Raw genomic sequence first — 72,089 nt, forward strand, 5'->3', positions numbered from 1 at the left:
GATTAACTTGAATTTCCGTAAATTCCTAGATGAATATATTTTCTTGTTCGTATTTATAAAAAATTTACTAAAACTACATAGTTAAAATAAATGACCATTAATTTTATAATCATATAGTATTTTTATTTCTCCAAGATAATTAGATATCCATTAGATAAAAATTTATTTTGAATTATAAGATGTTAACCATGAAAATTTTTGACAGTAAATATTCTTATTTTTTAAGATATTGAAACTAAGACTCAGAGAGGTTTAATCTTGTCAAAGACCACACAGCTCCTTATTGACAGAACTACAGTTAGAGCACCGGTTTTCCAGCTTCTAATTGAATACTCTTTGTCCTAAACAGCCTATGTGGGACCCTCATAAATGATTTATGAAGAAACAAAATATTTTTAAAACCTTGTTCAAAAAAAGTACATAAATCACTTCAAATATTTGTAGCTTTAGAACAGAACATCATTCACTGAATTTTGGGGTGAATAATTTTATAACAATTTATTGAACAGTCTGAACTTTAGCCAGATACAACAAAAATAAAAATTACTTTTATTTTTCTCCACTCATCCCCACTCTCCCATGATTACTTTTGCCTCTTATTGGGTAAAAGATCTCGTCAATATTTCAGAAGAATACCATAATTTTTAAGGTATTTTTAGCTATGTAAAAAATCCTCAGTTGATTCCGGTTATAAACTCTAATCTCATATGCAATTTAAATATAATCCCTTCTCCCCAGCTCTGACAATTGGTGTGAGTAGGGGGTGTGGCTGTTGTTTTATTCTTTCTCTCCTCTCCTCAGCTTTGAGGGGAGGATGCATTTCTGTGTCTGGGACATACATATCTTCCTTCTTATCTTCTAGGGTTTAGACAAAGAAGGGAAGAAAAATGGGTCAGTGCCTCTCGGTTACCTAAAACATTTTCTGTCCTTCCTTTCTCTGTTGACTGTGATAACTTTTCTGGCTCTCTTCCCTTTGTGCAGAAGATAAGAAATGCTAATTCTTTTGAGTGGAGTATGGGGATGATTTTGGTTTCCTAGGAAAGCCTTCAAAGTCATGTTTCCTTTATATGCAGATTCTTATGGTGTCATCTCTCCATTGACCTCATCTTCCCTCCTCACATCCCACCTAAGACTCTTACTATCCTCTTGAATGGGTATCAGCAAGAGGAAAACTGGGCACAGCCTTGGGAAAATTCTGCAGACTCAGTAATATAATTGAGCAAGAGTACCCAGCATACAGAAGACTGTCCCTATAAATTAACTTACTTCAGAAGTTTAAAAATCAGGATTTTCAATAATAGTCAAAGCTAAACACAAAATTGTTGTAGTGGTCTAAAAACACAACTTTCTTGAATGTGAACAAAAAACCTCTCCATGAGAAGAGATCTGTACTCTTTTAGCCTTTTTAATTAACTTTTAATTTGAAATAAAATACTTCTTTTATAACTTATGCTCACTCATAAAAAATTATCATGATCACCATAACTTATTTGTCCTGAGTGATCAATTATCCCCCCTATGTGCTGAAAGATTTCATGAAAAGAAAATGAAGCTGAACTTTTGTGTAAATATAATATCTGTGTAGCTCTTTAGTCTTCATTTATTATATGGGTGGGGGAAAGCAGGAGATCTTGCTGACTACTTGGAATACATTCCTTTTTCTTTATGTTTTGGAACTTAACTGCATTATTACCATTCAATATTAGTGACTGAATTATATATTTCTTTGCTTTCCATAATACCTGCCTTTGCATAGAGACCATTGTGGGTCCCTGTTAATTGCTTGTTCATTTGAATATAGTAATCTAGCAATAGAAATACTCTTGTGATTTTACACTGTTTTGTAATTTGGGGAGAACTTATATACTTACGGAAAATTGATATTGGAGATAATGGAAATGAGGTAGTTTGGTTCTCAAGAACATCTTCATTTACCTCAGAGATCTGGGTAAAGATCTCTTTAGTTAATCACCACATATTTATTTTCTAATTTGAATATCTTTTAGAAAACCTCCTGGCTTTAGCTATAACTATACTACATCAATTTATGTCTATCTGTCTATCAATCAATCAATCAATCAATCAATCATTTATCCTTCTTTCATCCAAATAGCCAAAGCAGATCTTCCCCTGGTGGTACTACTTTTTAATTCCAAAAAAAAACTTCTAGTACATCCTTTCCTGTTGGCAACAATCAGGATTCCAACTGGAGAGTGCCAAATTGTGAATTTTGCATTTGGCTCAGAAACTAAGCTGAGATCTTGGGAATAAAGAAGACAATCTGAGCAACACTAGTATTCCATGTATTGTAATGATCAGGGAATGCCAAAGGTCTAGTCCTTGGCTTTTTTGCCAGAGAGTCACAGTCTTTGGAAATTTACATAGCTTCTGTACTATGTACAAAAGAACAGTGCACATTCAAAACAAGGAAATATACTTTCTTCCATATAAACCATGGACCATCTGACTGATGAGAATTAGAGAGCTGGGATTTCACCATGTTTTTTTCATTTGAACGTTGAAGGTGTTTTCCCTCCTGAAGGATGATCTCTTAAGAAATATTTCAAATTGTATTAGAAAAAAATCTTATTTTTGTTATTAAAGAAAAAAGAGTACCCTTACTTTAATGACAAAAAACCTTTGCTCTTGAATTACCCAATACACTTAATATGCAAAGATATTCAGAGAGCCTCCTAGCAGAACAGATTACCATAAATTAGTAGATTTGAAACAAGAAACACGTTGATTTGTTGCTTGCAAAAATGCCATAGATTTATAGGAACTGAGCAATTTGATACTTATGCTTATACGTTCTCTGTGCTTTGTAATTCAAAACAGATATCATTTGTATCATATAGCAAGAATACATAATTATCTTTTCTATTGTGATGATTTTTGGCATTTCAATAGTGTTAAAATGCTGTAGATACATTTTTTTTCTGATTTTATGGTAATAGAAAAACATCTACCAATACAAGTATAATAGAATATTTTAATTTACATGCTCTGCATGATGAACCACAAGCCAACATTGTTTGGGTTATTTTTCTATTACTGCAGGAGAAATATAAGTCATGAGTGCCTAAAATCAGTGATGGATTGAAAGAGCATGAACAGGAAAATGTGGAAAGTGGAATTACGATTTATTTTTTAGGTTTTCCAAGTAGAAAAACCCAGGACAAAGGATAAAGAGACCATCTTCTGTTAATAAGCAGTTCCGTGATCTTTATAAAGTAAATCATGTTTCCTAAAGCTCAATCTATTCAACTGTGAAATGATAGCTTATGGTTGAAAGAAATGAACATGGATGGTATTTTTAAAGATAAAATGTAATATATAATAATTTCATGAAATATAGGCAATGCAGCCACAATCAACCCTTAACCTTCATTCTCTTTCATTTTCTCATTCCTCCATCATCTACGCCTATTCTCTCTTTTCCTACTCTTACCTGATATACATAAATGAAAACTTTTTCATAATCCCCAAACAGGAGCAATTTGATCTCATGTTTTCTCAGCTTAAAGATGCTATTGAGCAGAATTTTATTGATTGTTCGCATATGATAGTTTAAGTTATAAAAGTTCATTGCAGATTTTAATTCCAATAGAAGTACAGATATTCAGGTGAACATATATTAAAACAAAAGGATTTCTATTTTTTTTTATAGGTCAGGTTATTTATCGAAGCTCAACTTATTCATTTCAGAATTATTTTTTGGGTATATTCCATATTTCTATTATTACTTAGAAAATTAAACAGTGAATGTTTTATAGCAAAACCTTTGTATATCAGGAAGGCATCTTTTACTGTCAAATGCTACGTAATGGGAGTGCTAATTGGACAAACTTGGAGGATTATGAGAAATGAGTGAGAGCAACAACCATTAATCATTGAAGCCAAAAAGTAATATAGAGGAATTAGAATAATATTTTTTTATAGAAATATACAATAATGATGTAAAGGAAATAAAGAAATAAGGTTACTGCCTTTCTTTGAGGTTCTTTGTTTACCGAGAACCAAAAACTCACTCAAATGAGCTTAAGACAAATAGAAAATGTGTTGAACGGTCACAGAAGTGTCACCAAGAACCCAAGAGCAATAGTTCAGCCTGACTTTATGATATAGTTAGTCAAGGAACTGGTAATACTTCAGGAACCAAAATTATCGTCCTCTCACCTCTGTTTCTCTTTCTCTGAGGCCACTTGACTTGTCATTATTGCTCCTCTTTCTTGACTTGCTTCGTTCCTGGCTTTATTGTGGTTGTATTTCTGCATTGTCTCTTAAGTGCGTATTATTAGTGGTAGCATTTGTGTTCCCATTCCTAACTCCTTGGAACAAGTGTCTCTGTTGTGTCTGTTTTGAGTTAAGTGTTGGTCCCTAGGTTCAATAGCTTTTGTTTGGCAATTGTGTCAAGCTGCTCATGGCCTACTCAGCAAGATTATGAGAAGAGTTTTCGAGAAGAAGCACTGTGGGGAGATAAAATGATAATAGACTTTGCCAATTAAAAAAAAATAAGAAATTTCCAGGAAGTAAGATGGGAAAGTAAATAATATGTGTCGGATCAGATGATATTCTTTTTTATCTTGTTAGGATGCATGAATATAAGTACATATCTGACATGCAAATTGGTGTTAAACCACTATCTGAGTTCTGTTGGAGGTGGGGAACAATAAATATTTACTGAATATAATTATGTTAACCTGAATTGAATTGAACTGAATTACATTGAACTAGAAAGCTTTGCTTTGCTTTGTTTGTTCCATTTTTTGTTTTAATCAGTGAGATTTCAGTTTTAAAGTCACCTGGCTTTTGGGCCCTGATGTAAGTCTCCCAATGGTGACTAAAATACGTATAAAGATGAAAACTGGTGAACTTGACAGGGCTGCCCAGCGCTATAGTGGTTAAGTTCACGCGCTCTGCTTTGGCAGCCCAGGGTTCGCAGGCTCGGATCCCAGGCGTGGACCGACGCACCGCTTGTCAAGCCATGCTGTGGCAGCATCCCATATAAAGTAGAGGAAGATGGGCATGGATGTTAGCCCAAGGCCAATCTTCCTCAGCAAAAAGAGGAGGATTGGCAATGGACATTAGCTCGGGGCTGATCTTCCTCACAAAAAAAACCCGAAAAAACAACAGGTGAACTTGAGCAACAAAACTAAAAATTAAGTCTGGTGAGCAACTTATTGCCCTACTGGAAGAAATTCTTATTACCTACCAGAACGAGTCACCTGGATTCGTATATACTGTGGGTTGCTCTGTCACAACATACAGGGTGGCTAGGAAACACAAATATTAATTCTTAATCCACATTATATTTTATTAAGAGATGTAAAGTCAGTACTAAACTGACAATTGTTACGCTGTTCCTTCTCTGCATGAATTCTCCATTTTGTCACATCCAGAATGTTTCTCAAGTTACTCTTTTTATTTTCTACATATTCCAAATTGCCATGTGGCAGAAGCACAGTTTTCCATTTTAAGATATATAGGTGCTACGTAAAGCATTTATAGACACAGAAGGAATCCTATTTCCAGGGCAGATTTTATGTCGTACTTTTGCATTTACATGATACATTTGGAATTTACACAGCTCAGGTAGTCAGAGAATGTACAAATCCCCTCTTGAGCCGACATATGATATTTCATTAGAATAGGAAATGAAATAGGAATAAAATACATCAGCCAACTTGACTTCCTTATATATTGTAAGAGAATGTGTCCAGCAGCTAAGGAGACAAAGAGCAGAGTAAAGCAGACTGTATTGTTATCAATAAAGAAACAAATGAATAAAATAATGAGGTAATTTTCTAATTTAACACAAATGCATAAATTTAATTTATATACTTATGCTCTTCAAAGTAGAAGATAATAGAAAACAGAAAATAATAATAAGACAAAAAAATAAGAATAGAAAATAATAGAACATAGACATAGAGTAGAAAATTTTTAAAATACATTGTCAAACTCCTATAAATAGATTTATACTCCTATAACATATAAGCAATAAATAAGAGAGAAAGGAGAAATACATAATATAAGGATTAAGAATGAAAATAAAACTATAGATATAGAGAAAACAGAAAAATATGACAAAGCTATCAAAATGACCATGCTAATACTTTTGAAAATAAATAAAGTACTAGATTTCTTTCTTTTTTTTTTTTTAATTTTTTGTTTATTGCAGTAACATTGGTTTATAACATTGTAAAAGTTTCAGGTGTACATCATTGTACTTCTATTTCTGCATAGATTACATCATGTTCACCACCAAAATACTAATTACAACCCATCACCACACACATGTACTGAATTATCCCTTTCACCCTCCTCCCTCCCCCCTTCCCCTCTGGTAACCACCAATCCAATCTCTGTCCCTATGTGTTTGTTTATTGTTGTTATTATCTACTATTTAATGAAGAAAATCATATGGTATTTGACCTTCTCCCTCTGACTTATTTCACTTTGCATTATACCCTCAATGTCCATCCATGTTGTCACAAATGGCTGGATTTCATCGTTTCTTATGGCTGAGTAGTATTCCATTGTGTATATATACCACAGCTTCTTTATCCATTCGTCCCTTGATGGGCACTTAGGTTGCTTCCAAGTCTTGGCTATTGTGAATAACGCTGCAATGAACACAGGGGTGCATGTACCTTTGCAAATTGGTGTTTTCAAGTTCTTTGGATGAATACCCAACAGTGGAATAGCTGGATCATATGGTAGTTCTATCCTTGATTTTTTGAGGAATCTCCATACTGTTTTCCATAGTGGCTGCACCAGTTTGCACTCCCACCAGCAGTGTATGAGAGTTCCCTTCTCTCCACATCCTCTCCAACACATGTTGTTTCCTGTCTTGTTAATTATAGCCATTCTGACGGGCGTGAGGTGATATCTCATTGTGGTTTTGATTTGCGTTTCCCTGCTAGTTAATGATTTTGAACATCTTTTCATGTGTCTGTTGGCCATCTGTATATCTTCTTTGGAGAAATGTCTGTTCAGGTCTTTTGCCCATTTTTTAATCGGGTTGGTAGTTTTTTTGTTGTTGAGATGCATGAGTTCTTTATATATTTTGGAGATTAAGCCCTTATCAGATGTATGGTTTGCAAATATCTTCTCCCAATTATTAGGTTGTCTTTTCGTTTTGTTGATGGTTTCCTTTGCTGTGCAGAAGATTTTAGTTTGATGTAGTCCCATTTGTTTATTTTTTCTATTGTTTCTCTTGCCCGGTCAGATGTGGTGTTTGAAAAGATGTTGCTAAGACCGATGTCGAAGAGCGTACTGCCTATGTTTTCTTCTAGAAGTTTCATAGTTTCAGGTCTTACATTCAAGTCTTTAATCCATTTGGAGTTATTTTTTGTGTATGGTGTAAGGTAAGGATCTACTTTCATTTTTTTGCATGTGGCTATCCAGTTTTCCCAACACCATTTGTTGAAGAGACTTTTTTTTTCAATGCAATCCCTATCAAAGTTCCAACAACATTTTTCACAGAAATAGAACAAAGAATCCTAAAATTTATATGGAACAACAAAAGACCCCGAATAGCTAAAGGAATCCTGAGAAAAAAGAACAAAGCTGGAGGTATCACACTCCCTGATTTCAAAATATACTACAAAGCTATAGTAACCAAAACCGCATGGTACTGGCACAAAAACAGACACACAGATCAATGGAATAGAATCGAAAGCCCAGAAATAAACCCACACGTCTATGGACAGCTAATCTTTGACAAAAAAGCCAAGAACATACAATGGGGAAAAGTACTAGATTTCTACTAAACTGCAAAAGTAGAAAACATTTCATGATGGTCTGAACAAATACGTTTTGATTGACCCTTTTTTAGCTTTTCTGGAAATATTTCAGGAAATGAGAAAAATTAAAAATAAAAACAACCCATGAGAACTTTGAAAGTTAATATGCATAATCCATATATTAAGAATCTGAGAAACATTTCCTTTGAAGAACTGAAATGTCAGAATATTCATATCAAAATTTGCAAAAGGCCTTATTTCCAGATCACAGGTATTACTTTAAGGTACAGTACCAATGGTCTAGACTGAGAGAAAAGACATCCAATACAATATGTAATTATGCTTTGAATGTGAGTTGAGAGTATCTATAATACATTTCCCAAATGCCTCTAAAATTAGACTGGTTGTTTAAGGAAGGAAAGGTGTCATAAAGCATAAAAGAGGTGGGTGGAAAGAGAGACAGATTTCAACTTCATGGTAAATTTTATGAAGTTTACCATTATCAGTAAATGGAATAGGTAGGTATATTGCTCTCTTTCCTGAACCAGTCAGTGGGGCCAAGGAATTATGAGATGCTGTTTAGCGAGTCTTGATTCAAATGCTTACTACTAGAGTGATAGATTCAGCCTGAAGCTTCACCAACAGCAAAGATAGAGAGAGTGGCTGGTGGGATGGTTTCCCAGAGCAAACAGGTTTCTCTTACTGGAATAAAGGGGAATAGGAAACGATTGACTCGCAGTGACAAAGGTTCTTTGAATCTAGACAAAATACAAATATTAGTTTCCCCTAAGATTGTTTATACCTTCTTTTTTTCTTTTCCCAATTTAGAAGTTTAATTATCTGGTCTAAGTAGACTACCCTATTTCTAAGCGGCCATATAAAAGGAAACTTCTTTGCTGAAGTGAAAGTTTTATTTTTTAAGTGTTTGTTGTAGCAGTTTGGGTTTACTTGAGGGCACTTTCATTCTTCTCCCACTTTCATATCATCCATGTTATGAACTCAACTCTGAAATAATCCTGCTTTGCTTAGCAGGAATTTGCTGCCATTTATATTTGTGGTTGAACATATGACCAACTCATTCATAAAATAGTGGCATACCTTGATCCTCCACTCAAAGATTCGACCAGTCATTTTTGAATACCTGCAATGAGGTTCCCCATATAACCGTTGTTAATGTAATTTTAAAGATTAAGAGTAATAAAGTAATTTGAAAATGAAGGTGCATAATGTAACTCAAATATATCTTAGCCCCAGTGGATCTTATAGGCACTCAAACTAGTCTATCAACTATACTCTTCATTGGTGTGCTTCTGGCTTGAATAACCTAGCTTCTTCTTATGCATATTGTATACCCCTAAAAATTTTAGCAAAAGCTCATCATTACCACAGCCCATTTTGAGAATGTGAGTGCTCATGCAAAGGATGGCATATACAGATGTTCTTAAATCTTCAAATCCATGCTTCTATAACAGGAAAGGAGAAAAACTTCTCCCTAACTCTCTGCCAAAAGTTGTACATTGTGCCCCAATTAAGTTATACTTCTGGCTAAAATTTTGCACCATCTTTCTTAAATACAAATATTTATTTTGCCTAAGATTGTTTATAACTTCTTTTTTTCCTTTTTCTACTTCAGAAGTTTAATTATCTGTTCTAAATAAACTACCATATCTCTGTAGTGGCCACATTTTCTGTTTTCCGCAGTGTAGACAATCCTAGACCCATAAAGGCTCAATTTAAACCAGAAATCTAAAATGAAAAGAATTGTCATACTGCAGTCTTGCTCCATTTTCTTTAGGTTAATGTTTATAGATTTAAGTGTTCAATTCTCAATACCTATTTAATTTTGTGAAAATTCTACTGTTTTTACTTTTGTTGAAGTTATATCCCTAATATGTTATCCCACACAACTTGACATCTGAACAACAAAATTTTTTCAAAAAAAGAGTTGTGGTTATGTGCTAACATTCACATCATACACAGTTCTCCCTTATGTTCTGCATTATACAATTGAAGTTGGTTTTATAGAATTGTGAAATATCCACTTAGAGCCTCAGTTATGATGCCAGCTAAAAACAAGATGTTGCAAGTTTGGGGTGCTGGCTTAAGGAATGAGGTACATAATGATGTATGATGCCATCCATGTCTCCTATTGTCTGAACACATGGATCTGAGAACAAGGGTGAAAATAGGAATAGCACTCTCGGTATAAGTAGGATTACATAGAATCTATCTTATTAAAATGGAAAAATTTGAGAGTGAAAAAGGGACATTAAAATAACTAAATTTATATCATATTTGAAATTTTAATTCATTGACTGACAAATTAGCATTACTATATCTATTGTCCTTGAAAGGGAGGTGTTTATTACATTGTGTAGAGAAATGAGAGAGTAACCAATACAATGGCTTTTCAAATTATCTAGGATTTACAAATTAGATAAATTATTTTAAACCATAATGTTCAACACAAAGAAGCTAAGCTCAAATTGTTTTAATACCAGCTTATTCAATCCTAAATATTCCAGTATAAGGCAGAGCAATAACAACTCCTCCTAGACTCCTGTATTCCAAAGATAAGACATCTGGTAATTCCATAAGCCTGCAGTTTATAAACTGTGGTAATTCCTGCCCAGACTTGGCTTACCAACTTCTGCCCTGAAATCACTGTGACTAACCACAGCTCCTAATATACCCTATGCACCTTTCCCTCACCTCTACCTTTTTGAGTTACTGCTGAGATTCTGTCAAGGTGGTGCTGGTCCGTTTTTTAACAATTATAATAAACCTAACTTTATATGATCAACAAGATTTCCTACCATCTCTGTGAGAATGTCTAGAAGGGGTTAGAATCGGAAAAAGATTAGTACAAGTTATACGTGGTCCTGACAGAAGTTTCATGTGCTATGTAGAGATCCACCAAGCTCATTTATAGCTATTTGATGTTATTATTAATGGTACTGTCTTAAAAAGTGAAAAATCAAAGACTAATGCTAAATTGGATAGACTGCTAGGAGAATGTATTGTGGGAGATCAAGATTTGGCCACCCTGAAATATACCTCTTTACCTTGATTGTTTTCTCTGATGGACATTTGACCTCCCCCACTAACTGCCTAAAGAATTTGACATAGTAACTCCTTCCTGGAACAGATCTTCTATCTGATGGCTGTAATATAATGTAAAATAGATGTTACAATAGGAAAGGCACCAACAAGCCCGTCTTATCAAAAATTCTGTCTCTCTGGCCACATTCTCTAGATTGCCCTGCAAGGAGTTGCCAGACAAACATTTACATTTATAAGGGAAATCTCCATTTGTAAAGGTATCTCCCTCTCTGTATTGTGAAGAGGGGGTATGACCTCATTTCTAGAAACTTCTCAATGTGGAAGGTGAGGACTTAAATCAGCATAATAACCTACTCTTGTTTACTGTGCTTTAGTGGTAATCTCCTGTAACTGACCCCCCCACCCCCAACATCCTCCTTTGTCTTTAGCTGAAGATGGTATTTAAGACGAGAATTTCTGCTATTGTGTTGAGAAACTCAGTGTCCCTGGTTTCTCCCATGTATACATGTTATTAAACTTGATATTATTTTCTCCTGCTAACCTGTCTTGTTAATTATTTGACCAGCCATAAGAACTTTAAGGGAAAGGGCAGAGGGGGTTTCTCCCTCTTCCCCTACAGTACATAAAGAGGGATGGATAGTCCCAGGCAAACTAGGATACATCGACATCTAAATATAGTACTTAATGTAGTATCTGTCATTTTTGTTCCTTCCCATACTCAGAACACTGTGGTATGCTCAAATAAAGAGATACTAGAGTTTGAAATTAGACGCTGAACCTGACATAAAGACCTACACCATGCCATTTGAGATTCCTCATAATGTCACATTAGCAGAAATATAAAGAGATTATTATACTGGTAATTGATCTGAATATCAAGGGGAAATAGAGTTGCTCTTCAACAGCAGAGATTGAGAGCAGTATGTCTGTAACCTAAGAAAACCAGAGTACCTTATATTTTTGCCAACGATGTTCTAAGTATGTATATTCAAGCTATACATTTCAGATGTAAGGAAATAAACACTAAGTGAAGTCACTGAGCCCATGGGGATGGTCTTTCACCCAAATCCATTTACCACCTCCTTCCCATAAGTTCCCATACTGAACATGGGACCTCATTTGCTTAGACAGTAGTGACTAGAATTAACTTAGAGCCAATGTCCTCTTGCACTCCAGTATTATATATAGACAATTCTCTTTTCCCAATGGTATAGTTACCAAATAAATGGGATTGGGTTTCTTTAGAAATGATTACGAGGATACTTAATGAATGTTCTTGTGATGTTAACGTTCCTTTCAAAGATTACTTCCTTTGATTAATTGACTTTAGATCCTTTTTTTAACTTAGGCATGGAACTTGACTGAGGGGACATCACTTTTGATCATGGTGACTCAATTCAGGCCTCCCCATAAATAGAATTTGCTTTTGGTTACACCAAGAGCTAGTGCTTTAATATGCTGTCCAACTACTTCGGACTGAACTTTTCCATAATCATTTAGTCACATCTGATGATTCCTGTGTCAAAATATTCTGACTATAGATATATACCTGCTATCTTTTACAATAACCATGTTCATCTTCTTCTGGTGGCTAAATGCAGCTTTTTGGCTTAAATTTCCCTGGGATTCCATAACACATTGATATCAGAAAACCCATTTAATCACAAAGCCATCCACATTCATCCCTGGACTATACAGAACATCCCATATGGTACTTTTTAAAGATGTTGTTGCTCTTCCTATGAATGTATTTCTTTCCTTTCTTTTCATAATGAACCGTAATAATTGGTTCTTCAACACTCTTATCATTGACCCATATAAATATTTTCTTTTATATACTTATTTATTAAATTATATTTAGTAAGAATACCAGTGAAACTACCACCCTATCAAAATAAAAATACAACATTTACAAAAACCTGCATCTACTGTTTGGTTTTCCTCCTTCCCATATCCCAAATGAGACAACCACTAGTGTGCATCTCAATGTTGTGGTGAAGGAAGTTTCCTGAAGGCCCTAACAGATGTCATATCTGTGGGCCTTTGAGCTGATGGTAACTTCACAAGTTTTTGGATTCTTTCTTCTTGACATTACAGATTTTTTATAGTTCATCATTCAACATGTGCATTCTTTGAGTAGAGGTTTTATTGAACCAATAAATTAAAAAAATTAGAGACAATCCAAGCTTCTCAAGTTTGAATTTAATCTATAATTTCTGGCAAGTTTATCCATACTGATGAATTCAAACTTAATTAAAATTACATTCTTCCTTTACTGGGAAAAATATTCTCCTTACGTAATCTTTAAGATTTAACCAAAATATATTAGCACATTTTTGTCATTATTATTTATTCTTTATTACTATTATTTGTGGTGGTCTAGTGGTTAAGATTCAGCACTCTCATTGCCTTGGCCATGACCTGGGTTCATTTCCCTGTCGGGGAACTGCACACCCGTCTGTCAGTTGTCATGCTGTCAAGGCTGTGTGTTGCTGAAAGCTGTCCCACTGGTACTTCAAATACCAACAGGGTCACCCATGGTGGACAGGTTTCAGCAGAGCTTCCAGACTAAGAGAGACTAGGAAGAAGGACCTGACAACCTAATTCTGAAAGAATTGGCCATGAAAACCCTATCAGTAACAGTGGAGCATTGTCTGATACAGCACCAGAAGGTGAGAGGATGGCGCAAAAAGACCAGGCAGGGTTCCGCTCTACTGTACACAGGGTCACTAGGAGAAGGAATCAACTTGACAGCACTAATAACAATGAGTTATTATTTGTATAAAAGCCTTCTTCTTTGCAAATGGCTCATGGAACAGGTAAAGATCAGATTCTAATTACAGATCTGGAGGCAATGAAGGTGAGAGGCATGGGATATAAAGAGAATTGCTGTCCCTTTGCAGTGGATCTATTTCTGACAATACAGAAATAGATCATTACAGGCTCTTCAGACAAAGCAGGAACAATTTCACCATACAGGTGAAGATTAAACTAATCCAATGGGTTGGAAGGCCTACCAAATTATTGACATCTAGATATAGATAGAATCAATAGAATATTTTTGAATATTACAATCCTACTTTTCAGAATCTCACCCTTTCCCAATCAATGCCCTAAATTTCACTTAGTGGATTTGGAAGGCTGCAAACCTAACCTAAGTAATAACTCAGTAGTTATAGAACAGACTCGATATCTGAATTTTAGTAATTTATGAAGATAAAAGTATCTTAAAGTCTTCATAGAAATTCCCTGTTGTTCTGTCCACGCCTTTAGGCAAGAATTTAAAACCGCTTGCTTGTCATTTCTTTTTAAAATCTCTCTAGTGCACTTAAAACATGCAAACCCATCTCTGACATCCTTCCACCCCCCATGACTTCCATAAACATGTAACATAGTAGCTACTAGTCTTTCAATAGGCATTTCAATGTAGGTAAACACAGATGATAATCTAAATTGCCACTTGGTGCCAGAATCTCATTCTCCAATGATACAAAGCTTCTGCACAGCAAAGGAAACAATCAACGGAATAAAAAGGCAACCTACAGAATACAAGAAAGTATTTGCAAACCATATATCTGATACAGGGTTAATATTCAAAATATATAAGAAACTCATATAACTCAATAGCAAAAAAACAAATAATCCAATTACAAAATGGGCAAAGGACTTGACTAGACATTTCTCCAAAAAAGACATGCAAATGACTGACAGATAATGACAAGGTGCTCAACATCACTAATCATCATGGAAATGCAAATCAAAACCATAATGAAATATCACCTCACATCTGTTAGAATGGCTATCATCAAAAAGACAAAAGATAACAAGTGTTGGTGTGTGTCAGGAAATTGGAACTCTTGTATACTCTTGATGGAAATGTAAAATAGTACAGCTGCTATGGAAAACAGTATGGAGGTTTCTCAAAAAATTAAAAATAGAACTACCATATGATTCAGCAATCCTAACTTCTGGGGTATAAATCCAAAAGAACTGAAATCAGTATCTCAAAGCTGTATCTGCACTCCCATGTTCATTGCAGCATTATTCACAATATCCAAGATATGGAAACAACTGAAATGTCCATCAACGGAGGAATAGATAAAGAAAATGTGGTATACAGTGGAATATTATTCAGCCTTAAGAAAGAAGAAAATCCTGACATATGTGACAACATGCATGTACTTGGAGGACATTATGCTAAGCGAAATAAGCCGGTAACAGAAGGACAAATACTGCCTCATTCAACTTATATGAGGTATCTAAAACAGTCAAACTCACAGAAACAGAGAGTAGCATGGTGGTTGCCATGGGCTGGGGGAAAAGGGAAGTGTTCAAAAGGTATAAAGTTTCAGTTATGCAAGATGAGTATGTTCTATCTGCTATACAATATAGTGCCTGTAGGTAACAATTCAGTATTGTACACTTAAAAATTTATTGAGGGTAGATCTCCCAGAACGTGATGCAAATGTCTTAAAGGGTTAACATTCGCTGAGTCTCTTTGAGCAGTATGTGGGAAATCTTTATACTATGTTTACAATATTTTTATAAAGTTTGAAATTATTCAAATAAAAAGTTAAAAAAATCCCTCTTAAACTTATGTTTACATGTTCCTCTGACCTGTAATTGTCTACCACTATTGCTTACAGAAACAATTTTCAAAGAAGCTTTCTATGAAGTAGGATAGTGGCTTAGAGGCCAAAGAATGCAGGATGATTTGGAAATCCTGTCAACCCTAAGGGAGAGACCAAATGGTGAGACAGGATTCTTACCAAGCAGGACTTGGGACACTGCCAGTCTGTCAGCATTGTTTTCCTCCAGTACAGCTCTACAGGCCTGAGTTTATGAAAAGGTGGGAAAACAGCAGGACATGAGCTGCAGAAATGGCTGGCGGAAACTGTAGTATACATACAAACTCAGACTCTATGATACAAAAGGAAACCCCTATGAAACAGCTTAGCCAAGTGACCAGGCTGGTGAATGACAGTCAGAAAGCAGGTGACTGGGTTTGAGCAAGACAAAGGCATCAGGAAATCTCAAGATGAAAAGAGAACAACAGATATAATCATAATTTTTACATAGACCTGGGGATGAAAGAATATCAGAATGCAGATTAAATGGTTTTGCTTACTCATTCCAATTCACTAAGTGCATCATCACCAGAATATTGTTGAACCAGAGATAGAAAATATGAATTTATAAATGTAAAAATAAAATATAATATATTGATTATCAGAATACAAAACTGTGTGCAATTATCTTAAACAAAGCTAACATTAAAATATCTTCTCATATATAAGGTATGCTTTTAAGATTTATTTGCTCATATAGTGATAAAATGAACTGCACTATTTTTCACTTGTGTTTTTTTAAACAACTTAAGGAAAATTAGAAAATATCTTAAATTTATTTTTAGACAATATTGTATTAAATGGAGTATATGGTATGTCATGAAGATGGGGAATGCTAAAAACCAATGTGCTCATAATTATCATAAGTTATGGTCAATTCAATTTGTGCACTTCATTGAATATGACACTCCAAAAGTATTTTTAAAACAGTGAACAATGGACCAGTTTTGAGAAAAAGTGTCTTTTATATATTTTTTTATGTAAAAAAGAATATGGAAGCTGGCTATGTGCCAAAGATCAGAGGCATATGGAGGGTAGCTATAAGGAAAATATAGGAAAGGTTTGGAAGCAATTACTACAAACTTATGAACCTGTGGCTTCCTAGACCAAATTTTGCTTTGTTTTGTTTTCTGATGAGTGAGAGAATTTATCTCTCTCCTTTTACAATAGAACAGATTGGTGGGATTTGTGTAAAATCAATCATCAAATGTGTCACTTATCTTAAGGAAAATGCCCAGGTTGCTCACAACATAATTTAATTTTTCATCCTGAATATGCAGTAATAACGAGATTTGAATTTGAAATGACTATTTTCAGTTTACTCATATTGCTTGTTTCCTAAAATAGGGCCAGGGGAGTACATACATTTAAAAAATACAAAGGTCCTGATTTTAAAGAGATAGCAGTCAGGTTGAGAAGATAGATATACCATAAAGAATTAATAACAGCACTTACTAATACCATAGGATGACGTTTAGAAGAGAGGGGCCCCATTGTGTAATAAGAACATAGACAAGTATAGGGTTATTTCTGGCTGTGAGAGAAAAAAAAGGAGACATCACAGAAAAGATGTTAGCAATTAAATTCTAAAAGATTAAATGGGCAATCTTATTAGGTACTAAAGTAAGAAAGTACATTTTAGGAAGAGACAAAGGTGTGTTTAGAGACTTAGAGTCCTAACAAATCAAGGTACACCTAGAGAATCAATGAGCTTGCAGCAAAAAAAAAAAAGACTGAACAGGGGGCAGTAAAAATTATTTCTGTGGGTTTGTGTATTACCAAATAGAATGTCAGCCTGTAGCGCATGTATACTGCAGAAGAATATAAAGAATATAGAAAGCTTATAAATATAATTTGTAGCAACACAGAGACTATATCATAGAAAAATCTGTATCATAAGAATATCTTTGACCAAGAAGAGTTCAGTTTCTGTTAATGGCTTACCTGGTTGGGATAGGCTCACCCACGATAATATCCCTTCTTCTCCCTTTTTTTTTTTTTTGAGGAAGATCAGCCCTGAGCTAACATCCAAAGCCAATCTTCCTCCTTTTGCTGAGGAAGATTGGACCTGGGCTAACATCCATGCCCATCTTCCTCTACTTTATGTGGCACACCACCACAGCATGGCTTGACAAGTGGTGCTTCGGTGCACGCGCAGGATATGAACCTGCGAACCCTCAGCCAGCCGAAGGGGAGTGCGGCGCGCTTAACCGTTGCGCCAACAGCGTGAATGGATATCCCTTCTTAAATTCAATGATTTAAGACCTTATTTGCATCTGCAAAATCCCTTAACATCATCACCTAGTTCAGTGTTTTATTGAATAACTGGAAGAAGGTGTGTGTACATTAGGGGTGAAGATCTTGAGGACTATTATGGGTTGAATTGTGTCCCCCTCAAAATTCATATGTTTAAGTCCTAATTGTCAGTACCTCAGAATGTGACCTTATGTGGAGATAGGTCATTGTAAATGAAATTAGTTAAGATGAGGTTATACTAAAGTAGGGTAGTTCCCTAATCTAACATGACTGGTGTCCTTATAAAAGGGAGAAATTTGTACACAGACCTGCACACAAGGAGAACATCATATGAACATGAAGATGGCCACCTACAATTCAAGGAAAGAAGCATGGAATGGATCCTACCCTCATAGCCCTCACAAGGAACCAACCTTGCCAGCACCTTGATTTCAGACTTCCCGTGTCTGGAACTATGCAAAAATAATTTCTGCTGTTTAAGCTACCCAGTCTGTGGAACTTTCTGATAGCAGTCTTAGCAAATTAATACAGAGGCCATATTTAAATTCTGCCTACCACCAAAGATTTTAAAATTATTATCATCTTTTTCCCATGACAGTATATTTGCATGCTGTTTCCTTTGTCTGCACTATTCTTCTTCCCACCGTGATACAATTTGCCTTGTGAAAATAACTTATCAGAGAAGTTTTTCTTTATCTGTTCCAGACTAGGTCAAGCCTCCTTATCATATATGAACATAAATTCAAGGACCTGTTCTCCATGGCAGTAAACAGCATTGCAGTTTTACATTTACTTGTGTGAATATTTTAATGTCTTTCTACTCAAGTACAATATATATTTCATAAAGTTAGTGAAAGTATCTATTTTATTATGCTATATTTTTTGGATTCTAACAGCACCTGATACTCAGAAATGCTTAATAAATATTTGATAAATCTTAAATTAATGATTGGCTAACTTAATAAATGAATAAAATCCAATTAATTGACAAGATAGGTAATTTATGAGGAAGAAGGGTTGGATTAATAAGATATTGACTTTCATTTTTGATACCTTAATTTGAGGTACTTGTGAGATGTAACTATAGCTATAAATTAAAGAGTTAAGAAGACACAGCATGTCTGCATTTTAGGCTGGAATTCAGGTCAATATTTTGGAGATGTCAACGTATATGGCGTTCTTTCAAATACAACAGTGGATAAGATTTTTCAGAAAGACACAAAAAGTGTAAGTAGTATTAAATATTGAAAAACTCCTGCTGGATATTTCTTTTGCATTTGACAGTTAGCAGGTTATTGATGAGTTTAATAATAAAGCGTTTGCAAAAGTTTAGGGACAAAGGAAAAAGTGAATCTAAAAATGAGGAAATCCAATTCCGATTAATTTATCAGTGAAAAAACTCTTGCTTGGTGGTATACACAAATTTTTTTTAATATGTTTATTTTTTTATTGAGGCATAATAAACATATTATACCAGTTTCAGTAGTACAACATAATGATTTGATATTTGTACATTTGCTAAATGATCACCACAATAAGTCTAGTTAACATCTGTCGCCATACATAGTGACAAAAAATTTTTTTTTCTTGTGCTGAGGACTTTTAAGATCTACTCTCTTAGCAACTTTCAAATATGCAATACAGTGTTATTAACTATAGTCACCGTGCTGTACATTATATCCCCAGGACTTATTTATTTTATAGCTGGAAGTTTGTACCTTTTGACCCCCTTTACCCATTTCACCTACCCTCCACCCTGTCTCTGGCAACCACCAATGCATTCTGTGTATCTACAAGCTTGGGGTTTTTTTTGTTCGTTTTTTAGTTTTTTGTTTTTTAAATTCCACCAAGTGAGATCATTTGGTATTTGTCTTTCTCTGTCTGACTTATTTTACTTAGCATAATGCCTTCAAGGTTCATTCATGTTGTTGCAAATGGCAAGATTTCATTCTTTTTTTTATGGATGAATAGTATTCTATTGCATATATATACCACATCTTCTTTATCCACTCATCCGTTGATGGACACTTAGGTTGTTTTCATATCTTGGCTATTTTTTAATAGTCACATACTACATCTATGAGAAAAATGCAGATCACTGAATGTCCTGTCCTCAAATAAATCAATTTAGCTGTTACTCCATTTGAGAGCTAAGAAGAGCAAAGAGAGGCCTGGTTTAGGCTTGGGGGTGCCATTATCTCCATATGTTAAACAATCTACTTCCCCAAAGAGGAAGCCACGGGTGTTTTTACAGTTGTCTTCAAACCTGGAGAAGCACAGCCTTGGGGGTAAACATGAGTCTACATTAGACTAACTCAAGCACAGACAGTTTCAAAATAACTAACGTGGTTACTAAATTCCAGGTGTTCTTTTTTAATAATAATCTGTCTGAAATATTTCTGTAGTTTGCTTCTCCCTTTCCATCTTCTCTTTCAAAATATTTTCTTACCATGTAAAAGAAACACATACAGATCTTCCTTGACTTATGATGGGATTTCATCCCAACAAACCCATTGTAAATTAAAATATCGTTAGTCAAAAATGCTTTTAATACACCTAGCCTACCAAACATCATAGCTTAGCTTAGCCTACCTCAAATGTGCTCAGAACACTTAAAATAGCCTACGGTTGGGTCAAATCATCTAACACAAAGCTGATTTTATAATAAAATGTTGAATATCTCATGTAATTTATTGTATACTGTGCTGAAAGTGAAAAACAGAATAGTTCTATGGGTACAGAATGGCCATAAGTGTATCGGCTGTTTACCATTATGGTGGCATGGTTGACTGCGAGCTGCGGCTGGCTGCCACGGCCCAGCATCACAAGAGAGTATGCACTGCATATCGCTAGCCCAGGAAAAGACCATAATTCAAAATTAGAAGTACGATTTCTACTGAATGCTTATCAATTTTCCACCAGGGTAAAGTCGAAAAATCAAAAGTCGAACAATGCAAGTTGGGGATCGTCTGTATTTCTCAGCCCCCCGCAGTCTCACTGTGGTGCTGTGCTCTAGTATTGATGTTAAGAATGTGGTCGACTAAAAACTGGGGAAGGTTTCCTTTTGCATGGCAAGTCTTTTCCATTTCTTTACTTAAATTAATTAATTAAAGACTAATCACTCTGTGATTCTGGCATATAATTTTAAAGTAATTAAAAAATCCAGGGACATTACTAAAATGATTCCCATTTTTCTTTATGTGAAAAAGTTTTCTAAAAGGTTATAACTATAAAATGAAAAATAGAAATAGAACAAATATTGAAAACTGCTGTATTCTAGCAATACGTAGTATTTATCCATGAAAATGTGATCTAATTGAAAAAATACCACCCCTATCCAACTCAATGAGATACATTCCCAATAAATTTTTAATTTATGTTTTATTGTAATTAATTAAAATGTGTAGCATATATTTTTATCAATTTTATACTATTAATAATTGTAATGATAAGTGAACCAGGAGTGGGGGCTAAATGAACACTTAGAGCTTGGTCACGAGTACTTTTTAAAGTTTCAACTTAAATTTACGTATACGTTTTCATTGTGAGACAAGAATAAAAGAGTGTTTAATAAAGACTTTGAAGAATAATAGTGTATTATATTACAATAAAGACTAAAGTTCTGTGGAAGAAGTGGAATAAATTAAATTCAAGGAGCAAAAAGAAAAATGTGAATTTTTCTTTTGTTAAAGAACAAGTCATTTGTGAATTTTTCTTTTATGAATGATAGTGTGTAGGCAAGCATTATAGCATTCAGATTCCATTAATTTCATTTAAAAATGAGATGATACAGTTTAAGATGTCAATATTTACATATATTTTCACAGAATGTACATCATTTGTAACTACATATACTTACTATAAAATAGTTTTTGTATCTATTTAAAATGCTTGAGACATAACTAACCGATTTAACATCTATTACCCCCTATACATACCAGTTTGCTCCCAGCCCCACCTTTAACTGTGGATATCAACTCTCTCAGTAACTGCTTGGGTCCTCAGAATTCTCTCTTTCATCCAACGTACCTTCTCTCCATAGTATCTTAGACATCTCTTGCCTACTAAAATTGCTTTAAGGTTTTCTAATACTTTGAGGTGTTTTTAATGTTCATTATGACTTTGAATATCCACTGTATCTTTTTATACATGTTTTGTAATTATCTTAAGTGTTAAGAAAAAAATGAAAATCTAATTTACCGGATAACAACTTTAAGATTAATCAACAGGACTATATTTCTATAGCTCTTAATTGATGATTTTTTTCAAAAAGTTTGAAATTTTCAGCTACGAATTTAGAATGTAAGGAAAACAAACCAAATGTAAAAATAATGATAATAAAGATGCATGATCTAGTATTTGTAAACACTTTTATTTATTACCTGTTATTTATAAAAATTTGAGCAATGCTGTATAAATTTGTAAGAAATATACCTATTTCATCATGTACATTTTCATATATCGCTTTTTTTCTCTGAAAAATGAATTTATTCACATAGCAAAACATTCCTTTTATAGGGATACCAGTCATATTGGATTAGTTAGTATAACTAATTACTTATACTAAATCTGCATATTTAAAGAGTCATGTTCTACCAGAATATGGACATGGGGACATTCCTTAGAATTAACTTTTTATTCATATTCATATAGGTATGTAATTTTTTGTGTAAAGATGCTGTAGTTACCTCTTAGAGGGATTGTGTGTCATGAGGGTAGGATCATATCACCATTTTAATTCTGTGGTATTTTCTCCCCACAGGCTTTGATTATTATTTTGAGTTTATTTTATGTATACTCAAGTGCAGAGAAAGTCATGAAGCCCCACCTAGAGTTTTTCAGTGTACAAAATGTGTCTGTTACTTTTGTCCCTTTATCCTCATTTATTCATTAATTACTTTGCCTATTGTCATAGTACTCAAGTGATGAGCAGGCTGATTAGAGCACAGTTGACCTTATTTCTCATGTCGTCTGATGTAGGTGGCTCCAGAATAAAGTAGACTTCCTTTTTGCTCCAATCAACTAATATTCTGAACTTCTAATCTAAGAGTACAAGAAAAATTACAATCTTTACCATGCAGTGTTACCACAGATGTTCCCAATTTTGGCATTTTAATTTTGAGGATTGCCATTCCCCTCATGTCAGGAGCCTCCATCAGGCTGGCCTTCTAATTCATCATCCGCTATGGGTTTCTGGGAGTTTTAGCAGAGTATGTGTAAACAATATTTTGGTCAAGTCAAAATTTATAAAATCCATTCAAGAGAGTTAGCGGTCAACATTTTTCCTCCGTGTTCTTTCTGTGGCTAAATTAGGCAGCCCTAGGCCAATCCTATAGACATTGTGTTTTGTTCATTTAATGTTCTTTGAATTTAATGCTCTAGGCAGTATATTCACTTCTAGTTTCCTACTGGTTGAATCACTGTCAATTTTCTTATAGCTAGTTGGATTTACATACTCAAAGTTCTAATCTGAGTTTTTAAGAAATTTCATTTTGTTAAACTGGAACCAATACAAAAGGGACAAAAATCTTATTTATTTTATAATCAGAAGACACATGTTGTTAGATTAAGTATAAGCTTTTTACATTCTGGCTCCACTGACTCTATAGTTAGTGAAAATTACTTCCAGAATCTGTAAATTACTTATTTTTATACGTTCCTTAATTGTTGATGTTATTATAACTTTATATCTGTTTTTCATGGGTATTTTGAGGGAGATTAGAAGAGATAAGAGTTAGGGCTTTTAGTTATGTTCATTTTAATATAAATTTTGCATTTCTTTTTTTTTTTTTTGAGGAAGATTGGCCCTGCGCTGACATCTGTTGCCAATCTCTCTCTTTTTCTTTTTTCTCCCCAAAGCCCCCGTACATAGTTGTATGTCATAGTTGTAGAGTTATATCTCTTCTACGTGGGATGCTGCCTCAGCATGGCTTGCTGAGTGGTGAACAGGTCTGCGCCCAGGATCTGACAGGGAAACCTGGGGCCGCTGAAGCGGAACGTGTGAAACCAACCACTATGCCACCAGGCTGGCCCCTGCATTTCATATTTTAACAGATTGTTTCACAACTCTGACTGCATGTTAGAGTCACATGTGGAATGTTCACATGACAGGCATACACCAAAGTCAATTAATTCAGTCAAAAGGAATGGGGCCCTGGATTGATATTTTAACAAAACTCCACAAGTGATTATAATGTGTAGCCAAGGTTGAAAATCATGGTTTTCAGGAAACATTTTTGAAGATTTGGTCTTAATATAGGCTTATTTGAAAGAAATATCACAGACAAAGAATACACTGAAATTAGAAAGCAAAAAAGAAGATTTGTTTAGAATTACCTAATGGGAAACATTCTGGCTCCAATGAAAAGGTCTCATTCTCTAAGATCACGAATAAAAAAAAGAACAAGGAATATTTTTTTTTAAGTTAGTAATAAACCCACTTTGAATCCTCTGCTATGTATATTAAATGATCTTTATCATTTTTAGTTAAAAGCCCATATAATTTTAATTTAAATTACTTTTTTGTAAATCAGTTTTGACATTTTAAAGGGGTTTGTAGAAATATTTTCAAAAATTTTTCCCTATTTGGAGTAGTAGACTATCACATGCATTAAATATATGTATATAAATATGTATATAAACAGTCATTCATTGCTTAATGATGGGAATATGTTCCGATAAATGTGTTATTAGGCACTTTTGTTGGTAGCTAATTTTGTTGTTGTGCAAACATTGTAGAGTTTACTTACACCAACCTAGATGGTATAGCTTACTACACACCTAGGCTATATGGTACTAATCTTATGGGACCACTATTGTATATGCAATCCATCATTGACTGAAACATTATGTGGCACATGACTGCATATATATCATAAATAATATGACTTTTATATTGTATAGAAATGATTTTCATTTCTGAAATTCATTATCCTCAATTCTCAAAATAAATACTTCTGTCTCAAATGCTATAGTTACATGAATGCTTTCACTAAATAAATATTGGAAAGACCATAAGCTGTCAATTACCTCCAAAATGACAAGCAAAAATGCATTCAGCCTGATTATAATTGAAATTGTTAGTACAAATGATATTTCTTAGTTTAAACTATATATAATATAGTAGTTAAGACTTTCAACTTAACGAAAAATGATCACATATCCTAGTTTGTCCAGGACAGTCCTGGTTTACATCTGCTGTCCCAAGTGTCTAAGACATTCCATGCTATAACCATTTCGCTCTCAAAAAATGTACCAATTTAGGTGATAAATCATATGATCATCTTAGTTTTAATTCCCAGAAAGGAAGCATAAAACTGGCTTAAACCTAAAAAGGAATTTTAGTGGGGCCGGCCTGGTGGCGCAAGTGGTTAAGTGGGCACGCTCCACTGTGGCAGCCTGGGGTTCGCCGGGTCGGATCCCAGGCACACACCAATAGCACTGCTTGTTAAGCCATGCTGTGGCGGCGTCCCACATAAAGTAGAGGAAGATGGGTATGGATGTTAGCCCAGGGCCAGTCTTCCTCAGCAAAAAAGAGGATGATTGGCATTGGATGTTAGCTCAAGGCTGGTCCTCCTCACACATACACACACACAAAAAATAAAATAAAATAAATAAAATAAAATAAGATAAAAAGGAATTTTAGTGACTCATGCAAGTAAAACTCCCAGAAACACTCCATTTTGCTCTGGTTTATAGTCATGCTCCATTCTGCATCCCTCCAGGAGCATAATAATGTAAACTTTTCCATTTTTAGGTTTCTCAGTGTTTTCAGTTAACCTATGGATTAGTTATAGAAGACCACCCATGAGGAATTATTTTTGACCGTGACCAAGAAACAAACAAAATAGTAGACCTGATAGAGATGATCAGTTAGAGAAGTTTGTGTCAAGTACCTCCTCATCTTAGAATATGGTAGAGTCAAGATCCTAACCAAAACCGATGGAATGAGAAATAGAAGTTTAAGTGTGTTGGAATTCTCTAGAAGGATGCTTCTTAAACTTTAATATACATGTGTATCTTGTAGATGCTGATTCAAGAAGTCTGGAGTGGGGTTCTGCAGTTCTCACTTGTACCCAGGTAATGTCCATATTGCTGGTCCATGAACCATAATTCAAGGTGCCAAGCTCTAGAAAAAAGATTCAAAAAGTTACCAAAGAAAATACGCCTGTATCTTTATAAGTCAGTATTAATGTTAACTGTTTCTTCTGAAAAAAAATTATTTGTTCTTTTTGCAACTACTACCATCTGTATTTACTCTACTCTCATTTGGTAACACAGCATGCAAATCTCTGTCTCATAAAACTCATGAAATTAGACATATTGAGGGAGATATATAGCCACAAAGGATACTGTATTTCACTCATGAATGCTTTTAGGATCTATATGCTATTAAAACTTCAAATATATTTACATAGAAAATGTACATGTTAAAGTTTCAAAATAATTCTCTGGTAGAAAGTTCAATGTGTAATAATAATCTCAATAGAAAACCAAAACTTTCTTTCATTAAAAAAAAACAGAAACTAATCTCATCTTACTTCCCTAGGAATGTAGTTACCTGCATGACTAAAATGTCTTTTATTGTCTTTTATATAAATCTAACTCTTTTCCCAAAAGCAATAGATTTTTAGTACATATAATCTTTGTCAAAATCAAGGTAAATATGTAGATTGGTCTGTTGTGAGTTTTTTGACATTTCTTCCATGACTCCATGACAAGTCACTTCCATGACTTGTAAATGAATCTAATTAACATTATTGATAGTTCTTATATTAACCAAGAAATAAGAAATAAACTTTCAGTGATTTTTCTCTAATCTAGGGTCATATATATTAACTCTGTTTATGATTCAAAATAGAAATAAAATTTTTAAGTGTTAAAATATGAAATGGACCCAAAGTATAGTAAAACTCTATGGAATATAAATTTGATTATATTACTGATTAATTTAAAACATTTCCTATTTGATGATATACACTAAAATCACATATCTATTTAAATCATTATGGCATATGAGTATGCCATACTGCAGAAGAGTAGAATTTGCCACCCCAAAATATGTCTCTTTGGCATAAGGATTATCTTGAGCTGGTTATTTTTGTGTATGTGTGAGGAAGATTAGCCCTGAGCTAACATCTGTTGCCAATCCTCCTCTTTTTTTTGTGCTGAGGAAGACTGGCCCTGGGCTAGCATCCATGCCCATCTTCCTCTACTTTATATGTGGGATGCCTCCTACAGCATGAGGTGATAAGTGGTGCATAGGTCCGTGCCCTGGATCCAAACCCATGAACCCCAGGCCGCTGAAGTGGAGCACGCAAACTTAACCACTATGCCACTGGGCCGGCCCCGATCGGCTGGTTATTTTTAAGAAACTATGGACACAGGAAAAGCTCTGAAAACCAAGTAGATATTACCCTTTTGTAAGAGACATTTACATTTATAAGGGAAATCTATTTAATAAGTCTTTCTATTTGTACCGGGAAGAGGAGGAGGATTAAATCTCTAGAAACTCTTATCAATGGAGAAGGCATGGATTTAAATCCGCATAACAACTTTACTCTTGTTTACTATGCTTTGCCGGAAAATCTGGCTCTCCCCCACTGCCATCTTTTGCCTTTAGGTGGAGATGGTATTTAGGTGATGGCTTGGGCCATTTCAGCAAGTTACTCAATTTTCCTGGGTATCTCCTATGTATACAGGAGATATACATGTTATTAAACTTCTGTTTGTTTTTCTCCTGTTAATCTGTCTTTTATTATGGGGATCGGGGGGGTGGCGTTCTCAGAAAAGAACCTAGAAGGGTAGAAGGAAAATTATTTTTCCTCCCCTACAGTGCCTAAAAGGGAATTTAGCCTGTCAACAAGTTGACACAGTTGGGTTGACACAGTATTTCAAATGTAGTCTCTAAGATTCCTGATAAAAGGAAAACCTTTATTTTCTTTTCCATTTATGTATGCCTTCTTACATTTAATGGACAAATATTCACTGTTAATTTAATAATCATAGTTGGAGTTTGAGGAGCAGAAAGTATAAAGTGGTAGCAGTGAAAACTCTGATAAATAAATGGCAAGCAATAGGACATATTGGAGCATATGAGGAAGCCATTTGGTGTAAAACTAATTTGACCTGAGCTTGTTTTTCCAAAAGGGCCTGTGGCCTTTGAACATACATTGTGTATCTGCTTTAAGCAATTAACATGTCCCAAAGACCAGAACAAATGCCCTTAAGACAAGGATGCAACTTCCCCCACATTGACATTTCCTTAAGGATAAGCATTTCTCCCTAGGCTAGGATTTGATTGCTGTGCTCATCCTGTGACCACCCAACTCAAGACAACAGACCTGCTACCTGCCATGCCCATCGAGACAGCAGACCTGCTACCTGCTGTGTCCATCAATCACTATGCTGACAGGGCAATCTGACAGGGCAATTTCATGACTATTGTAAAAGGGACATGGAAATCATATGTGATACATGCTCTTTGATGATATATAACCACACTGTACATCCCACTTCTTTGGTGCCCTTCCTTCCTTGGGGAAGGAAGGCCCTGGGCTATATGGCCCTCAAATTTGACTCATAATAAACTCACCCCAATTTTCATTTATAGATTGATTGTGGATTATTTGCATTGATAACTCCAAACAAAGACAATGAGAGTTATGATAAAGAAAGGAGAGAAGGAGGAACAGGAAGCGTAGGAGGAGAAATCACATGATTTGAATCAATGATATTCTTACATTACTGCATTTTAGTGGCCAGGCTTTTCAGTAAATGTTTAAATAAAACTCTAAAAGATCAGCTAGGAAACTCTTTGCCTTTTATTTACTTTCCTTTATTTATAAAGCGTGCATGCCTTTTCTCTCTATATTTTTATTGTGGATGATGGGAGTCACACCACATCTTGGGCATACTGGAATGCATTTGAAGACATGAAACCAGAAAGGACCAGTATTTCAACCAGAATATTAACTTTAAACTCAATTTAAGCAAAAAGAATGAACATATTTTAATGCTAACCATAAGATTCAGGTATTTAAATATTCACACAACACTGGGGAGACATAAGGGATAACTTCATTCAAGTCCTTTAGTAGATATTTTGTGATATTTGTAATAGTTTTTAAAGAAAAATTGAATGACTAATCCTGCTTTGACCACAAAACAGACTCATGCCAGGACCAAGGGAGGGGCCAGTCCACCCTACTTAGTTCCTCTCACCCCCCCACCCACATTCCAAGTCATATATAATGAGCTGGCAGCATAGAGCTAGAGCAAAGTTTCTGTCACTTCATACTGCTATTCTATCTCTACCCCTGATTACGCTAGGAGAGGGGCCACCATTTATCACGCAGCTTAAAACTCCCATAGCCTAAAGACCAGGGTCATGGAGTCCAAGGTTCAGCTTATACATTATACCCTAGTGTTGATCAGAGTGTGATGGAGCAGTAAGGTACCGACACACCTGCTACTATTTTTCTATTTGTAAAGTTTCATGATGGACGTTTTGTTCATACTAATCTAGTATCTGTGTTAGCTGGCCATTTATTCTTGATAACATGGCAATTGGTGCAGTAGGATAGTTTTTTAGAAGTAAATCAAGAGATTAGAGATCAATGACTCACCTTGGAAGTGGGAAAATCCACTCAGGGCAACATGTCCAGCCATCTAGATTGCTGGTCACTGACTGTGAGTATTATCTCAGCAAAATTCCTAGGAATGGAGGCAAAAGAATTAAGATAACTGTAGAGGAGGAAAAATAACTTTCCCTCTACTCTTCTACCATCTTGGTAGAGACATCTCTGTAATATCTGTGTTTTACAGATAAACAGGAGAAAAACAAACAGAAGTTTAATCACATGTATACTTTGTGGAGGATCAGAATTTTCCACCCAAAATGTGTCTCTTTGGCTTGAATACTTTTTTTAACTTTTTAATTTTTTTGCTGAGGAAGATTCACCGAGCTAACATCAGTGTCAATCTTCCTCTATTTTGTATGTGGGTCACTGCCACAGCATGGACACTGATGAGTGATGTAGGTCCGCACCTGGGAATCAAACCTCAGCCACCGAAGCAGAGGACACCTAACTTAACCACTAGGCTATGGGGCTAGACCCTGGCTTGATTATTTTTAAGAACAAAAGACTCAGAAAGAAACTTGGAACTTCCCCCTAACTAGCTAAAAGAATTTAAGATAGAAGGCATATCCCAGGAAAGGGCTAATACCATAAGATAAATATAGTATAATATAAACTAGGTGTGATAGACAAGAAGGCACTAGCAAGCCCATTTTTATCAAAGTTGTCTCTCAGATTTCATTGTCTATAGATGGCCCAGCAAACATTTGTTTATCAAGCATTTGCTTTTCTATCTCCATGTAAATTGCCTTCCTTCCCTTTGAAGTCCCAAACCACTACCCCCAACATCCTCTTTTGTCTTTAGTTGAAGATGGTATTTAAGGTGGTGGCTTCTGCCATTTTGGTGAGTTACTCAGTTTTCCTGAGTTTTTCCCACATATACCTGTTATTAAACTTTGTTTGATTTTCTTCTGTTATTCTGTCTCATGTCAATTTAATTCTTAGACCATCAGAAAGACCTAGAGGGTACAGGAGTAGTTCTTTCTCCCCTACAACCTCCTGTGTACATGAGAGATACCTAACTCCTTGAAATGGGCCAAGCCATCACCTTAAATACCTTCTTAAGCTAAAGACAAAAGATGTTGGGAGGGAAAGCCAGTTATGGGAGATTTTCAGGCAAAGCACAGTAACCGAGTGTATGGTTGTTACATAGATTTAAGTCCCTGCCTTCTCCACTGATAAGAATTTCTATAGATTTAGTTATCTTTCTCTTCCTGGTACAGAGGGGCAGACATCCTTACAAATGGAGATTTCCCTTATAAATATAAATGTGTCTTACAAAAGGGTAGCTTCTGTTATTTTTCAGAGTTTTTCCTAAATTTGCTGTTTCTTAAAAATAATCAGACTAAAGTAATCCTTATGCCAAAGAGGGATCTATTGGAGTGGTAAATTCTGCTCCCCTTCATCACCTTGAATAGAATTTGATCATTGTTATTAACGACCTTGGAGTAAGTTGCTTAGGAGGGTCAACTTCACTTGGTAGAATGCCGAATTAAAAGTACTAATTGAATCACACACACACACACACAGACACACATCCAGACACATTATGTGAGCCCACTTTGCAATCGATGAAGGATTGCACACAACATGAGATAGAAGGAACACTGGAGAAAGGTACAGAATATTGAGTCAATAGATGATGAAGACTCTAACAATTGTATCGCTTTCCTATGAGATTGGGAGAGTAAAGTAGCCAGTCTGATAGGATAGCCCCTGAGTTATTGCTGGCTGACTACCACTTGGAAACCCAGAATAATTTGATTACTCACATATTGAGTCCGAAGCATTGGCTGTCCAACTGCAGATGTCATTACACACAGTGTTAGCATTGAAACAACTATTTACTATTGGGACATCCAGGTATCATTCACTCTTGAGATGGAAATTTTTTCGTTCTCCAAGCAACACAAAAATGTATTTGCTATCTCATAGCCCTTACCTTCCAGAGAGTAAGGGGTCAATATAGCCCAGGAATAACCAAATCATAGACAAATTGTATTGGCCTAACATTCACCGTTCCCTGGCAGGCTGACTTGAGTCACTTTCTTAATGTTGAATACAGCCATCCCACGCAGAGTCTCTTTGCTTTCAGATGTATGCAAGTAACGCTGCAGTTGGAGGTGGTGGAGGTGGTGGTAATATTTGAGTGGGACATTATTCCAAAGAATATTGAGGGCTCACTGTGGAGGCAGGAACATGCTTAGCCCAAGCAGAGTATCGGCCAGACTTACAGGAAAATTGATATCCCAGGAAAGGCCCTCGATCTATGATCAATGGGCAGTTGGTATATACATAAAAGACCTCCTGATAACATTGCCATGACCTTGTGAGTAACAAAATCAATAGGGATGCTGCTTCATTTCTGTCCTCTCAATCTTATATAAGAATATTTATCGTGGCCCACCCAAACTAAAACATAAAGGGAAAGAAATTTTGTGAAACAATAGTTCAGAATAACCACATTTACATCTTACAAAGCAAACTCATTAACCTTTCTCTACCACCTTGTCAGTGACAAGTCTCACAAGCTTTATAATTTGAAATGGTAAGAATTGTTGGTGGATTGTAATGCTTAGAGGCTCCCATTTGGGATCCCGGAAGTGGGCTAAGATGTCAGTTTTTCTTGTGCTAAACTGATCGCATGCAGACTAGCATCCCAGAAAAAGAAGTTGGTACCCTGCAAAGCTCCAAGGAAACTGGCTATGGCCCATTTATACCTGAGTGAGATACAAAGTACTGCAAAGTTTTGAATCCAACCCCTCAAACATGCAAGAAGGAGTTGGTGCTACTCTAATCACAAATACTGATATGGCAAATCATGCTGGTTCTTGTCACATCATACTGATGGTGATGGCAACACTCATGCCAAGCCCCTGATCCTATCAGATGACTTCTACTCTTGCCCATAGTCACAAACACTGAGCTGGAAGGTTTGGGGTTCAGTGAAGCTTTACCACTTGATATTTGCTTCCGTATCTCAGGCTTTGAGTACACTCTCACAGAAGCCCTTGTTTCCTAATTATGAATTTCCAATCCCTCACAGCCTTCTGGTTAGGAGTGTAATTTCCAGCCCTGCTAGACTGCTGTGCACTGCCCAAGACATGATAGAATAAGAAGATATCTCACATCTGCCACCGCTCCTATTGCCACGAGTTTCCTGACGGATGTTGCTGCACCTGGTCTACAGTGCAGAGTTTACACAACACATGTATCACTTTGTTATATTTTAAATGCAATCTATAAGGATGGGCAGTGACTCGAACTGTAAAATCAATGTAAGGAAAACATATATAACATATATAGAATATTTAAAATGAATATATAAAAAATTAAAGTTAATATGTTTGCTATTAAAAAGATCTTATGAATTAATTAGAAAAGACGAAGTTCTAAATAGAAAAGTAAGCAAAGGGCATGAAAAGTTAATTTATGAAAGAAGAAAAATAAAGTGTTAATAATTAGTTGAATTGTTCAAACTCGTTAATAAGCAAAAGATACAAACTTAGCATAATGAAAGATTTCCACATTTGTTTCTCAAAAGGCTCCCCTGTTGAAGAGATTATCCTTAACGTCTTTTTCTAGCCATTTGGAAATTTTATGGTTTATATTGCACTCATTAATACATATAAAATATATGAAGAAATTAGATAAGTTAAAAAAACTATATTAATATTTAAAACAATTTTTCCAAATAGTTATATAATCATGTTTATTGCATTTCACAATTAATTAAAATTAACTTTCTCATTGTTATTATATTTCATTTGTCGAACTAATTTGGGGAAATTTTTTAATCTAAAAACTAAGTTTTGGTATTTAATTTAGTATTAGTATTTAATTTAGTATTTAATACATATCCCTTCTTCTACCTAACTTATTTGTTTATTCCTACAGATCCTGTGCATTTTTAAAATAAATCCATTATTAGATATTTTAAATTTTTTGATATTTAATTTATTGAAAACATATAATACATTTCAACTCTGTAAATATTAGCTATATATTTGCATGTGTGCCTGTCTCTTTATATATGCATTTTTTATCATACATCTTACAGAACTTCTCTCCTTGCTTCTATGATTTTAGATTTTAGATTTTTCTCTTGTATTTTCAAGTGTTGAGGAAGAAGAAATCTTCCTCTACACTTCTAAGTTCTTCTAGTTGGTCTAATAATCAAATTGACATGAGACAGATTAACAGGAGAAAATCAAATTTAATTTCACATATATGGGGGCTTCATAAGAATATGAGGTCCATAGGAAGTCAGGCAATTGAGGCTTAAATGCCATCCAGAGCTAAGGAGAAGCGGGTAGGAGTCTGGAGGAGGAAGATAATTCGCAGGGAGATGGGAAGAGCAAATGTTTGACTAACAAATGTTTGCCATGCCATGAAGAAACAAAGGGGCACAGATAGAGATGTGAACAAACAGGCCTTGCTAATTTCCCACCAGTTTACCACACATAGCACCTATTCTTTGTAGTTGTATCTGGTGATAGCTCTCTTCGTGTTACTGCTACAGGCTCCCTACCTAAACTCTTTTAGGCAGTTAAGGGGGTAGTAAAAAGAAAAATTTCCTAAGTCTTTTGCTTCTTAAAAATAATAAGCCTTGTGGTTAAGTGCACGTGTTCTGCTACTGGCAGCCCAGGTTCGGATCCCGGGCGCGCACCGACGCACCGCTTCTCTGGCCATGCTGAGGCCGCGTCCCACATATAGCAAGTAGGAGGATGTGCAACTATGACGTACAGCTATCTACTGGGGCTTTGGGGATTAAAAAAGGAGGAGGATTGGCAATAGATGTTAGCTCAGAGGTGGTCTTCCTCAGCAAAAAGGGGAGGATTAGCACGGATTAGCTAATCAATGCTAATTAGCACGGATTAGCTCAGGGCTGATCTTCCTCAAAAAAAAAAATAATAATAGTAATAATAATAAGCCTAAAATAATCCTCATGCCAAAGAGACTCATCTTGAGGGTGGCAAATCTTGTCCCCTACACAAGGAAGACAATAATTTTATTTATAAATAATGATAATAATTTCTATGTTTTTAAACAAGTTTTCCTTTCATGTCTATTCTTATGCTATTTCATTGGCCAGCAGTTTTTAAAACATATATGAAAAATAAAGGCCAGGGCAAATATTTCTGATTGCTGACTTTGATAGGGATATCTCTGTTGTTTCACAGTTAAACATTATGTTAATTGTTTACTTGAGAACCATTTTATGTTTAGCTCTTCTTTACTAAATCAGTTCTCAATAATGAGCAGTCTTTTTAATTCCTTCATTTCGAAGTGCATCTTCATATTATCTTGACAGTCATTAAGTTTTTCTTTCTTCATTATTACTTGTGCAAGTTTCTCCCTCTGGGAATATTTTGGGAAACTTGATTGTGGTTTCTTCTAGTAGTTTAATCTAAAATAAATGTATTTTCTCTGCTAATTCAGTGTCGTTCCCTCTTTAAAATTTGTAATGTATTTTCATAAGTCTCACTAGTTGTTGTCGCTGTTGCTACCTTATTCATGAAGGATCCTGGTAACGTTGCTTCCTCTTGTTGTAACCACTCTCTTAGGAAAGAAGGACCCATCTCATTATGCAGAATATCTCTTGTGCTATTTGCCTGTGCTCCATCTGCTCTCGTTCCAAGTTTGGCAATATTAATGAGACCCTGATAAGATCTTTTCCACACATCCACTCTGCTATTTAATGAGAGTCAGAATTTTAAGATGCTCCATTTGTCTTTTTCCAACATATCCTGTTCCGTATGTGCTACATCTAGCATTCTCAGCTGGCTGTTTCTTGTTAAGGATGGCTTCCTTCCTTCTTTCCAGCACTAATTAATTTTTGCCCTTGTCCTATCTTTGTCATTTCCCAAGGAATATACAGATGAGAGTGTATGCTACCAAGCTTACATTTTCTTTATACTCTAGAAAAAAATATCTTTTAGTCAAAAGAAAGCGTGCCAAATAAACAGTTTTGTGCCCAGCATTTAAACTAGTATATTCCCATGAAAGGTATGGTTAATGTGTTTGTCTTAGGAAAGTAATCACTGAATATCAATGTTTTCATTTAGTATTTTCCAGAAAGTCACTTGGGGCATCTTGTGGTTTTGAATATTTTGTCAAAGTGTCACACCAGAGCCACCAAAGACAGTTATGTGTTCCCAGAGAGCCCTGGACAAAATAAGCAAGCCTATTTGTTAAAATGCAAGTGGATCCCAATAATAGGAGCTCACAAATTGTTACTAGTCACTGATTTTGAAGACCATTATCTCACACAAAAAGCTAAATCTATAACAAAAAAAGGAAAGGAATCATACTTGCCAGAAAACATGTTTTAAAAGTTTAGAATAAGGCACTAAATGATTCTTGATTTTCTTATGAAGGAAAAAAATCCCTTCCAGTTAGACACATTTTCCTTGTACTAACACTTGACTGATTGATAGATTCCATATATGACCACTGTAAAATAATACAAACATTTACAATACAGTGTTACTGATAACGTACCTCTTAATCTCAAGTTCTTGTACCTCATGCACAGCAAGCCAAACACTGAGACATCGGTGCTTGGACATGGAGAAAGGCTCGTTCGAGTTGGCCTAGATGAGAAGGTAGGAGCATGGATTCACTCAAATCCACCCTAACAAGAGCAGAAATCAAGGGGGTTTTATAGAGCTACAGAGCTTGGCAGGAGGAGCTTGAGAGAAACAAAGGGATCCCTCCTGATAAGCCCCTGGGCAATCTACAATGATTGTTGGGGTCGCCATCTGGTGATTGCAACGTCCCTGAAGACATTCTCTTTCTTTTGCAAAACAAACTGACAAATCATTGAGATCTTTTCTTGTTTAACTTGAGTCACCCCTCAAGTTAAACAAGAAAACAGGAAATTGACAAGATTCATCTATGTCTGTGTTGGGAACAAGGTCAAAAGGCAATCATGTTCTTACTGAATATCTACAGGAACCCTCAGGTACCTGGCTTTATTACTTCTCATATCTTTAATAATCATGGAGAAAAACTAAGCATTTGTACCTTTGCTTTAGGAGAAAACTTTCATATATAAATTCAAACTACACAAATACAGCATGGTACTATTTTTATTTCATATGTATTTACACCTAAAGTTTATAAATCATTATAAATCAAATAGATTAAGTTATTCACAATATTTAAAATAAAGCATGCTTAAATTTATTGAAAAAAATCATTGCTTCTCTTTCTAGGTGAAGGATAGTAGAGATAGCACCTATTTTCTCGGAATTAAACAACTGCATTATATCAACTTGAACTATATAAACAGGAAATTTGAAAAATGCTTAGTGAATTAAACAATAGAATACAATTGGATGCATGAAAATCAAACCTGTCTGTTTTTAGCAATTTCATTTTTTTTTAAGTCACTAACTTAAGTATTTAGTGGAGAAAATTTTTGCAAACAATATCTGGGCTCTGTTTATTCACCTCTAATCAAAGTACTGAAATTCTTTGAATGAAGAAAGTGGGTTAAAAACATTTAAAGTTGATTACCACATTCTCACCCTATTGTTAATCACCCTTGGATATAAGCAAGAGATAAGATACAATCTAAGTAGTGTAGCAAAGGTGAAATTTCTAATTTTTTCTGCTGTTGGGAACCTCTGAGATTCTGTTTTCTTTATTTCCACTTCACCAATGTGGAGAGCAATTGTACGTATTGTAGAAGGATCTGAGGTGGAGCTGGACTCCAACAGTTACTAGCTTGGGCAAATTATATATCTGAGGCCCAGTTTTCACAGAGTTTTTTTGGCAAGGAGAATAATAACTTTTTCCATTTGGTTATTAGAATGAGATGATACTTATAAACCCTTGAGTCTGTGTTTGGTACTTAACTAGCACTGGTAGTAATAATAGAAATGGGTGAAATTGGGCTTCACATCAATGTTCATCTTCAGAGTCTAACTTCTTACCTCCAAAAGCATGACAGAAAGTGGAAGCCTGAAAAGGTTGGTAGTGGTAGAGATGGTATCAAGTAGGTGATCTGAACATATTTTGAAGTTGAAACAAACTGGATTTTCTGATAAATTGGACAGAAAGTTTAACTTAGGGTGACCAATCTCTTCATTTGTCTTGAATTTTTTCCAGTTATAGCACTGAAAGTATTGCATCTTGAGTATCCTTTTGAAACCAGCAAACAGTTAGCCATTGATGATTAAGCAGTGAGTACCTGTGGGGGATCAGAATTGGCCACCTCAAAATATGTCCCTGTTTGAAAGACGGTCTGACCCCCAGATCCACTAACTGACCAAAAGAGTTTGGGATGGGAGGCCTGCCCCCAAAACATGCTGTCACCATAGACATCTCTGGGTATCTGGGAGCGTCCATGCTAAGCCTATTCTTAGTTCTGGTTGCCCTTTGCAAGAGACATTTACATTTGTAAAGGAAATCTCCATTTGTAAAGTTACCTTCTTTCCTGTATCAGGAAGAAGGGGGGGATGGCCTTACCAAGAAACTTATCAGAATGGAAGGCAAGGACTTAAATCTGCATGATAAACTTGCCCATTGTTAACTGTGCTTCTTAGGTAATATGCTATCTGACTCCCACTAGGTTCCTATAGGTAACATCTCCCTGGAACCTGGGTCACCAGAGTAATGGGTGTTTGAGCTATTTTTTTCAGGAATTGGAACCCCTTGTCCATCTCAGGCTGGTTGAGACCACCAACCCATCAACTGGGCCCATGCAGACATGTGTCTGATAAGTGACCTTTTGATGTCTGGAGGTTTAGACTTCACCCTTGGGGCATGCTAATGCCGCCATTCTGTGAACACAAGTCCTAGGAAGAGGTGTGAAGCCAAACTATGCTTGTGCGGATCATCAATTACCTCATCTCTCCTCACCTACAATCCTTTCAGACCACCTTGACCCCTACCCCATAAATATCCCTAAATCCCTGTTTCTGGGAAAGCAGATTTGAGATTCATTCTCTCCTTTCCTTACTTGGCTGCCTTGTGATTAATAAACACTCTTTCTGAAATCTTGTCATCTTGGTGTTTAGCTTTCCAGGTGGTGGGCAAAAATGGACCTGGTGCAGTAACACTCTCAGTCCTAGGGAAACCAGTTGGTTGGTCTTAGGTGTCAGGTATCAGATAGATTCCAAAGATTTTGGCCTGAAAAACTTGGAAAAGTATAATTGTTATGAAAAAGTATTTTCCGATGTAAAAATGTAATGTAAAAATGTTTTCCAATATAGTTGTGCCAAGTTAAACTCTCATTGGCAGTACCTAAGAGATTCTGTAGATTTACATCTTCACCAACACTTGACATTGGGAGACCTTATGATTTTGGTCAAATGAATGTACATAAGATATCATTTAATTGCACTTTTGACTTACATTCCTCTAATCATTAATAATGTTGAACATCTCACCATATGTTTAATGGCCATACTTGATTCAATTTCTGTGAATTATCTGTTGATGTTTTTGTCTGTTATTTCAACTAGGTAGATAGTTTTTCTTCATTGACCTGCTGGGGATTTTAGACATTTAGTATCTTAATTCATCTCAAGTTAAATTTTTTGATGATTTGGGGCTCCAACTTCATTTTTTTTTCTTTTGCAAAGAGACAGTCATTTTTCTAGTTACACTGCTAAATAGTCAGTCCTCCATTTTACCACTGATGTGACATGGCACCTCTGTCATACTGAAGTTTCATATGGGCATGGGTTTATTTATGCGTAATTTTGTCCACTTTTGATCAAATACTGCATTGCCTTTATAATATATATTTTTTAACATAGGAAAATATGTTCCTCAGGTTATTTTTCTTCAAAATTATCTTGTAATTTGGGGACTGTTACCGAACCAAAGTGAACCTGCTTCTTGGTGAGTTGAAATCAGAGCCTTCACCAGAAGTAGTTGTCACACAAAGTAAAGTTTATTTGCTGCCAATAAGGAGTCCATGGGGAAATTATTTCACAAAGCCCAAAGCCATAGCTCCCTGAGCACAAGACAGCAGGGGCCTTTTATTTTGGATGGGGAATGAATATTCAAAGGGGAGAGATGGGTATTCACTTGTGCAGGCTGAGTTGGTAAACATGCTTCCCCATACATGGCAGGTTATGGTAATGAAGCCTAAGCTCCTTCTGGGGCAGAGATCTTAGCATTAAAATGAGGCAAAGGTCATCTCTCGGGCATTTTTTGCCCATCTGCACAGGCGTGGCTCTTGCGGTGTGGTTTGAACTGGCTCAGGGTGGTTGGTGATTGCATCTCTTAACATAACAAAAAAGAAAAACAATGTGGAGAAACAGTTAAATGCTTGCACAACCTCCCTTGAGTTCCTCGGGGCAGTTAGTCTGTGCCAGGACTACTAACATTTCATATAAATTTAAAAATCAGCTTGTGAAAATTCTCAAAAAATGATCTGGTCTTTCTGAGTGGAATTTCATTAAGTAAAAAGATAACATACTTTTTAAAGTATGCTATAGATATCTTTATAATATTGAGTGCAACAATCAAAAAACATGATATAGCCTTCATTTACTTAGGATTATTTAATGTCTTTCAATAAAGTTTTGTAATTTTTATATATAAAAATATCAAATAATTTAGAATTGCCATTTGTTATTAGGCACTTTGTATTTTCATGCCATTGTAAAAGGTATCTTTTTAAAGTCATATTTCTGTTTGCTCAATTATTATGAAAATTATTTTTATATTGACTTTATATTCACCAATTTTACAAATATTGTTTTCAATATTTCAACAATAAGCACAGTGTTACCTATATAGCTATAGTTGTTCATTTTTTTAAAGTTACTCTTTAACACATTAAGGAAGTTTCCTGTTATTCCCAGTTTGGTAAGAGTTTATTTTCCTTTCTTTTTAATAGTGAATAGAAGTTGCATTTTCATGTATTATTTTTTTCTGCAGCTATTCATTTTTAAAATGTTATTGAAAGCCTATGATATGCCAGGCACACTGCTAAACAAGGATATCTCATTTAAACAAAATAAATACAGAAACCTCTGCCCTTCTTATATAGTAGAAATTATGGAGTATACCTTCTGGACTTTTCTACTTTATTCTGTTAATTTAGTTAATTACATTAATTGATTTTCTAATAGCAAAGATTCTTGAATTCTTGGGACGAAATCACTTAACCAACGTGTATTATAGTTTTTTAAATATTACTGGATTTTATTTGTAAACATTTTTTTTAGGATGATTACATGCAAATTTATAAGTGAGACTGGTCTATGATTTTCCTTTCTTTTACTGTTGGAAGAATATCAAGTACCTTTTCTATACTCCGCAGAAGCTTGCTTCATATTTGAGTTAACTTTTCCATGAATATTTGTTAGAACTGTGAAAATCTCTGGGTCAGGCAGTTTCCTTCTGAAATAATTTTTATTACGGATTCAATTTCATTAAAGATTTATAGTAAACCTGGTAACAACAAATATGCTTTATTACTAGTATACCTTCATTTATCTTCCTAAAGACCTGAGGTCCTTTCTGATTTATTGGTACCCTTATAATAATTGGTTGTTAAATATTTCAACCATCACTTTTCTTTCTACTTCTATTATTTTCTAGAGATGTTTCAATTTTATCCATTTATTGGAAAACAGTTGTTTATAATATATACCTAAGGTAAAAGTAAAAGTATTGCAATTTTTATTCCAATACATATATTATAAATAGAAACAGACAGAGAAAGAGAGAGAAAGAGTTTAAGGAATTGAGTGCGGGCTGACTGTTGGAAATTTGTTGACCGGGCCAGCAAAATGGATATTCACAGAAGAGTTGATGTTCCAGTTGAGTCTGAAATCTGCAGGCTGGAAACCATTATGGTCTCTATGTTGCAGTCTTGAGGCAAAATTGCTTTTTTGGAAAACCTCAGTTTTTGCTCTTAAAGCCTTCAACTCATTAGATGAAGCTCATACATCCATTATGGAGGCCAATCTTCTTTACTCAAGTCTACTGATTTAAATGTTAATCACCTCTAAAAAATATCTTCATAGCAATATCTAGAGTGGTGTTTGACCAAACAACTGAGAACCTAGTTTAGTCAAGTTGACATAAACTATCACAGTATTTGAACCTAGGAGATCAGGGCAAGAGGTGTAAATTTGTGTATGTGGAGTAAAGCATGGGACTTGATAAGATTTTCCTGAATGAATATGCAGTTAGAGAAAAGAAGTGCCCCAGGAGCAAGCCAACACCATGTTGCAGCATCCATGTTACACGGCTGCAGGCAGAACTTTAAGATATAGATGTATGAGTAGGGGTAATTGTTATATTAATAGGTTATAGTGAGAGACTGAGAACGTGGATATGGCCATAACATAATGAATATGCATTCATTTTGCCTGTGGTGCCTTAGATAGCATTGAATTTGTAAATTCTCATAAGAAATATCATTGTTTAGCTTCCAAAATAAAATTGCTGTTTTAAGATTACATTTTTTTGGTTCAGTATTTTTTTAACAGCTCTAGTCTCCTGTTCATTCAACTATGATTCCTTTATTATGAGTCGTTCAAAATCCTTACTTTTTGTACTTATTATATTAGGCTTTTCTATCAATATTGCAATTTATATTTTACTGTTACAGTTGTTATTGTCATGTTATGCATAGAACTTTCTTGTAAGATGCTTTAGTCATTTTCTATTTATTATTATTGTAATTAAAATTAAATATCCTTTTTCATGTAGATTTCATACAATTTACAATAAAAGAACAGTTTGTTTGGAAGTCTAGTCACCTCCTGCTGTTAGATAAAATTATTCTGGAACATTAAAGCCACAAAAAAAAGGCCTTCAATCATTCAGGCACAATAAATGCATTGAGCCAGTTTTGCAGTTGTTTATTTGTTCTGGAAGTCATCCAAATTAACTTGTAATTCTAAATAACCACAGATGCCAATGCAAAGTAATTTGAAGTGACAACATATCAGTTTAAAGTGCAGCCATAGCACTAGGTGTTACAATCTGTGTATACCAGGTTCAACCAGGGCATTCCATTATGAGAGTTACTGATTTTCAGCATGAACAGAAACATTTATAAAACAAATTATTCCACCAACTAAAGACTAACAGAGATGACAATTTTTTGTTCAGAGATAAGGCAAATGACCTTTCATTTAATTGCTTTATCATCAACTATCTGCTAATTATATCAGCTAGGTTTCCCATGTGTACTCATCTCTAAGAAATAGATGTTAGAGGAAATTTTATTTCTTCAAAAGTTTCAGTAGTAAGTTACTGCTTATCTCAAATACTACAGTATCCTTAATAATTTGCATTCAATATTTTGAAATTTTCTTTTCATGTATTTTGACTTGAAATTTCTAGAAGTAGAAATAATATGTTGCTTACATGAGGATCCAACCAAAATATGTATAAAACAAGTTTTCTCAATCAAATAGTTATTTAAGAGCATTCCTTTTAGTGAGGGAGAAATTTGATTCAAAGGTAATCTAGGTATGTAAGTGCTATAAATTTTTGGTTCATAATTAAAGAGTATTCAGCTAAAAATATATAAAATAAGTTTTTACTTCTTTTCCAATCTGAACCCATAAGAAATATAAAAATTATTTTAAAATCACATTTATGATATGGTAGAGAAATCTTCCTATTCTTTAACAATTGTTTCTTTCACATTTTAACCCACAAACCCTCACTTGTTTATTTCTTCAGATTATCTAATTACACCAAAATTATATTAAAAATTATATTGTGACTGTTTGACTTTTCAAAAAATAACCAAAGTTTTACTTGTAAACATATGCTATTTTATTACATAGTCAATATTTGCACACCTAAAGATTGAATATGTACTAAAACAGATGAGAATAAACCTTACATATGTAAATTTTATTACCACTATTTTACATATTTGACTGAAATTGACCTTATAAAAGCATATTCATTAATGAATATAAGCCATTTCTGTTTTCCAGGCGAAGAAAAATTCCATGTTTTCTTTTAGCTGCTATAGATGATTTAAATGAAAATTTTATTTACCAGAGGAAGAAAGTGATATTAGCCCCACAAATATGATGAAAGCAGCCACAAACCTGTTCTCTGAGGAGGAAACAAAACTGCTAAATTTGTTTAGCAATGCGATACAAACTTTGTGTCTTGGCCTTATGATGTAACTTATAATGAACATTTACAAAAGTGTATAGTTCATATATTTTGTTTGATTATGCAACAACATAATTACATCTTATGACAGCAAGTTAAAAAAACACACATAACAAGGATTTTTGTCTTCTAGGACAGACATACTTTGTTTTGTCGTACTTCGCTTTATTGTGTTTCCCTGGTATTGCTTTTCTTACAAGACTCTCCGTCAGCAAAAAGATTATGACTCACAGAATGTTCAGAGGGTGGTTAGCATTTTTTAACAGTAAAACAATTTTTAATTAAAATACGTATATTTTTTTTTAGACATAATGCTATTGTACACTTAATAGACTACGGTATATTGTAAACATGACTTTTACATGCACTGGGAAACCAAAAAATTTCTGTAACGCATTATTGCAATGCTAGCTTTATTACCACGGTCTGGAACTGCACCTGCAATATCTCTGAAGTATGCCTGTAGTAATTGCCACAATAAATTATAATTTTTGACATATTATTTTTTATTAGTTTTATAATATTCATAAACAAAATTTACACAAGCTACCAATTTCTTATTGATTAAACTATTGTTAATATTTAGCAAACTACTCTTAAATATGCTTTGCAAACATTGCCACATATATAACATTATCATTAAAAAAGATACATGCTTATAAATATGTTTTTGCATGTGTGTGTGTGAATGTATATTCTTTTTTTTCCTACAATTTTCTTAACTCGGCGATTTTTTTTCTCTTGGACTTTTAGAGAAATACTTCTATTTTGACAGGAATATAATTATCTGGATTCCTTTTTAAATTAAAAATTAATAATTTAATTTTAAAAAAGAATAACTAATTTTTAGAGCAGTTTAAAGTTTAGAGAAAATTGAGCAAATAGTACAGAGAGTACCTACATACCTCCTGGTCTCCTCCACTCAGTTTCCTCTATTATTAACGTCTTGCATTGATGTGGTTCATTTTTTACAATTAATGAACCAACATTGATACATTTTTATTAACTAAAGTCCATAGTTTACGTTAAGCTTCACTCTTTATGTTGTGCAAGTCTATGGATTTTGACAAATGTATAATGACGTGTATTTACCGTAACAGTATTATACAGAGTAGTTTCACTGCTCTAAAAATCTTCTGTGCTCTTAATTATCCACCCTCCCCCTATTTATCCTTTCTCTCCTCAACCGCCAGCAACCACTGAACTTTTTACTATCTACAGTTCTGCCTTTTCCAGAATGTAATACAATTAGAATCAAACAATATGTAGTTCTTTCAGACTGGCTCCTTTCACTTAGAAATATGCATTTTCAAGCCATAAAAAGGCACACATCCTGCGTGTCTTTTTATGGCTTGATAGCTTATTTATTTTTCTCTCTAAATAATGTCTTATTATGTGGATGTGTCAGAGTTTATACATTCACCAACTGAAGAAAATCTTGGTTACTTCCATTTTTTGGAAATTATATATGAAGCTGCTATAAACATTTGTGTGCAGGTTTCTTTGTGGACATAAGTTTTCAATTCATTTGGATAAATAACTAGGAGTGTGATTGCTGGACTGTATGCTAAGACAATGTTAAGTTTGTAATGAACTGCCAAACTCTTCCAAAGGGCCTATAACATTTTGCATTTTCACAAGCAATAAATGCAGAGTTTGTTGCTCTGCATCCTGATCAGCATTAGCTATTTCCAATATTTTGGATTTAAGTCATTCTAATAGGTGTAGAGTCATATCTCTTTGTTGTTTTAATTTGCAGTTCCCTAATGATGTTGCATATATTTTTTTGTGCTTGTTTTCCATCTGTATATCTTTTTCGGTGAAGTGTCTGTTCAGATCTTTTGTCTAATTTTAAGTTAATTGTCTGTTTTCTTATTGCTGAATTTTTTTTTTCTGGGAAAGATCTGCCCTGAGCTAACATCTGTTGCCAGTCTTCCTCTGTTTTTTCTTCTCCAAAGCCCAAGTGCATGGTTGCGTATCCTAATTGTAAGTCCTTCTAGTTCTCCTATATGAGTGGCTGCCACAGCATGGCTACTGAAAGATGAGTGGTGGAGTTCCATGCCCAGGGGCCAAATCTGGGCCACTGAAGCAGAGCAAGCAGAACTTCAACCACTAGGCTGGCTCTCTCATCGTTGAATTTTGGTAATTCTTGTATATTTAAGATACAAGTCCGGTATCAGATACATGTTTTGCAAATATTTTCTCCCAGACTGTGACTTGTTTTTCACTCTCTTTTTTTTTGTTGTTGTTGTGAGGAAGATTAGCCCTGAGCTAACATTCATTGTCAATCCTCCTCTTTTTGCTGAGGAAGATGGGCCCTGGGCTAACATCCGTGCCCATCTTCCTCTACTTTATATGGGATGCCACCACAGCATGGCTTGATAAGCGGTGCATCAGTCCATGCCCAGGATCCAAATGTGTGAACCACAGGCCGCGGAAGTGGAGCCCACAAGCTTAACCACTACGCCACAGGGCCGGCCCCTGTCTTTCATTCTTTTAACAATGTGTTTCACAGAGCAGAAGTTTTTAATTTTAATGAAGGCCAACTGATTAATTTTTTTCTTTCATGAATCTTGTTTTTGATAGTATATCTAAAGCTCACTGCCAAACCCAAGGTCACCTAGATTTCTTCCTATGTTATCTTCTAGAAATTTTATACTTTTGGGTTTTGCATTCAAAGTCCATGATCCGTTTGAGTTAATTTTTGTGAAAGATGTAACGTCCGTATCTAGGTTCGATTTTTTTCTTGTGGAGGTCCAGTTGTTCTAGTACTGTTTGTTGAAAAAACTATTCTTTCTCACTTGAATTGCCTTTGTTCTTTTGTGAAAGATAAGTTGACTATATCTGTGTGGGTGTATTTCTGGGCTCTGTGTGTGTACTGTTTCACTGATCTATTTATGCATTCTTTCACTGATACCATACTGTCTTGATTATGATAGCTCTGCACAAGTCTCGAAGTCAAGTAGCATCAGTCCTCTGGCTTTGTTCTTTTTTTTATTGTCATGTGACTATTCTAGGTCTTTTGCCTTTCCTTATATGATAGTTAATTTTATGTGTCACTTTGACTGGAAGATGTGGTGCCCAGACATTTGTTCATACATTATTCTGGGTGTGTCTGTGAGGGTGTTTCTGGATTAGATTAACATTTAAATCAGTGGACTGAGTAAAACAGATTTCCCTTATGCTGTGGATGTACCTCATCAAATCAATTGAAGAATTGAATGGATCAAAAATGCTGAGTGAGAGGGAACTCCTCCTGCCGAAGTTAATGAGCTGGTGCAATGAACTTTTTCTGCCTTCAGACTCCACTGAAACATCAGCTCTTCGGTATCCAGTCTGTCAGCTTTTGGAATGGAGTTTACACCATTAGTTCACTTGGTTATCGGTTTTTAGACTTGAACTGTAACCTCACATTGGCTTTCTTGGGTCTCCAGCTTGCAGACTGCATATCTTGGGATTTGTGAGCCTCCATAATCACATGAATCAATTCCTTATAATAAATCTCTTTATATATATATGAAGAGATTAGTCAGGGTTCTCCAGACAAACAGAACTTACAGGATATATATACATATATACAACCATGCACTGTGTAACGATGTTACAGTCAAGGACAGACTGCTTACACTATAGTGGTCCCATAAGATTAGTACCAGGTAGCCTAGGTGTGTAGTAGGCTATCCCATCTAGGTTTGTGTGTGGACACTCTGAAGTTCGAACAACGAAGAAATTGCCTGACGCATTCCTCAGAACATAACCCCATCATTAAGTGATGCATGACTGCATATATATCTCCAATAGTGATGTTTTGCATCTCTCTATTGCTAGATCTTGGCATGGATCATCACTAATCTCTACACTACTGGAAATAGAATCATTATTTATCCAAATATAATCACATTAGGGAACCAATCCCAGAAACCCTATAACCAATTTTGAAAATGTATACTTAAAATTCAGTTTCTTTATACAAGGAAACTTTTAGAACTGATGGCTATTACCTTTATTTCGGTGATGGTTTCACATGTGTATGTATATGTCAAAACTTATCAAATTGTATATATTAAATATGTACAGTGTTTTGTATATCAATTATTTGTCAATAAAGCTTTTTAAAAAATCCATTCCTCAAGAACCACTCTTGATACCAAAATCTATTAGTCAAGGTTCTCTACAGAGACAGAATTAATATATATATATGATATATAATATACAGTCCATATCCATAATGTATATATTAGGCCTTGCAAAATTGTTTGCAGAAAAACAGGAAGAAAACGTCTAAAGGAGGTTTGAGGAATCAGAAGGAGCCACCAACAAGCCAATTTGAGAACCTAAACAGGCTCTAGTGGCCCTGAAGTGGTAACTGGTATAGTAGTCCATGACAGATATTTGGGGGTCCACAACCAAGTGTCTGGTGCTTGGCTTGGGATGCACCATGTCAAAAATTGGAAGAACTGGACATCATAGAATTGAGGATAGCAGGGAAAAGCTGAACCTACCAGCTTCTACGCTTTTCTCTGTCACCACAGTTAATTACCATGTCCTTAGAGAACAATGGCCCCTGCTTCACTTTTGCCTCCAAATCTCACACAAGAACTTCTTCAAGGCTAATTTAACCATGAATCTTAGAGGAAGGGGGTTCTGGGAAATGTATTTGGAGTATAATCTAGTTGATAATAGAACTATCCAGGGGAGAAAGTGAGGGATATATTTTAAAGATAGAGACAATAGAATTTTTTGATAGATTGAATATGGAGTGAGAGAGGAACATAAGAGTAAAGGATAATCCGAAAAATTCTGATTGAACAGTTGGAAGATCAGTGCTACCATTAAATAAGCTAGCAATTTTTGTGGGAAGAGATTTGAGAGGGAAGAGGAGTTAAGTTTTAAACATGTTGTGTCTGAGAAATCTACTAAATATCCAATGGTAGATGTCATACAAATATTTGGAAAAATGAGTCTAGAATTTAGGAGAGAATTTGAGTTTTAAACTTGGTATTCATCAGCATTCTGACAATATGCAAAGCCAGGAGAATAGATGAGATCAACAACATTATGAGTGCAGAAAGGATGCACACTGGTGTAGCCCAACATTACAAGGTTAGGGAGAAATACAAGTTTTGCTAGAGCAAAGATGGCTGAGAGCAATCAAACAATGAATTAAGAGAAAAATACAGAGAATGTGTTATCCTGTCAGCTGAAGAATGGGAGACAAAGGAAATAGTCCATGGGACTGATGAAAAGCAGCTATAAAAGCTACACTTGTTACCAGTTTCTTGTTTAAGGCCAAGTTCTGCTTCCTGGAAATTATTCTCTACCATTCTTGGCTCCACATTCTGATTCCACTTCCTTTTACATGATAAATGGCTGATCTTGGCAACTGATTAGCCTTCTTTGCCTGCTTCTTGCCTATAGAAGTTTGGGAGCCCAGATCTCTTTTTTTTATTTTGTTATGCTTCTTTCTCTTTCGATCCAAGCTGGTCAAATGCCGTCTTATGTATAAAATTATAATCCATTCTACTAGACAAGGCCCCACTCTCCTTTCTTTGCCAGACAGAACCTCCTCTACCTGCACTTGAGCGTCATAGAGCTGTGTACCATATCTTTAAAATTCTTAGATGTCTTTTGTTTATGTAAAAGGATATATGTATCTTAGTATACCTAATGCCCCTGCTACCCTTAAATTATTCTAAGACTTAAACAAAAGAAAAGATCTTACAGTCACATTTCTTGATATCTTTACTCTTTATCTGCTTTACTGGTAGTGCCTTGGATATTGAACATGTGCTCTAAATCCATTCCTTAAGTGATAATTTTTTTTTCCTTGGAGAAACTGGAGATGAGAAACTATTTTATTTTTGAACTCAGCAAGTTCTGGCTCCTTTAGATTCCCTCTAAATTTCGCTTGAACACTGAACATTCTTTCTTAGCTCATCTTTCTTTATCTGTACCTTATCACAAGGAAGAAAATGAAATTCATTGTCACATGTAACATCCAACTTGGAATTCCATCTAGCTAAATTCACCTGTTAATTAGCTATATTTTTTTATTTTCCATGTTACCGTAGGTGTCAGTTTCACTAATATTTCTGCCACTACACAATAAGGGACCCATGTTGTTCGGGATCACTGAAAATCCCCTCTAGGCTCTTTCACTTTCCATCTGGCTCTAGGTACCAAATCCAATGCCACATATTATGGGTTTTTAGTAAAGCAACACTCTACTTCCAAGATATATTTATGTTATCTGTTGCTGCTTTTAAAAAGCACCCAAATTTAGTGAATTAAAACAGCAACCGTTTTATTATATATTATGATTTTATGAGTCCTAGATCTAGTCAAGTCTTAGCGGGCAGGTTTTTTTCTGTCTTACACGGCACTGACTTGTGTAACTCAGTGGAATTTAGCTGCCAGCTGGGCTGGGGGTGGGGATGATTCCCCAGTGTCTTTACTCACATGCCTAAGTGCCTTGGAGGACAGCTGGAAGGCTGAGCCTCTCTTCTCTGTCGTTTTAGCACTTCTCCACAAGGTATCTCCAGCAGAGCAGTTGAACTTCTCCAGTGGTTTAAGAACCCTAGCAGCTGTGGTACAAGACACAAGGTTTTTCACTGCCTTGCCTTGGAAGTCCGGGGATGTTACACCACTATAGCGTATTTGTCAAGTAAGTCCCTTAGGCCAACGCAAAATCAAGGGAAGCAGAATTCGACTCCATCTCTAAACAGGTGGGGCAGCAAAGTACGTATGGCCTTCTTTAATCTACCATATTGCTCTTAAATTTACCATTATTTTTTTCAGTTCTGTTGCACTTAATCTTTCCATAACTTTTGTCATCATTAAGCACGTGTATTCTTTTAAAATTCTTTGCTTATTTTCCAAAACCCGTTACTTCTCCAGTTTCCTCTAGCAATCTTCTCTTTAATTTTATTTGCAGTCTGTTTTTCACTTACCTCTTTCCTTTGCCCCTTTTCAGCATTCTTCCCTTAACTGCAAGCTGAACTTCTACCCTCCAAATCAGTTTCACAATTTTAGATAGTGTTCACCTTTGATCTGACTATTCCTCATCCTACTGCACATTTTCACTTGGTAGCAGATACCCTAAACTCAAGATATGCAATATAGAAAATTCATTGATCCCGTGTCCTCTAAATCAGCTTCCTACCTGAGAGAATAGGAATACCATCCAATTATGGCTCCCAAGAGAAGACAGCATTTCCCTTACAATTCCTTTTCTCCCTATTCAAATGATGCGAAAGTGCTCTCGTTCTCCTCGTTCACATATTTTCTCTGAGTTAATCCACATTTTTCTGTTTACAGCGTCGCTTTGCTAGTTTAGGTCAACATAATCTCTTGTCTGCGTTGCTGCTACCTCCTCCTATTTTCTTCTAACTAGGTCTTAATTCCATCTAATCCATTTTCCAAAATACACATTAAGCGAATCATTTAAAACGCAAATCAGATCAAGTTTTACTTTTCTTAAAAACAATCTTCAAGGGCTCCCCTTTGCTTTTTAAAATGAAGTCCCAAATCCTTAACAGAGCTTATATGGCCCTGAATAATGTGTCTCCTGCTTACCTCTCCAACCTCTTATTTTTGCTTTTGACAAACTAACACTATAAGTAGTCTATTGTTCACACAAATTAAATGTCTTTTATTTCCCGAATGACTCACTATTTCCTTTTGCCCCATGTTTTGCACAAAATGTTCTTTTTTACTGCTTCTCCCATTTTCATCCATTATGTATTTACCTTGCCAATTTTCACTCGTTGTGGAAGGATCACATCCTTTCACCAGCCTTATAGGGTGCCCTCCAGTGAAGATTATGTAGCCTCCCATGTAGTTGTATAACAAGCCAAACTGGATTATCAAAACATTTTATCACACAGCATTTTAATTGAATTTGCCACTACACCATATGTTTTATAAGGGAAGCCATGGTTTTTGTTATATTCATCATATTTTCTCCACCTGTTAATACTCAGTCATTTACTTAGTAGCCTCCCATAAAATATTTCATGAATACAAACATGAATGTACATATGAAGTGTGGACTTTCTGAATAAGGTATGACATTTGTCCAGGTGATCCTGGCTTCCAACTCCAGCTTCTTCAATTACTGTATATGACTAAAGCAATTAATGTGACTCTATAAGGTTTTGATTTCCCATCTGTAACATGGGGATGATATCATCCCACAGGATTTCATTTGTTGAGACAGAATACCTTTCTCATTTCTCATGTTCTCTTGGAAGGGAGGGAATGTCTACTCCTCTCCCCAGGAGGAGAAACAGTAGGCACAATACTTATAGGTTTTCTCTGCCCCTTCTCTTGCTTTTCTTGTTCTCTCATTCTTTTGGACCTCCTTCATATAGCATTTATTCCCATCTGGTCATACAAGCAATAAGCTTTCCTATGTACATGTGACATTGTCCAGTAGTGTTTGCACCAGGAGGACAAAGTCATTATGTCCCATGGCTAACCTCAATCTTTGGTCTTTTACTAGTAGTCAAATTGTTTGATTTCTCTGTCAGCCTGTCTACCAATTGTTTCCTAATATAAGAAAAAAGGAGGCTTTTTTTTGTCTTCTACAACTTGAACGGAAATATATGTACTATGCAGATAGATACACAAATCATAAGAAATTTGGTGTAGTCACATTAATATCAGACCAAGTAGATGTCTGAAGAAAGAATATTATGAGGGAAATAGAGATATACTTCATAATGATAAAAGAGTCAATTTCTTTGGATATTTTGGAGAAAAGAGTGGTATTATCATTAAAAAATATTTAAATCACACAATATATATAAGATGTAAGTGATTCTATACTCAACTGAAAAGACTTGGCCTTTAGTTAAAATCATTACTTAGAAGTAAGAGATTTGCAAAATATCTATGGAACAGAAGAGGTCATCTATCCAATTTTTTCAAAATGTAAATCTCAGTTAAAAAATGTCAGAAAACAACAAACGGAGACAGGTTTAAAGTAGCTCTGGACTTCATGTCTGCTGGAACTGCACCACTGTTCTCCAGAGGAGAATGGCTAACTGCACTCCTGCCGGTAGTTTTTGAGTGGCTCAAAGCCAACATCTGGAAATTCAATGGATGCATACGGCTGATATCTTTTTCCAGTCTTTCATTTGTGTTTTAACTTTGTAAATATTTTTTGGTCATTGTCTTTTTTGATTGAGCTAACACTGATAATCTAGATAAAATTTTACTTTCCAATTATTTTGGTAATCTATATTAGCAGTTTTATAAATTTTATTACAAATTATAATTTAAAAATATATTCTTCCTAGGTAACATTTTTTTCTCTTGCCAATGTGAGTGGAATTCTTTTCAAATTACCTATTATGTTTTCTAAATGATTATTATTGGTTTGATGATTCTTTTTGATTTGTGTGTGTTGGTCCTGTCTCCAGAAATGATGTATAATTTTCTTATTATATTCTTTCTTTTTTCTTTTTTTTGTAGATTCTCCATGTAGACAGCTATATTCAATAAATATTACTAAATTTAATTAGCTAGTGTATTACTTATAAATTTTCAACCATGTCAAAGTGATATATTTTTATTTTAACATATATTTTTGTTTTTTAGTTTAGTGTTCCAGTATGCTTTTGAAAAAATATAAAATAGTTTGGATTGTCTTTCCTCTTTTTTCTATTCACAAAAAAAAATTTGTATAAGCTATAAATGTTTCGGTAAAATTTTCCCACATTAAATACATATATATGCATATAAACGTTTTTAAAGACATTGGTTTCATGTCAGCAAAGGAAGGACTTATCAACTACAGGAGTCTCTCCTTATCCACAGTCTTGCTTTCCACAGTTTCAGTTACCTGTAGTCAACCTCAGTCCAAAAATATTACATGGAAAATTCCAGAAATAAAAAATTTATATGTTTTAAATTGTGTGCTTTTCTGAGTAGCATGATGAAATCTGCCATCTGGCTCCATCCTGCCCAGGACATGAATCATCCCCTTGTCCAGTGTATACACTCTGTATGTGCTACCTGCCTGTTAGTCACTCAGTAGCCATCTCATTATCAGATCAACTATCATGGAATCACAGTGCTTGTGTTCAAATAACCCTTATTTTGCTTAATAATTTCCCCAAACTGCAAGAGTAGTGTTGCTGGCAATTGAGATATGCCAAAGAGAGGCCATAAAGTGCTTCCTTTAAGTGAAAATGTAAAAGTTCTTGACTCAATAAGGAAAGAAAAAAAATTGTATGCTGAGGTTCGTAAAATCTACAGTAACTTTTATTACAGTATATTGTTATAATTGTTCTATTTTATTATTAGTTATAATTTTTCTATTTTATTATGAGTTATTGTTAACCTCTTACTGTGCCTAATTTATAAATTAAGCTTTATAATATATATGTATGTATAGGAGAAAACATAGGATATACAGAGTTCCATACTATCTGCAATTTCAGGCATACACTGGGGGTCTTGGATGTATCCCCCGCAAATAAGAGGATAGTATTGTGTTGCTAAATGATATATCAGGCTGTGTGGTCGACTTTTCCGTATGTTAGTTCTTAGCTTATATGTTTTGTTCCTGACAATTGCCAGTACATCCAAAAAGACCTCAATTTTTTTTTTTAGCACACTGTGGGTGATACAGATCCACTATTGAGAGCAGAATATATTTAAATGCAAGGACTGGCATGCATCCTAAAATGACTTGGTTGAAAAATAATGACTTATCAAAAAGAGGATCTTACAAAAATCTTCAGAAAGCTCATTTATAGCAATCTTTTCTAACTCTTTAGCATGCATTTCTTTTGTTTGTAAAAGCATTTTTCACCAACAGACAAGCCAAAATAAGTATCTGACACCAGGAAAGACTACTTGCTCAGTGTTATCGCCTCCAAAAAAGACTTCTAGGAAGAGCATCAATACCTTTTAGGTACTGCAAGTATTTTATTGGAGGCAGAGTGTAACGTGGTGTGTTGGCTGTACCAGAATTAAAACTCAAGCGGTCAATACCTTCTTAGGTCTTTTTAGTGCTCTGGACTTTGAAAAATCTGAGCATTTCCACACAAACAATGAGGAGACTTTTTAGTATATCTAAAATATGATTATAATTAAGCTTATAAACTGATAATTTTGATGTCTGGAGCCTTTTGAAATTATGTTTCTTTTTAGTCTTCTAAACCGAAGAACCTAAATTTGAAGATTAATCATTGCAGCCCCTGGAATATTTTGCTTTGTCTCTTATGTTTTATTAATCTTTTTTCCCAGGCCATTTGTTTCTGTAGGGAGTAACCAAAGAATTTGTCTAAGAAAAGCCTAAGACTGATGCTCATGCCTTCAGAAGCTGCTATTTATGGAAATTTGGGGGGGGGAATAGGTGATGCAAAAAAGAGAAGAGAAAGTTTTGCAGAGAATTTGAAGATAGACTAACTCTCATCCAGGGAGTCACAAGAGGGGAGAAAGAAGGGAACAAAACTTCTTTTGGGCATGTATATGTAGAAGGCAGGTGGTATAAGAGATAGAAACATAAAATGATCCTAGAAATGAATAAACATTCTACTTTTTGAGGGGCTAGGGTAGGGCTATAGGTGTGCAAGTATTTTCACTGGACACCATGAAAATAATCTGAAGAACTGACAAGTTATGGGAAAAAGAGTTTAACAAAATTATGTGAGCAAACGTGATACTGTGCACCTTCTCTTTCCCGTCTCTTGAATCTCAGCCAGTAGAATTCCATGGAATCAGCTGGTGGGTCTGAGCTGAGTAATAATCTAACAGTCTTTACCATTGTAACTTGTATCTCTAAAATGAGGCGGCTTACAGAAAACACTGCTTTACATGCACTGTTTTAGATTTGATTTCAGTATTCATCTGAAACCTTTTCTTTTGAAAAGTAGTATTAAAATAGAATTTACCTGAATATAAATGTTTCCAGTATACATGTATTATATCATATATTATCTGAAATCTAGCCTATTTTCACTGAAAATTTCATAACTTTATTTCCATTTTTGCGAATTCCAGTCCTGTAAAAGCAATTCTACACAGTACTCGCGAAGAGTAAGCCTCACTTATTCCTGCAAATTCAGCACCTGAGATTATTTGGCATTTCTTATTCCTCCACTTTAAAATTTTTCTTATAATAAATAATTCTAGTTCCTATTTTCTGAAATGATCAACTCTCAGTCTGTTCAAAAGGCTATATCGGGAGAGGAATGCCTCAGGAAAAGGTCGGATATTTCGGAAAAGTTTCCCAAGTCTATCCTTCTTTATTTTGTTTGTTTGTGGTGGTGGTGCCGAGGGTGCAGTATTTGGGGGTTGGGGGTGGGGATGGAAGTCATCAAAAGGAAATTGGTGGTTCCAAGAGGGAGATATAAACAGGGCAGGTGCTGATTTTTCTAAATGCTGGGGAGAAAGGTTTAATGAGTGTCAGTCACTAACTTTTGTAAAGATGGAAGAAAGTAGAGAGGGAGAGGTTCATGTGCCAGTTGCTGGTCTGGGCCCTCTTTTGGTGAAAGTACAAATAAAAGAAGACCTTTGTACAAGCACTGTGATGTCCAACAATCAGAATTAATAGTCTATTTGAGAGAAGAATTAAGGGTTTTAATCATGATTTGTGAATATATTTTTCAATCAATATAAATAAGATGGCTGCAATAAGCTCTTATTTCACTGTCAGAAAAAAAAGCTGATAAAATGAATGTTTAGAAATTGACATGAGATTGATTACTGAATTATAAGAGTAAGTATCTTTTGGGATATCTTTTGCTTAGTGTTATTCCTTTAGGGAAGACTATCTGGATGAGCTTCAAGAACTTTTGGGAACCGTAAATATTTTATTGGCAAGAGAATGTAACTGGGTGCCTTGGCTGGGTCAGCTTAAACTCAAATTGATCTGTCTGTGGAACTAGAAAACACCCTCCCTGAAATGTTGTGGACTTTTATCTTTATACGAAAAGTAAAAAACAAGGCAAATATATGGAAGGTTCTTGCTTGTCATGCAGCAGAGCCACTGACCTTGCAGTCATTTTTAAATTTATTTTTTAAATCTAGAGATTATCCTTTTAAAAATAAAAGCCATACATTTAATAGAAACAGTCTAAATACTTTGTTTCTACCAATAAGACTAATAAAGTATAGGGATGACGTGTGGTATGAAGATATTGGCTGCTTTTCTATGGATAATGTTTTGAATGAACAGCCTGTCCCTCTACTACCTATTACTTCCATTTACGGGAAAATTTGCTGAAACTATTATCTATTATATAATATCACTAGTTTTATTTAATAAAAGGAGTTGCTCCTCAGCTGCAACATAAAATGTTTTGCTTCATGAAGCAAGTTCAGATTTAGAATCAAACTCATTAAAGATTTCAAGAGTGTATTGTGATAACAAACCAGAGGAGGAGAAATTGCCAGGTTTTAATGTTTGGAAAATTAAGGAGCAAGAATGATTGATGCAAGTTCCTATGGCCTTTAAAGATAAAACTAAGTTTGCATAAAACTAGGGTTATGGTGGTGGGTGAAAAAATAGTGAATGCTATTACAAAGACAGGAGCATAGACTAAGATATACAGCTCAATATCACAATGCCATAACAGAAGTTTTAAAAATATTTAACTCTTTTGTGGCTAAGAAAACTCAAAATTCATTGTTCAAGAACAATATTAGAGATGTCTGGGTTATTTTTTTTAATTGACAGGAGGAATAAAGTTAAAGTAGATTCCTGACTGGTATAATCTGGGTTGTGCCTTGTACATCCAAGAGATTTACACAGCCATAATTTTTACAAAGGTAATGATTTATGCTTTAGGTATATATTCATTCGTAGGTTCTGTGGTAAGCACAGAGAACACAGAAAGTTGGAGAATCACAAATGCAGGGCACCATATTCCAGTCTAACAATTCAACTCGGAAAGTCCCAGTATTGAAGCTTTTATACAGGAAGTTGTGAATTAAAGCTATGGAAAAACTGAACATTTATCTAGTCTCATATATTTTTCTAACATGTGAACTAACCAGAAAAATAAAGCAGGCATAGCAGAATGGATGTGGTGGCATCAGCCAGATCTTCCTCCCAATTCCTAATCATTGGTCAAAAGGCCCACATGAGCTTTGTCTCACAATTAGAAGTGACTGGTGATGGGAAACACAAGGATGCTTGTCGGTTATTGGCTCAGCTGCTGCTGGACGTGAAACTTCAGTTGTTTTAAAGGTGAAGCTCCTCAACTAGTCAATCCCCGTGATGTCAGTCCCATAGAGGTCATGCTCTATGGCCAGGGCTCACTCTTCCAGTGGTACTTTTTCCATAACCTTTGCTCTTAGTAGGAACATGTTCGCTATCATTTCACTTCCCTCAGGACCCACTTCGACTCTTAAAAATCATTGAGGACCCCAGAGAGCTTTTCATAGGTTTTATCTACCGAATTTACCATATTTAAAGTACTGCAACCGTCTCTGTTGTACATTGAGAACACAGGCCACCGTCCCTTTTGAAAATGATGGAAGATCGGGCCTTCCTTGGATCAGACGTCAGCAACATTTACTTGAAAATATTTTTCCAGGCATTAGACAATTATGAGATAACAGGGGTTGATATGAGCATAAAGAAGGAATTTCGAAAATCAGAGATCTCAAGAAGTAGTAAATGAAAAATTTTGAAAAATACAAATAAAACATCATTTATGATTAATTAGAATAATTTGGGAAGATTTTGAGAATGTCTGGAATATTTGTCGGATACGTAATACTGGAGCTATAAAAAAATGTTGTTTAAAAATGCCTTTTTTGACCATTCTCATCTTTCAGGAGTAGCCGTGTCCACAAGGGTTTAGAGATTTCTGTAATGCTCCCCGAATATTTTTTCTCATATCTGTAGACAAACACTACTGCTGCTGCTACTAGTACTACTAATAATAACTAGCATTTATTGTCCATCCAGTACCTGCCATTCACTATCATAAGTTCTTATCTCACTCCACCATGACAAGACATCTCTTCTTCCCTCTTTTATAGGAGAAGAAACTGAGCAACATGCCCAAAACAGAACCGGCAAGTGTGGAGATGCAGTGAGCCCCTTGCTTCAGGATTCTTCCTTCCATCTCTCAGTGGAGTTTATTAGTGGAATAAAATGTTAATGTTCAACTATATTTTATACAGATATCAAGTATTTCCTCATTCCTGTCTTTCAACCATTGTACTTGGAAAATAATAACTGCTGCACCAATATAAAAGAGTTTCTGAGAGAATTAAATTGCACATCTATGGGAATCCTTTATGAAATTTTAAAATATACATGGAGTCTTTGTAAAATCAATTTGAGAGTGATTTTACATGGAGGGAAAAAGAAAATGAATAAATTTGTTCTTGCACATCTTTAAATTTCTATTAGAATTACGTAAGCATCATCAACCCCTACAAAATTAGGAATTCGCAAAAATGAGGGATTCAGAATAATTCCTATATTTACCAACATTCTATATTTCTTTCTTATAGACATGTGCATGATTTTGCATCAAACATGTGGACAGTAGTATTGGAAAAGTCAGCCATGTGCTTAGAGACAAGACCAAAAGTAAAACCTACATGAACAATACATACCCATTTATGTAACTTGGCTAAACTGTAATATAAGTAGTAATAAAATTTTAAATTTTTTTCAATGGATAAAATAATATATACTTACTACCATATAACTGAATCAGAACAATAAAATTTGAATAATTACTTATTAGATATCAATATTGAATCAAATCAAAATTATTTTAAGAGTAAAAGAAAATGAGGCTTATCCATCCAAAGTATTTAAAAAATAGCAAGCAGAATATTTTGTTCTGAATATACTGTGCATATTTAATGTATACTTTTTATCATATCATATTCTTTGGAACAAGACAAATCTGGTTTTTAATTCCGGTTCTCTATTTACTGGCTAGGCAAGATTGGCAATTTACTTAAAGATTCTTTAAAAATTCTTAATTTCTTCATCTATTAAAAGGAGATTTCTTTTTCTTTCTTTCTTTCTTTTTTTTTTTTGTGAGGAAGATTGGCACTGAGCTAACATCTGTTGCCAATCTTCCTCTTTTTGCTTGAGGAAGATTGTTGCTGAGCTAACATCTGTGCCAATCTTCCTCTATTTTGTATGCGGGATGCCACCACAGTATGGCTTGATGAGCGGTGTGTAGGTCTGCACCCAGGATCCGAACTTGTTAGCCCTGGGCCACTGAAGCAGAGTATTCGAACTTAACCACTCCGCCACTGGGCCAGCCCCTAAAAGGAGATTTCAATATCAGCACCATGGGGTTAATGTAAGAATTAAATGAGTAGATAAAGGCCTTAAAAGAAAGAAGATAATAGTTAATAAACTGCATTTATATTAATAGCAATGAGTAAAGTAGCAATAATAATAGAAGTTGTACCAGTGACAGAAGTAGTGATATAGCATGGTTAGAACAAAAGTTATTATTTTACTATTGTTTTTGACAAAATGTAAAACACGTGGAAGAAATCATGCCCATATTTTTCAACCTGGTATTTTGCATATTTTCTCTCTTTCTCTCTCTAGGTATAACCTCTACTCTAAATGTGAATTCTTTACATTTAAAAATTTCTAAAATTGGATAGGCATCTGAAAGCAATGATATCTAGTAGCAATTCTTTTTCTTTTAGTACATTGACCAAAAAAAACCTGAGTTAGACGTATTTTATAGTCTTGTTCTGAATTTCTTCTTCATTTTCCATTCCATTAAAAATCTCCTAAAATATATATTTTAAGAGTAATGTTTCACAAGTTTTTACCATATATTGCTTTTAAAATTTTCCTAGTGTTGGATATTCAAGTTGTTTTTAATTTTCACTTCTAAGAAAAAATGTGCCTTAGACATCATTTTGCATAAATCTTAGTGAACAACTCATTCCTCTAAGGATGATTTCTATCAGTGGAGTTTCATTGTCAAATGATAGGACTATCTTTCCTTGTTTGTAGGAGCTATTTTTTTTAGTTTGCTTTTAATCAAAATTTTATATTTCAAAGCACATATATACTTATTTTAAAAAATAAACAAGATATAAACAAGCAAAAAGATAATTCCCTTACCAATTATATGAGGTTAAGAACATGTGAAAATTTATCTACTAATAGTTCTTTTGCTTTATTTTCAATCAAATAGTACATAATATCCTTATATTTTTTTAACTTAATAGAGCATTAAAAGTAAAATTTCAACTTGGTAAATGGCTTAACTATATTCTAATTGCATCTTAACGTAGTTAACCTATCCTTTTGTTGTTGGGCATTTCAGTGTTTCCAATTGTTCATTTTAAATAGGCTATGCTGTACATAAATTTAAATACATGTTATATTTTAATTTTCAAAAAATAGTAGAATTTCTTGGAAAATGTGTATGGATATTGTATGACTTTATATATACATATATATACTCACAATCTCCAGAAAGATATTTACAATTACTACTTTTACCAGCATCTAACTATGAAGGTGAGTTATCCCAGACATAGATCTCCCCTTTCAATATTATCAAATTCCAAAAAAATAAAAATCTGAGATAGGCAAAATCAGGACTAGACACTGGACAGATGCATGAAATTTATTTTTGTTTATTTTCTTTCTTTCAGTATTTGTAGATATGACCAGAAAAAATTAAATCCCGCTTCTGAGAAAACAGGGTGTGATTTAGGAGGTAAGTAATAGTGACTGTGGTAGAAACTCTTTCCCTAGTCCCAGCCCAAGACAGAGCATCTATCCCTGGCCTGGATAAAAAGTGAACTGTCAGCCTAATGTTTAGTGAGAAAAGAAAAGTATACTTATGAGTTAGAGTGTGCATGCCTGTGCTCCTAAAGTTGAGCCAGAATATGTAGTAATTAGATACCTGCAGGAAATAAAGAAATAACCTTTTTTTTCAAATTATGACTTGGTAGGCAATCAGAAACCAACTTGGTTTTGCATTTAATTACGGTGTTTCGATCTTTTGTTGTATTTGAATCTTAATAGGAATACCAGCAAAGTCCTACTATGTATCAGAAAATCTTCCATTTAATTGACTTATCTTGAAAATTGGTTTTATATTATTTTATATTAGGTTTAATATTTATATTATTTATATTAGTGAAGAATCTAAAACAAGATTTTATTTTGTATTAGTGTAGAGACAATTATGTAAAGCTAATTTCACTCCAAGACAAGAAACACAACATTATTTCTACTGCTGCAGACATTAATAAATGAAGCCATTCTCTATGGTTCTACTTATAAAGATGGAGAGGGATGTCACAGACCATCGACTAATTTTATATCATTATTTTAATAAAATTGTGTGAAATATGAAAGTAGGCATCCTTAAGGCACTTTTATAATTTCTCTAGGTGTATATGTTCTCCTTGAATCTTAATGCTTAATAGTTTCTTCGGATGACCTATGATTACAAACAAATTGCTTGTTATGACTTCCTTAGAGTATGGCTCTCCCGAATATCGCATAACAAAGAGGCTCTTATTTTTAGGTTGTGAGTAACTTATTTCGCATAATCAGACACAGAATTAAATCAAAATAATTTATAAAACGGCAATGGTAAACCCTGCATATAGAATTGATTCCAGTTAAAGGAATTGGCTAATATGAACATTAATGCATTCATTGCATTTCTTGAACCTCTTACATATGTTTGGTAAATTCATTACATTTATAACTCAACAAATATTAAAACTTAAAAGATAAATTTACTGTATCACATGGTTTGGGTAAAATTTTACTTAAGGAGATAGTACTTCCATGCATAGCTTCTTCCAACAAAATATTTGGTCTTAACAATTAAGTGTAATTCATTCAAATGAGTACATTAATGAATGGTGGAATATATTTCTTTAAGGATGTCCTTCATATTGATAACTCTTTAAAGTAGCAAAACACCAAAAGTATTGATTGGCTCCAGGACTGAATGGGATTAAGCATAACTCTGCATCATTCCTAAATTTCTTAGATCGAAGATGAGGGTATCTCCCCAGAAATGGATAAATGAGATTACGTGCAATCAATCTATGTCTTACTTATTCACTCAGTATGTTTCTATGGAATCTCATTGTGTACAAATCAACACTCATTGCCAAGGGTACATCTTCAAGTATTTTACAGTGCAGTTAGGAAGACACAAATTTAATTCAACAGCTAATTATAATACAATATAAACCCTATGCTTACAGTAAAACCCTATAATGCAGTATAAATGCTATGCCTACAGCTTATAGAAATATTCTAAAGAACTCCAAGGGTTAATCACAACTTTAGAAACAGAAATGGCATACTACAGACACAGAATGTGAACTCTATTTTGAAAATTAATGAAAAGATGATAGAAGTCCTTTAGACATGAATGTAGTTAAGCAGCTCTTGCCTGTATATGCTCACATGGACTCAATCACTGAATGACAGTTTATTTTACTAAATTATTCCTTATGTGAGACAAATAATCATTCCCCTAGTGACCTGTCGAGCAGGATACATGTCATGACATAAGCATATATAACCAGAGAGGAAATATTATTCTTTAGAGCATTAATAATCCCTTGTAATTCTCTAAGCTTATTTTTTTAAACTAAAATGGAATATTTATTAGCTCATTCTAACCGAGTAAGTGCCTGTGAGATAGGCAAGGCAACGTTAGATAATCCGTAAAATAGGGAGGGCCAATTTTAAAGATGTGAAAACTGAGGCTATGAGAAGCCCAAGTCCAATTAACTTTGGAGCACAGGCTTGGGAATTCAATCCAGGTATTTTGACTCCTATTTTAACTTCACCTTTTACTATACCAAATTGCCTCTTACAAATAGATTTAGCATTTGGCTACTACGTTCTATTATTAAAGCAGCTCACCACCCATCTTTTATATGAGGTAGAAAATAGGTTTAAGCCTCTCCAGGGGAGCTCTTAACCTGGAAAGGAAGGAAATGCATCACAGGTGAAAGACAGCAGAACAGTGTGACCTGCTGCTAATTTGCGGTGGTATTCATTTGGGTGGGATTTGACATTTCTGGGTAGATGTATATTTGTGATTGATATTTCATTCTTTAAAGCACAGCCTTTAAAACAGCTGTGAAATGTCAAGTTATTAATTTACACACTGCAAAACGTAGTGTTAGGAAACCGATTTACATCTTCCCAAATTCAACCCCAGGGATACCAGGCTTTTGAGATCAGCACATCATGAAGAAGATTATCCCAATCAGCATAACTCTAAAAGTTGCTTCTCAACTTTCAGCTCTGCTTACAGGCAAAGGGATGAGAAAGGTGTTCTGGTCTAGTCACAAGAGATGCAACCAGAACAGGAAGAGGTATTCATTGCAGGGCAGGACACCAGGGATGGAGCATTCTCCTTCTCATCTATTTTTTGGTTTTGAGTTATTTTATAACTTGAGGGAGACGGTATGGGGTGAACAATTCAACGGATTCCCTGCTTAATATAATAAAACTATTTCTCGAGAAGAGAGCTTCACTAAATAACACCTATTTTACAGATTGTCTCCTTAAAATATTTTCATTGATTTTTTTCCCCCACAGATTAGAAGCACACCTATAACCATAAAAATGAGTAGCATTATCAAATCATGCCTCAGGCATACATTTTAAGACACATGAAACACTTTCATAATAAACCTTTTGAGCAAATCCATGATTTTATGTCTCAATTCTACAGGAAGTAACACTTGGGAATTGCACTAGAGTTGAAACGATTCTTAATCACCCCCTCTACTTTTTTTTTCATTTTTAGAAGTTTATATGAATTAGACCATTAATTTTATATTAAACAAAATATTTAAGTGATCTTTCTGATTGATTCATTAGTATAGAAAAAAAGACTAAAACAAATAAAGATTGTTCTCTTTTGGTTAAAGATATAGCTTACTACATACATGATTCTCTGACATTTTAATAGGACAAAGAGAAACATATTTATAAAGAAACATATTTACAAAATTCATATATCCCAGTTCCTTACTGAAAAATTTGAATCTCCATTGGAAAACTAATTTTTTCCACAAAGCTACAAACATAGAGAAAAAGATTTTAATCTGTGCTGTGCTATATAGAGATTAACGGAATGATATTGAATATCATAAAAAAACAAACATATTGAAAATGTTGGCATGATTAAGTTGGATGAGTAAAGTGAAAATTAGAGAATATAACTCAAGGGAGTATTAATATCTATTCCCCTGGATGCCTTAATCACAGTGCCATAAGTTGGACCACTAAAGGCTATACATGTGTGCCATATCAACTCAGATTTTTCTAAGATCTGCTTTTCAAATCATTGTATCTTCACATTGTGTTGAAACATAATAATAATCACATTTCTAACTCAGTAGTGGTTATGTAACCTGAAAATTATTTGAAAACAATTAATTAGAAATTATTTTAAATTATCAAGTGAAAATATTCTTCAAAATCAGAATGAGACTGATATCTACACACCAGTCCCAGACCTGCCTCCATTATCAAATCCAAGAAGAAGAAAATCAAATGTGTTACTTATCATGGTGTTTCTTGTACTATTCTAAAGACAATGTAGAGCACCAATATCTGATGTACTTCTTAAAATATTGGCCAAAAATAGCAAAGCACCATAATTTAGCTAATTAATATGCTTTTCTAGTTTAGGATATTTGTCAATTGGTGAAGTCATAGCAACATTAGGTAAAACCTTCCAAACACTAGATTTTAAAAAAAAATCTATTTGTCTTCTTATTTGAAGCACAAAAATATTGGTTCAAGTTACTCATTTACCAGTGAGCTGCATTCATTACTTGTCTCCAAACTTTTAAATCATCTACGTATTAATTGTTATTTTATTTATTTTACAGAAATGAAAAATTCTTATGCAGGCGTGGTGTCTTTCCCAAGGTCACAAAGATAGAACGTGTAAGGCTAGCATTGGATCCACTCTACTATACTCCACAGTAGAAGTTCAGAACCACCACGCTCCGTTATCTTCAGCTTTATGAAAAGATTTTCTCCATCAATAGGGATGAAGTGTTCACATATACATCACTAACAGATGCTGTTATTTTGCCAGTAGTGATAATTTCTCTCACTTCTAGTTTGAAAAAAAAACTTTAAAAATAATGTAATTTTGTTTGCTCTCTCGTTCCACTTATCCGTCTGGGTTGAAATAATGAATCCAATAAATCACCAACTATAAAACAACAGCATTGGCTGACAGCAATCAACTGATGGAACAGCCGAGTTGACAGGCAGGTGTGGCATACACTTAGTATATTTTTACCAAAGAGTTTTATAGATAGGAGAAATATAAAGTTAAGGATGCTAAGAAAATGTTAGCTCTTGTGTTGGTGGTTTCTAGCTTGCATTGGCTGAAGTAATAAAATGATTCTAATATTTCTCATTTTATCATACAAATTTTATAAAAATAAAAAACAACATTTTTGTCACGAACAGTAAGTGATACAGGCACTTATAGAAAAAGGTAATGGGGGAAAAATATAGTAATAAAATAAAACGGCCATGTTCTCAGTGATAATTCTTTAATATTTTACTTTAGTTTCTTCTAACTTTTTTTTTCCCCAAAGTATCACTTCATAATTATGTACACATAAGCAATATTACATAAAATACATTAGCAAAAGTTATAGTTCTTAGTATGTTCTAAGAGCTTTATATATCTTAAATAATTTAATCCTCAAAACAATCTAATTATTTAGAAATAATTATTTTCCCTATTTTATAAACACAGGACATAAACAACAAGTTTTCTTTTTCCATACAAATTTTATTTCTCTTCATTTTTTAATGTGAATAAATCTTATTTTAACATTAACTTTTGATCAAGTAAGCTAACTTGATAATCAGTATTTGTTTCTACCTCTAAACGCTCAAAAAATCAACAGAAATGATGCAGATAATATAAAACAAGAAACTTCAAAGAATTTGTAACGTGTACATTTAAGTAATACCAGTTTACTTCGAATTGTTAAGTGAATTTAGCAAGCTTGTGGAATTCAAGAGCAATATAGCAAAAAAAAATTCTATTTCTCTATATGCAACAAAAACCAGAAACTAAAATAAAACAAAGCCATTTAAATAGCATCAAATACCCAAGAATAAATTTTCAACGTATGTATAAGACATTCAAGAAGACCTAAAGAAGTGGAAGAATGTACCACACGCATGACTTTAAGACTCAGTATTGTTAAGATGTCACCAATTGATCTACAGATTCATTGTAACTGCAATAAAAATTCCAGCATGTTTGTTACAAATATTAAAGAGCAATATCTAATATTTATATGGAAATATAGAAGACAAAAAATAGCAAAGACAATTTTGAAGAACAAAGCTGAAAGATTCTCTCTTTCTACATACAGATGCATATGTAAAGCGGAAGTAAATCATACAGTAATAGTATTGGCTCAAGCATAGAAAAATAGACTCCTGTGGATGAAAGTCATTAAGATAATATTAAGGCCAAGAAGTCCTATAAAAATGTATATGTACTGTTTAATACTATTTAAATACAATACAAAAACAGGATAAACTAATCTATTATTGAACTAACACAAAAGATCGAATTTTCAAATCAAACACACAAATCTGAGCTCTTACAAAAAATCAAGTTTTACGAGTAAGTGCAAGGATACAGGCAATCAACAGTCTCTGAAGAAGCCTGGACAAACCATGTCGAGGGTGGGCCCCTCAGGTCCTTTCTTTCCACATCAAACTTAGACTATCTGACCTGGAATAACAGACAAAGCCTCTAGGTGAGGTTTGTGATTTTACATCCAAGGCAGAAGAGCATTAAGTCTATGAGGCATCTCCATTTTATATCACTGTTTATGTACTATTTTCTAGGAAGCCATTTTCTGCTTCATTAACTCATAGATTCTGGACTTATTAACTATATACAGTACTTAATCAGGGCATTCCATAGATAAATAGCCTTCCCTTAGCAGGTACTATTAGCTGATTTACCCAGAAGTTCAGTTATCATTTTAAAAAGGAAATTATGTCCATAATTTTAAATCAATTCAGTAACACCTTATGGTTTAAATAAAATATATTTCTGCTCTCAGTCTCTTTTGTGGCATAGACTGCTCACTTTCACCATTTTTTCTTTTATCTCTGTTTTCCACTCACTCTATTAGCTTTTCAATAGCAATGAATCAATAGCAGTGATTATTTTACAGACATCTTTGTGTTCTTAGCTCTGTGATTATGTATGCATAATGCACCATTCACTAAATTTTGGGTAAGAGGTTTAATTGATCTAAACACTGTATAGTATCCTCTCTTTAAAATAGAGTTGCCAAGAAAAAACCATTATGCCAAATACTTAAAAGAAAGTTAAAAGGCTTTTATGGCAAAACTATATAATTTTTTAATGTATCAAGAACATAGATGAATTAATTCATGTAGTAAGAACTATATACTCAAATATTCATCTAATTTTCTTTAGCAAATACACTTAGAGGAAATGTACTGAGTAATATTAAAGGTTCTTGGCTTTTCTCAAAAGAAAATGAAAATATCATGTCATTTGTTATGCATTGGAAATTGTGCACAGTATAATCTGGTTATACGAAGCAAAAGTAAGATATCAATTTATAAATTATATGCATATATAGAAGTATTTGAATATACAATATTTGAATATTATTTTAAGAAGAGCATGATGTATATAAAGAATTAATGGAGAGAGAATTATTGAATTCTACCAATGTACTATTTTAGATTAATGCAAATATTGATTTAGTAAATATATTTTAGTTTCCTCTCTACCTTTGTTTGCCAGATACGTAATTTATTTCAAACAGTACACTTTAAATTGAAATGATGATTGATTTATATTTTCTTTTCCTTTTTGGAGTATAAAACAAATGATATGGATACTTAAGATTAAAATCACTTTCTCCTGTTAAATAATATTTTCCAATTAGTTACCAGGATATATTTCTCTCAAAAAGTATGACTACCTTGTTTTATACAATACTGAAATACATTTCTGTTACTAAATGGAAACTGAAGGCCTAGGATTTGGGATACATTTTTCTGTAAATCATAGTAAGGCATTGCCTATAAATAGGATGTTTAAATCAATATAGGTGTGCCTATGAATTATAAAATATTAATTCTTTATAAACATTTTATATATCATAATTTCTGAAAGTCATTTCCATACATTTTATTCATGTAACAGAAATTAAAAGTAGAAAAACATATATGTGAAGTTCTATAATTTTTTTTGATGTTAATGTAAAATTTGTCTTCATATTGAGATATGATAGTTACAGCTGAAACAATGAACATCTGAGTTTTCCTAAGTGTAAATATAAAGATCATTTGTAAAGGATTATATACTTTTAATATGCAAGAATGGATTTTAACAATTCCCATCCAAAATATTTATTTATCACACTCGTTTAACTTTTAATGATTCATTTTATCACTGGATTTAGTACATGGTAACCTTTGTAATATGTATATTGTGACCAATAACTACTAAGTGGGCAAAGCGAAGATCACAGAAGGCTGTTGTTATCTTGGTTTATTTTTTCCCACAAATAATAGAGATCTTGTCAATACTTAAATTTTTCTTGGGTTAAATTTTCATATAAAATAAACATTCAATAGAAAACACTTTCTGTTGATATTCCTGATCTAGAATCATGTTTTGTTGTTATTGGTGTTATCACAATGGCATAAGTAAATAACATTTTATAGAGAATGTTGTGGACCATTAGGCAAACATTTTACACTCAATACCTTGAAATATATTGTGTTAAGATTTTGTAAGGTCCATATCTGGGCAAAAATAGTAGAGGTACTTAATTTTTGTCTAGGTGAGTGTATATGATAAGGGTAAATGTTTTGGGACTACAGATCATTGGTCAAATTTGGGGGCCTCTTTGCATGTCTACCTGCAAGATTGTTACATAGTGCAATGGAAGGGAAAGAGATCTGTGGGCTGGGAGATTAAAGCTTCTGTCACTCCCAAGTTTTTAAAACATGCCTAAGGATTTGGTGCACATTGTTCAAGTGGGACAGCATGCGTCTCCTCCCATTTCCTCACCAATTCTTTTGCCACACGGGGTATTTTGTATTTACAGACATATTTGCTTTATCATTTATCAGGAAATAATGATAAATATTTGAAACGATATTGGAGGGTAGAATATATGGATGACATTGTAAAAACTCCTTTTTGTAAAATGTTGTTAAAGATAAAATGTTAATAGAATCCCTTATTCATTTGCATTCCTGAAAACTCTTAATTACTTATGGCTGTTTTCTTTTAATGTCCAGCTGTATTTGACTTGCTAAATTTTCCTTAAGAATTTTGCATGTGCATTTATAATTGAAATCGAGCTGTGAATACTGTACTATTTTTCTCTTGTTTGGCATTGTAGTTATTTTATTTTATGAACTAAATTTCTATGCTTTTAAACAAGTTGGTGAATATATTAAAAGGATTTTCAGTTTCTTGGTGGTTGGATAAAATTCTTAATATTACTTATAATTGATGTCTTTCTTAAGCGATATATATTCCCTTTTTGAATTCACACATTATATTAATTTAAACTTCAATTTTTAACCAATTTTGTTACTTTATATTTTTCTACCATACTATCAGGTCATTATAGATTTCCAAATGTTTTAGTTAAAAATAACTGAGAAAGGATCTAGATATTTGGCATCTATCTTATAGGAGTCCCTGAAGTAGCACATAGAGAGAAAAATGGAGCATTTACTGCTTCCAAAGCACCTCTCTCTGCAATTTCATCTTTCTTTGTGATCCTTCTCCTCCCAGCCACATACTAATACTATTCCAGTGGTTGTTGGCAGGATTCAGTTCCTCACTGGACTGAGGGTCTCAGTTGTCTGCAGGATATCTAGGTTCCTTGCCACATGGGCCTCTCCAACACGGCATCTGGCCAAATTGGCTTGGCTTCATTCATTCAAAAAATATTAGGTCCCAGAATCTGTACAAAGAAAAGCTTCAAGGAATGCAGCATCCAGTGCTACAGACCACTGCGTGAGACGAAGTGTGGCAGGCAGCCTCCGACAACTGAGGTGGCAAGGGGAACAGAGCTGGGGAGGAGAGGAGGACCGAGGGAGGAACTGGAGGAAGGAGGAGGGGCAAAAGTGCCGGAGCAGTGTGGAGATAGTTCTCTAACTCAGATCATACAATTCTGGAAATAGATGTAAGCCATGTTCACCAATATCTTTTATTAATTATAAAACTGATGACATCTTAATTTATATTTCTGTCATTCAGTGGGGCCCAAACTTGAGAGGGTAGAAAAGGTGTTATTACTTGACTCTTGTAATCTCAATATTAATAATAATTCACTTACATAAAATCAGATATATTTACAACTAACTATTTTAAAATGTGTAAAAACAAAGTGAGAAAAACTTTCTAGAGCGTTTTAGAGAGGTTCTCCCTCCTCCGTCCTCCCCATTAAATGGTCATATGGCTAGGTGATGATCATTTCCAGAGGGATCTTGCTAGTAAAGAAAAAGAATAGGGGCTGATACATTCAAGTCAAATTCTCTCTCGAATAGTTACTGTGCTGTTGAAAACGCATTAACAACACTTTCTCAATATAGGAATAGATTTCTTTAAGAAATAATTGGCAATGTAAGACTGGGCTAATTGTTAAAAAAATATTCCCAAAGTAGCCACATACATAGAACAACTCAACACTTCACAAGTATCAAGCTGCTCTTTCCCTGAGAAACATGAATCATAATATTGCTACTGAAAATGTTCATTAAACTAAATGAGAGTGCAATTAGCTTCCAAAAAATCTTAAGTATTCCAATTTGCTGTCAAGAGAAATTGTACATCCAAAATATGTTTATTAACTGTAGCGTATTAAAACTTCTTATTTCAGGAATATTTCATACTAGTTTTTAAGAATATTTATCTTAAAAGAACTTCAAATATAATGTCACATTGTGTGTTATCAATGTATGGAAATTTTCATAGTTTTATTTAGACTTTTATTTTTTTTTTCATGTTTCAAATTAAAAACTCCATTTGTAAAAAGTTTTGAGTCCACTCAATCAAACTTATATGGCAGCTGTGCTATGCTCTAGAAATGTATCTATATAAAGGCAAATATTAATATTTCTTATCTTGATTTTATAACTTAAATGATTTCATGAGATAATTGGTCTTGGTTTTCTCATCCTGGTTATCAGAACCAAGTGTCTAAATTGCTGATTGAATTTAAGGAAATTACTGAATTCTAATTTCAGCAGTACTTTGAAATCTTCACACTACAAACATCTAAATTTCTATACATATTATTAAATTTAAAAAAATATATTTAAACGAGTAAATGGCCTGAAAGAAATTAAGAGAAATCATGTGAGGCCAAAAGCAAGCCTGGAATGTAGATCTATGAAAGTAAGAGAGCTCTGAATCTTCACTATATCACAGATAGATCTGTGAATCAGAGTGGCTTAGAATTTGATGATCAAGACTAAATGTGAGGAGATAAATTAAAGACCATACCTCATAGACCTGTAACACAGAAAATGGGCACAGTAGGAAAAATACTTTCACAAAACAATGCATGTATAAAATAGTCAAATATTTATC

At 34.3% G+C, this 72,089-nt stretch overlaps 1 long non-coding RNA gene across 1 annotated transcript; it reads right to left on the reverse strand.

Annotated features, from left to right (window-relative positions):
- Positions 1-24,195: 24,195 nt before the first annotated feature.
- On the reverse strand, positions 24,196-35,969 carry LOC147916076 (uncharacterized). Its single transcript, XR_015553330.1, has 3 exons — positions 35,842-35,969; positions 29,326-29,413; positions 24,196-25,826 (listed from the first exon to the last, which is right to left on the reverse strand). It is a non-coding gene; the product is annotated as an uncharacterized LOC147916076 (long non-coding RNA).
- Positions 35,970-72,089: the final 36,120 nt, after the last annotated feature.

The sequence above is a fragment of the Ceratotherium simum genome, chromosome 10 (genome assembly GCF_057802395.1).
Source record: "Ceratotherium simum simum isolate JZ-2026a chromosome 10, ASM5780239v1, whole genome shotgun sequence".
NCBI lineage: Eukaryota > Metazoa > Chordata > Mammalia > Perissodactyla > Rhinocerotidae > Ceratotherium > Ceratotherium simum.